Source organism: Lolium rigidum, chromosome 3 (assembly GCF_022539505.1).
Source record: "Lolium rigidum isolate FL_2022 chromosome 3, APGP_CSIRO_Lrig_0.1, whole genome shotgun sequence".
Taxonomy (NCBI): domain Eukaryota; kingdom Viridiplantae; phylum Streptophyta; class Magnoliopsida; order Poales; family Poaceae; genus Lolium; species Lolium rigidum.
The window spans coordinates 307,686,153-307,758,241 of NC_061510.1; the positions used below are offsets into that span (position 1 = coordinate 307,686,153).

General features: G+C 45.8%; 1 protein-coding gene and 2 pseudogenes across 1 annotated transcript; 1 reads left to right on the forward strand and 2 right to left on the reverse strand.

The window, feature by feature from the left end:
• The first annotated feature begins 5,570 nt into the window (after positions 1-5,570).
• LOC124699825 lies at positions 5,571-15,676 on the forward strand (annotated as a pseudogene).
• Positions 15,677-21,357: 5,681 nt separating this feature from the next.
• Positions 21,358-39,096, reverse strand: LOC124696816 (annotated as a pseudogene).
• Positions 39,097-63,077: 23,981 nt separating this feature from the next.
• Positions 63,078-65,137, reverse strand: LOC124699826. The gene is made up of 3 exons (XM_047232060.1): positions 64,715-65,137; positions 63,939-64,286; positions 63,078-63,839 (listed from the first exon to the last, which is right to left on the reverse strand). Exons 1-3 carry the CDS (start codon positions 65,135-65,137, stop codon positions 63,207-63,209), a joined length of 1,404 nt encoding a protein of 467 aa, XP_047088016.1. The 3' UTR covers positions 63,078-63,206.
• Between the last annotated feature and the right edge of the window lie 6,952 nt (positions 65,138-72,089).

Genomic DNA, 72,089 nt, shown 5'->3' on the forward strand with positions numbered 1-72,089 from the left:
TGGGAGCGGGGATACTGGGCGAAACCAGTATCGCAATTCCGAAAGCGCGCGCGGACATTTCAGTTCCCCCCACCAATTTTCCCCCGCGCGCCGCCGCAGCCACCCGCGCGCCGCCGGAATCCGTCAGATCCGCGCCCCTCCGCCGTCCGCCGAGCCGCGCCGACCTGCGTCGACGCCCGCCGCACCACCGCTGCACCCCAGCCGAAGTTCCGCGTCCCTCCGCGCGCGCCGCCGCCCTCCCGCCTTGGTCTTCTCCGCCGTTTGTCGCCGGTGAGTATTCCGACGCGTTCTTCTTCGTTGCCGCCGGTAAATTGGTCGGATTTGGGGCTGATGTATGGCACACCGTGGTAGATGGCTTCGGAGGATGTGCACATGGCGGATTTGGACGCGACGTCGACCGATTGGTACAAGGAAACTCTTGTTGATGTCATGACATGTTGTGTGATTCTTCACAACATGATCATTGAAGATGAAAGCGGTTTGAACTTGCCATGTTTCTATGACAATGTTGGCACCCGAGTGCAGCCCGAGAGGAACCCTGATCGGATTGAAGCTTTTCTTGCAGCTCATCGAGGCATTGAAAATGCTGAGACTCATCACCAGCTCACCCAAGATTTGATTGATCACCATTGGCAGTTGCATGGCCAATGATTTATTACATTCATTTCCCATTCTTGTATGTGTGAAACATTCATTTCCTATTGTTGTATGTGTGAAACATTTGTTATTTGTTTAATTCTTGTTGACATTTTCGAAAAACATTATTGTAATAATTATGACGATTATTGTGTGATGTAAAACATTTATTTTATGTGAATGGTGTGTTGGTTCTAATATGCAATTTGTCAAAAAACCCTGTTTTGAGGGGTTGACAACCCGGACGAGCTAGCAGACCCCATATCCCCACCCCGTAAAACAGAATATTCTGTTTTACGGGATCGGGATACGGGGTCTGCTAGCTCGTCCGAGTTTTCGGCCGGCGAAAACCCGATACAGGGTCCTCTACTCGCGTTTTACGGGACGAAAAAATACGGGGCCTGTTAGACATGCTCTAAGATCGATGACCATATCGCAGTCGCCTCTGCCTCTGCCTCTGCTTCCTTCCCTTGCGAATTTGCGATGCGTGCGGCCGACTCTCTGTGGTGAGTGGTGACTCGGTAGTGGCTTTGGGGGTTTGCGGTGAATTCCCGCTGTAGAAACTGGGCAGTGGAGGGAGCGCACCGTTACGTACAATCCAGCGTAGGAGATGCGGTAGTGGCTTTGGGGATACCAGGCTATGCCTGGCGGATAATCTGCAGCTCTCGTTTTTTAGGTCTTTTCTTTTTCCTCCTTGTCCCTTGGGGCGTTGCAGCAAAAAACAAAACACTGTTCCGTTATCTTCTGATAATGGAACCCGGAGCATGTTATGCTTTGTATCGAAAAAAGAAAAGAAATGAAGACAGAGGTGCATTCCCGTTTGATTGATCACTGCAAAATTTCATACCATTAGCTATGTTAAATAAATTCTGGCTATGTTAAATAATTTCTGGGATCGATCTAAACAGTTTAATTGCTTATTCTTTTGACAAGGTTCTCTTAAACCTAACCTTTTGACAAGGAAACATAAGCTATGTCTTCACAGAAATAGGGAGGTTTAAACAAAACATTTTGGCAAGGAAACATAAGCTATGTCCTCACACTCGATCCAAATGATACTTTTAATTGATGATTTATAGTATGTCATTTTACATTTTGTAAAGACCTACCCAAGAATTTGTTTCTACTGACATGGTGAGTTTGTTTGGTCAACATTTCAAGGAAACAAACCATGTCACTCTCATGCTTAATCCAATACTGTTCATTTGTTTCAGTGTTAAATTACTGATAGCAAATGCCTTTGGGTCTTAAAAGAAGACGGTGCCTTACATTATATTTATGGAAAGACAAAATTATCTGGGCTGTAACAAGAACCAAAATGTAGTGTGCATTTAGTTTGGTTACAGATTTGGCCTTTTTGGAGGTGATGTGAGTGTTCCCAGCTTTGAACCTGTGGCAATTAGAATGATGCTAACTGCAAATGTGCCGTGTGTGCAGCCTGTTTGTTCACTTATTGTTCTACAGAACAGTTTAACTTAGACCAAGAAATCCACGGAGTTCCAAGGATTGCAAATGACATTCTTAGTCATTTTATTATTCTGATATTGCTTACATAGGTTCGCTTGCTTTTTTACAAAAATTTGGTAAAAACAAAGGAATTGCATGATTACATGAGCATCTGCTATACGAGATGCAATACAAAAGTCTGAACGTTTTCCAAATTCAGCTTGCCTTACAATACCAACTTTTTGAAGCATTGATAATTACAGTATAAACTGGACTGTTGATTTCTCATCAGTCGATCTATAAAACGCAGGCTATGAAGTTACTCGGAGTAGCCACAAAGATTGTGGGGCTTCAAGCAAAAGCATAATTGAACCCACAAGGAACATTATTTTCAGCTCAGGATTGAGCACCAACACATCAAATGACCGACTTCCTGATGCGGTTCATCAAGCAAATGAGAGGCTTTATCGGAGACTCCAAAGTGCAGACTTATTTCCCGGCAGGTCAGTGTCAACAATTTAGCTCACACTGTTGGTTTATTTTAAGCACCAAATCTATGTACTACAATATTCGGGGTTCTGCATTGATCTGATCCACGTTTTCCAGTTGTTGCAGGCAGATAGTACCAGCTGTAGGAACCATTCGGGCTGGGCCTCATCTCTCTTCTGAAACTAATATCTGCGCGTCAAAGGATGGCAGCCTGGAAAGCCAAACTATTCGCTTCAACTCAGGCACCTCCCTTTCAACCCACGAAGTTAAAGAAACCACAGCAGAGCCTTGCAACGGCACGGCAGCGGTAGTGGCGCATCCAAGACCTCTCTCCAAACTAGGACAGGAAACTTTCCAAGGAACAATCGAAGATGGCGATGTCGACTCCTCCGTGGACTGCTCGATATGCCTGGAAGGATGCCATGGTGCCGCAGAAGGGCTGGTACAGCTGCAATGCAAACACATCTTCCATTCACCCTGCCTGGAGCAATGGCTCCAGTCCCGCGCTGATTGTCCGTACTGCAGGGCCAGCGTTAGCCTACACGGAAAGAGTGACCTGGAGTGTTAACAAAGGTTTCACCGCTGCAGTGAAAAAACACTTGGAGTTGCTGTGTTTTTTGATGTACTATATATCAGTAATGTGTCCCTGCGTCGCAACAGAACAATGAATAATATTTGTAGATGAATTGGTCAGAGTAGTGTGTGCCGTGACACACCGATGTCTTCTGCAAGGACCCGTTGGTCTCTCTCCCTTGCCACCATTTGGCTCCTCCTCTTCACATACATATTATTTGCCCTTCGGATCCGGTGTCACATTAAGCAACGATGGCACAGATGGGGCAACTGGGTTCGGCTCTGCTTAGTGAAGGGTCGGCTCTGCTTGGTGAATGGCGACGGACTGACAATGTCTTGGCAAGCCTGCATTCCACCTCTCTCCTGCACACACAAAGCCACTTCCCACAAATCAAAGACACGCAATTAGCTGCTCAAACAGACCACTTTATGTAAACAAGGAACAATTGTTACTTCATATATAAATGATTAATAGTGTCATCATCAGCACCTAATGAACAATTAGGAACCAGAGGAAATATCTTACCCCGGAAAATAATTTTGGCTAATTATAAACACCTAGCTTCTGTGCTCATCCAGAAATACCCTGCCATATATTTTGCACGGGGATTTGAAATCGAAAAAATAGTAAGAGAACAAAAAAATTGAGTTGGTGTATAAACCTGAAAACATCCTTCCTTAATACCTTTTTTTCGAAATGGGGGAAATATCGCCCCAGCTTCTGCATCCAAAGGATGGACACGGTTTTTTTTATTAGATTATTCACAACACCTTACAAGAGCAATACAAAAGATCAAACTCGAAATAAGAGTCCTTGGTTCTCCATCATTATGTTCTGTAGTCACCCTCAAATAAGAACTGATTGTAGTCATCCAATATTAGACCAAATGTTGTGTGTTTCCGGTTCTCTAGATGCACATAAGTGCTCATTCATGTACTTGCAGACACAATGCACCAGTTCATGTATTTCTATGCACAGGGAGTTGGTGCAAACAGGAATGTGCATGTTGTATTCGGTAGCGCCACATTACCACTTCTTGTTGCCACATGGATTAAGATCATAAACAAAACAATGTATCTCTCCTAGAGATGCATACATGAATCCATACTAGTCATCCCTACTTTGTCTTTGATGTTTTTGATTGCAGGTTTGAAGAAGATTAGGAGAAAAAAAAAGGAGAAGACAACGATAAGAATTAAGGATTTTCTATTTCATTTTTTACTTTGTTCACTTGTAATTATGCCATCTGGATTTAATCTTCTGATTCAAACTGCATTTAAATTATACATTCCAACCGTGTACATGTATTCTGTTTGAGTTAATAACATTCTGCTTTTTTCAAATACTGAGTTAAAGTTCATATCTAAAATTTGATCTTAGTTGTGTTTGTGCATGTAAGTCATTTAATTACTTGTTATTTACCATGTGTTCCAAAATAGCAAAATAAGCAAAGGTCATGCTCATGCCCGATTTAATAGCTTCTTGCCAATCACTTTGATTACTAAAAGAACTTCTATTCCTTGTCCTCGTTGATAAACTACGGCTTCTCATATGGCATCTTTGTTATTCTCATGTTTTACAAAATAAAAATCCAAGTAGAATACAAGGTTTAGTCTTTGTTCTATTTTGCTACTTTACATCACTCATGTAATCTAAAATTTCCATGCACATAAGACATTCACGACTAGCGCATAACCATCAACTAGAAGCAAAAAAGCGAGAATAAGCTGCACAAGAGTTCACATATGTAGTGTGCAGATTATACCATGGTGGAATAGTTCATTGACACGAGAAAATGTTGTGGTTTGCCTAGTCTAATGCAGAATGTTGTCAATCGAAGATGCACTTTGATCTCTTGGGTAATCAAATAATAATGTTTATAAATGCACAGTGAGAAATCCTTCAGTTTTGGTCAAAATGTTGAGAGACGTTGACTCATACTTATTGTATCAAATTTTAGTTTATATTGTCAACAAGTGCAGGAAAGGAAAGAAACACTTGGAATATATATACTCTGAACATATATTTATCCTGGATGAAGTTTTATTGATGATGATAGGAATTAAAAGAAAGAAACACTATTAAACTATACACTATACCCAAATATGGCTGGTAAGTTTCCAAAAGAATGCAAGCAATCGGGATTGCATTTCTTGCCTATTCTGTAGCAGACATGGTTTCACACCAACAATGGCATCAATAGCATTCCAATTTCCAGGTTATACGTGTCAATTGATCTTTATCTCTTTCCGCGTCCCTTAATCTTGGTACGCGACATTTACAAGCATATATATACCTCATATATGTGACTATCTCATCCACAGATTCATTCAGCTAGCAAGCAAACACATACCTCTTCTTATTCTAAGTCTCCTAGCCTACCACTGCACCCCTTCCCCCATCTTCGCCAAATCTTGCCTTTGCAATGGAGAATGTAGTGGTGCTGATTGTTGGTGCTGGGCCAGCATGCCTCGCAACAGCAGCGTGCCTTACCCAATTGTCCATTCCCTATGTCATCGTCGAGCGTGAGGACTGCAGTGCATCTCTTTGGCGCAACCGGCATACGATCGTTTGAAGCTGCATCTTGCGAAGGAATTTTGTGAGTTACCACACATGTCATATCCAGCAGATGCACCAACATACATACCAAAAGCTCTATTTGTCAAGTACGTAGATGACTATATTGAGTGTTTCAATATTAAACCGAAGTATCTCACTAGCGTGGAGTCATCAACATACGATGGTGAGAAAAAAGTTTGGTCCATCGTGGATCATGACATGGCAGAGTGCAAAAGAATAAATTTCACAACAAAGTTTCTTGTTGTGGCAAGTGGTGAGAAATAGTGCAGAGAATATTCCGGTGATCCCTGGACTTCAAAATTTTCCGGGTGAGGCCATCCACTCATCAAGATACAAGTCAGGCAAGAGCTTCTCCGGTAAGAGTGTGCTGGTCATTGGATCTGGCAACTCCGGGATGGAAATCGCTTATGACCTTGCGACCCATGGTGTGAATACTTCAATTGTTGTAAGAAGCCCGGTATGTGCACTATATATTTTTATTTGGTAATGGGATACAATTTCTTAGTATAACTACCAGTAGAATGATATTTTAATTTATCTTGTATGCTGCTAAAGATGTGTCACAAATTTTGTGGATGCAGATTCATGTAATGACAAAGGAGCTAATCCGGTTGGGGATGACACTAGCCCACCATCTTCCGCTAAATCTAGTGGATAAACTCCTTGTTATGGGGGCAAAATTCATGTTTGGAGACTTATCAAGGCATGGCATCACAATGCCAAACATGGGTCCAATGATGCTCAAGTCAAAAACCGGCCGATCCGCTGTGATTGATGTCGGCACCGTTGGTTTGATAAAAAAGGGCATCATCCAAGTAAGTATAAACCTTTACATATACCATATGTAGATTTACTTTGATGAGGACATCCCTACCTCACTACTACCTCCGTCATTACCAACTGAAGATGAACCTGCTGTGAAGCTCAAGTCCAATGAAGTCAGGATTGGACCAATGACACGAGCTCGTGCGAAGTTACTTAAACAACAGGTGAACTTGTTTCTAAACGATACTTTGATTGATGAGAATTTTATACTGCCTAAGTCCTATTACTTGTGTATCATCAGGTATCAAGAGGAGACGAGCATCGCACGAGGAGGAGAGGAGCAGCTGGACGTGAAGATGGACGTGAAGCTGGACATGGAGCTGGACATGAAGATATCTCATGGACGCGCGAGGGAGGAGCGGGAGGAATGCGCGAGAGGAGAAGAAGAAGATCAGCCCGGTCCGAGCACCCGGTCGGACCGGCCCCCGACCGGCCGCCCGGTTACGGACACCGGTCGACCGGGCCCCCGACCGGCCCACCCGGTCCACTGAGTCCGGTTGACGCTGCCTCGTACCGGGCGCCAACCGGACGATTTCTGCGACGTTTCCGGTTGCAACACCCGGTCGACCGGACCACAGACCGGCCCGTCCGGTCACCAGCCCGGTTGACCGGATCCCAGACCGGACATGTCCGAGTCCTGTCTCGACCGGATCTATTCCGGGTCGGTTTTACTTGTATTTTTCGACCGAACTCGTCCCGACGCCTATATAAGTGCCTTGGACGACCCCCTAGCTGCTTTAGACCACGTTTAAGATAAACCCTAGTTCTTAGTTGTTTGCTCTGCAAAACTATTGAATTCCCTACACCATATTGCTTGGATATTGTGTAGATCCTGTTTAAGTCTTGTGTGATCTGCTGTTCCATTAGGAATTAGACGGTTGCAACTTACCGCTTCGTGGTCGGCGGCTACGTGCGCAAGTGTGTGGAGTTGCGAATATCTTGCAGGGTTGAGAGCTGTTGCATTGGCGACAGGGACCAATCGAGAGATCTCGTTGCGTCATACAAGTTATCATCCACTACATCGTCGTGTTCCTCCGCTGCTATCATCCCGTGATCATCATCACCACCGTTGCTTACTGAGAAGATCGGGCCACCCCTTATCATCTTGGTATCGATTTCCAGCTTCCTCGGTAAGCCATCCACAATCCACCCCATAGTTGAGTTGTGAGTGTTTTCCTATCCAGTAAAAGCCAAAAAAAAATTAGGGTTAGGGTTTGCCATAGCCATAGCTTGCACTAATTTCGAGTTTTAGTTGCTTTTCGTAGTTGTTTTTGCGTACCTTTATCTTTCGGCTAGTAGAATTGTTAGGGTTTATGTTTTCTCTATAGCGTCTAGTTTATCTTCTAGTGTTAGTTTTGTTACTCCGAGTCCACATAGCGTACAGTGTGCTTGTTCCCAACCATAGACACAGCCTTTCGATATACGTGACTAGGAACTTCCCTAGAAGAGACTAGTTTTACCGCTCGACAGGCTGCTCATTAGGGTTTTGGTGCTTTGCATATCTTGTTGGCCGTGTTATCAAGGAGTTGAGTCATAAAATCAAAAAAAAAGAGAAAATTGAAAAGAAGCAAAAAGAGCTACATAGCTGCGTGTGTTACAAAAAGAAAATACAAAAAGAAAAGTGTGTGCTAGTTGAAATCAAGTGAAAGGCCTAAGTTTTCTTTACTGCATCCGTAGTTGAGCAATCTTGTGCCTGTCTCATTGAGCTTTGCTAGCGTCTCTCTTGTGCATTGCAACCTTTCCTCCATATAGTTGCATTGCCCCATTATATCGCCTTGTGTGAGTATCTTTGGTTGTCTACGGTCAGCGCTAGAGCTTGTTATTGGTGCAAATAGGTAGCCTACCTACAGCCCCACATATATCCTGCTTTGTTGTGTGATTGTTCTTATACCCTTGATATTCGCTTCGCTACATCCGTGCACTAGTTGTTACTACAAGTGGTAAGCAACACTAATTTACTTTGGAACGGTAAGATTTCCTTTTCTTATCAGTTTTGAGTGAGTTGTGAGAGTACCACCATATATTTTTGATTTAGTGCACTAACCTACTAATCATGTCTCGCTAGTGATAATAAGATTGTTAACCAGGAAAACAAGAATTCGGCGAGATATCATCACATGGAGGGAGTATGAAGCTCTTCGTAATGAGATGCGACGTGAATTCCGCACTAAGGATGATGAGCTTAAGAGTACGGTTGACGAGATCAAACAAACGCTGGATGCTACTAATGTCACCGTCACGGGATTGTCTGATCAAATGACGGATATACGACGCAATATTGCGGATATGCGTCTCGCTATTGAGAACTTGACTGCTACAACAACAACAACAAGAAGATGATGAAGATCCCGAGCTTGAAGATGACGCACACAATGCTCGTGGTGCGCCTCGTGGTCATCGTCCTCGTGGCTGGGTTCCACTTGGCCGCAATGGTCGTGGACAAGATGAAGAAGATGGATTGGGTAAGCCTAAGTTTTCCATACCCAAGTTTGAAGGAGGAGCTGATGTTGAAGAATACCTCACTTGGGAGCTCAAGATTGAGAAATTATGGAGCCTACATCCACACTACTCGAAGATAGGAAGATCAAGCTTGCGTCTTCTGAATTTGATGGTTATGCATTGCGTTGGTGGGATTCTTTGGTTCGTAACCTCGATGAAGATGGTGCACAACCTATCCGTACATGGCGTGCTATGAAAGAGGCAATGACTTCTCGTTTTGTGCCTACAAATTACATGCGGAACATATTTGATAAGCTAATACTATTGAGGCAAGGTGTGAAGACTGTTGATGAGTACTACATGGAGATGGAGATGCTTATGCAGCGTGGTCGTGTCCGTGAGTCTCTAGAGATGACAATGCAGCGTTTTCTGAATGGACTGAAGTATGATGTTAAAGGCATTGTTCGTCATTACACCTACACCAATATGAATCAATTGTTACATCATGCAAGAGAAGATGAATCACAGTTGGCTGAAGAAGCAAAGGTTAAGGGACGTGCTACGGGAGCTGGGCGTTTTACACCCCGCGCGCCCTCTACAGCGCCGGCGCCTTCGACGCGCTCTGCTCCTTACTCTACTCCGCCTAGCAAACCGGTCTCCAATGTATCTAATGCAAAGAAGTCCGAATCTGCTGCAAGTACGAGTGGTTCCGGTGTGTCTACAACGCGCAACCGCGATATGCTTTGCCATACATGTGGTGGCAAGGGTCACTTCAAGAGAGATTGTCCTAACCGCAAAGTCATGTTTATCAATGAGGACAATGAGTATGAGACTGGAGATGATGTTGATCCAAATGCTCCGGACAATGATGACTATGACACCGATGGTGAAGATGCATATCCTTCGATGCTCGCACCATTGTTGTGTCGCGAGCGTGCTCTTAATGTGTTGCCTAGTGCATCTACTCGAGCGCTGCAATTTGTTCCAAACCAAAGCTTTAGTTGGTCCCGACAAGGCTTGCAAGGTCATTATTGATGGCGGGAGTTGCCGCAATTTAGCAAGCAAGGAGTTATGTACCAAGCTGAAGTTGAAGTATCTACCGCACCCGCATCCATATTATATTCGGTGGTTGAGCGACAATGGTGAGATGAAGGTAAACCACATGGTGCGTGTTGAGTTTGCGATTGGACCGTATAAGGATTGCATTGACTTTGATGTGGTTCCTATGACGGTTTGTCACCTCTTATTGGGTCGGCCTTGGCTCTATGACCGTTACGTGCAACACAATGGCCGTGCCAATACATATCACTTGGAGTACAAGGGCAAGAAAATTAACTTGCAGCCTATGTCACCACAACAAATTGTCAATGAGTCTCGTCAGAAGATCGAAGTGTATTTGGAGGATGCCCCTCTAGATAGGCGAGAGAATTGTAATGTCGTGAGTGATATAACGAAAAGTGAGAGAGTGAATTCCTTAGTCTCATTAGCCACGAACGAAGACATGAGAGAATTTAGTGAGGATCCTACGGCCATGCCTCTTGTGCTTTTGTACAGGGGTACGGTTTTGGTTTCTAACGACATGACCCCTCTTCCTCTTGGTGTTTCTAATGTTTTGCAGGAATTTGGCGACGTGTTTCCGGAGGAGGTACCCGCAGGACTACCACCATTGCGAGGTATTGAGCATCAAATTGATTTGATTCCCGGAGCATCGCTGCCCAATAGGGCGCCATATCGCACTAATCCCGAAGAGACGAAGGAGATACAGAAGCAAGTACAAGCACTACTCGACAAAGGTTATATTCGCATAAGCCTTAGTCCTTGTGCTGTTCCTCGTTATTCTAGTTCCTAAGAAAGATGGTACTTGGCGTATGTGCGTAGATTGTAGAGCTATAAACAACATTACTATTCGATATCGTCATCCTATTCCCCGTTTAGAGGATATGCTAGATGAATTGAGTGGTGCTCGCTGTGTTCTCTAAAATTGATTTGCGTAGTGGCTATCATCAAATTAGGATGAAAGAAGGGGATGAGTGGAAAACAGCCTTTAAAACAAAATTTGGTTTATATGAGTGGTTAGTAATGTCTTTTGGGTTAACTAATGCACCTAGCACTTTCATGAGACTGATGAACCATGTTTTGCGTGAATTTATTGGCAAATTTGTGGTTGTGTATTTTGATGACATATTAATCTACAAACGCAATGAATCTGATCATACTATACATATTCGACATGTTTTGCAAGTGTTGCGTGATAATCAACTCTATGGTAATCTTGAGAAGTGCACATTTTGCAAAGATAAGGTCATATTTCTGGGTTATGTTGTCTCTAAGCATGGAGTAGAAGTAGATGTGTCTAAAATTGAAGCTATTCAAAATTGGCCTACTCCCATGAATGTGAGTCAAGTAAGAAGTTTTCATGGTCTAGCTGGGTTTTATCGCAGATTTGTGCAAAACTTTAGTACTATTGCTGCACCTTTGAATGATTTGACTAAAAAGGGTGTTGTTTTTGAGTGGGGCGCAGCCCAAGATCATGCTTTTGATGAACTTAAGAGATTGTTAACTTCTGCACCGTTGCTTGCACTTCCCGATTTCAATAAGCAATTTGAGATTGAATGTGATGCTAGTGGTATTGGAATTGGTGGTGTGTTGATGCAAGAGGGTCGCCCAATTGCATATTTTTCCGAGAAACTTTCTGGTGCTAAGTTGAACTATCCTATATATGATAAAGAATTGTATGCTTTAATTAGAGTTCTTGAGGTTTGGCAACATTACTTGTGGCCAAAAGAGTTTATCATACATTCGATCATGAAGCTTTGAAATACCCGAAAGCCCAATCTACTTTGCATAAGCGTCTAGCTAAGTGGGTTGAGTTTATTGAGTCTTTTCCATACATTATTAAGCATAAGAAGGGAAAAGATAATATTGTTGCTGATGCTCTATCTAGGAAGAATATGTTATTAACTCAACTTGATGTTAAAATTCCTGGTTTAGAGATACTATGTGATTTGTATGCCACTGATCATGATTTTGCTTGAACCATATCGCTTATGTGCTCTTGGTAAAGCATGGGAAAAATATCACATACATGATGGGTTCTTGTTTAGGGCTAACAAACTATGTGTTCCGAGAATCGTCCGTGTGTTTGCTCTTATTGCATGAATCACATGCTCGGAGGTTTGATGGGTCACTTTGGGCGTGAGAAGACGCTACTCATGCTAGCTGACCACTTTTATTGGCCAAAGATGAGGCGGGACGTGGATAGATATGTGAGGAGATGCATTACTTGCAACAAGTCCAAGTCCAAGCTGAAGCCTCACGGTTTGTATACTCCTTTACCGGCACCTACTACACCATGGGAGGATATTAGTATGGATTTTGTGTTGGGTTTGCCGCGTACTAAAAGAGGCCATGATTCTATATTTGTGGTAGTGGATAGATTCTCTAAGATGTCACATTTTATTGCCTGCCACAAGAGCGACGATGCGTCGCATATTGCTAACCTGTTTTTCAGGGAGATTGTACGTCTACATGGAGTCCCAAAGACTATTGTTTCTCATCGTGACGTGAAGTTTATGAGCTACTTCTGGAAGACGCTTTGGAGAAAGCTGGGGACGAAGCTGCTGTTCAGCACTACTTGTCATCCCCAAACTGATGGTCAAACTGAAGTGGTGAATAGAACATTGTCACAACTGTTGAGATCCATGATCAAGAAAAACCTGAAGGAGTGGGAAGAGTGTTTGCCGCATGTGGAGTTTGCTTACAACAGGGCGGTACATTCTACCACGGAGCTATGTCCTTTTGAGGTGGTGTATGGTTTCAAACCAATTACTCCACTTGACTTGTGGCCTTTGCCCATACCTGAGAGAGTTAATATGGAGGCATCAAAGAGGGCAGATTATGTGAAGAAGATTAATGAGAAGACTAAAGAGTTGATTGAGAAGAAAGGCAAGAGCAATGCTGCAAGGATGAATAAGAAGCGCAAAGAGATGTTGTTCAAGCCTGGTGATTTGGTATGGGTACATTTTCGCAAGGATAGGTTCCCGAAGCTGAGAAAGTCTAAGTTGAAGCCTCGTGGTGATGGTCCTTACAAAGTGCTTGCCAAGATCAATGATAATGCATACTCGATAGATCTTCCAGAGGATGAGTTTGGTGTCAGTAATTCTTTCAATGTTGCTGATTTGACACCATATGACGGAGAAGACCTTGGAGCGTCGGGGTCGACGCCTTTTGAAGGGGGGGGGAGATGATGAGGACATCCCTACCTCACTACTACCTCCGTCATTACCAACTGAAGATGAACCTGATGTGAAGCTCAAGTCCAATGAAGTCATGATTGGACCAATGACACGAGCTCGTGCGAAGTTACTTAAACAACAGGTGAACTTGTTTCTAAACGATACTTTGATTGATGAGAACTTTATACTGCCTAAGTCCTATTACTTGTGTATCATCAGGTATCAAGAGGAGACGAGCATCGCACGAGGAGGAGAGGAGCAGCTGGACGTGAAGATGGACGTGAAGCTGGACATGGAGCTGGACATGAAGATATCTCATGGACGCGCGAGGGAGGAGCGGGAGGAATGCGCGAGAGGAGAAGAAGAAGATCAGCCCGGTCCAGCACCCGGTCAGACCGGGCCCCTGACCGGCCGCCGGTTGCTGACACCCGGTCGACCGGGCCCCCGACCGGCCCACCCGGTCCCCGGTCCGGTTGACGCTGCCTCGCACCGGCGCCAACCGGACGATTTCTGCGACGTTTCCGGTTGCAGGCACTCGGTCGACCGGACCACAGACCGGCCCGTCCGGTCACCAGCCCGGTTGACCGGATCCCAGACCGGACATGTCCGAGTCTGTCTCGACCAGATCTATTCTGGGTCGGTTTTACTTGTATTTTTTCGACCAGAACTCGTCCAAGACGCCTATATAAGTGCCTTGGACGACCCCCTAGCTGCTTCAGACCACGTTTAAGATAAACCCTAGTTCTTAGTTGTTTGCTCTGCAAAACTATTGAATTCCCTACACCATATTGCTTGGATATTGTGTAGATCCTGTTTAAGTCTTGTGTGATATGCTGTTCCATTGGGAATTAGACGGTTGCAACTTACCGCTTCGTGGTCGGCGGCTACGTGCGCAAGTGTGTGGAGTTGCGAATATCTTGCGGGGTTGAGAGCTGTTGCATTGGCGACAGGGACCAATCGAGAGATCTCGTTGCGTCATACAAGTTATCATCCACTACATCGTCGTGTTCCTCCGCTGCTATCATCCCGTGATCATCATCACCACCGTTGCTTACTGAGAAGATCGGGCCACCCCTTATCATACTGTGCCATTGTATTAATATTTTCTTTACCAATGTGTAGGTTCAAGGAAGCATTAGTGAGATCATGGGAAATATAGTTAAATTTCAAAGAGGAGATGAAATATCATTTGACGCAATTGTGTTTGCAACTGGATACAAGAGCACAGCAAATATGTGGCTTAAGGTACTCACATAGTTTTTGAATATGCCTAAGTTATATTCTTTCTGCTGCAACAATTGTTAAACTCCTAACCAAATTACATCTTATTTATGAGTGCAGAATGGTGAGGGGATGTTAGGGTCTGTTCGGTTCTGGAATACATTGGAACGGAATGGAACCGTTCCATTCCTAGGAGGCATTCTCGTGTTCGGTTGTCAACTGGGACGGAACCGGGGCGTTCCTCAAAAGGGAATATTCGCTCTATATCCGGAACGCACTCGTCCGGCCAAAACGGCCGGACCGAGTGGAACGGGCGCTAATCTCTCTCTCCCTCACGCTAATCTCTCTCTCTCCCTCACGCTAATCTCTCTCTCTCCCTCCACCTCCTCTCTCTCTCCGTCCGAGCTCCCCGCGGCCCAGCGCAGCCCTCCTCTGCGCTCCTTCGCGCTCCCTCTCCAGCCAGCCCGGGGCGCGGCGCGGCGACCGGAGCAGCGCCAGCGGCCAGCCATCCCGAGCGGCGGCGGCCCGAGCGCCAGCGGCCGGCGGCGGCCCGAGGCGGACGGAGCGGCGGCCAGCCATCCCGAGCGGCGGCGGCCCGAGCGCCGGTGGCCGGCGGCGGCCCGAGGCGGACGGAGCGGCGGCCAGCCATCCCGAGCGGCGGCGGCCCGAGCGCCGGCGGCCGCGGCGGCCCGAGGCGGACGGAGCGGCGGCCAGCCATCCCGAGCGGCGGCGGCCCGAGCGCCGGCGGCCGGCCATCCCGAGCGGCGGCGGCCCGAGCGCGGCGGCCATGCGACGCCAGCCGGAGCAGCGCCGGCGGCCGGAGAAGAGCCGGCGGCCCACGGCGTGGCGGCCGAGGCGGACGAAGCCACTCCTTCTCAGATCCCTTTAATTTCTAATCCATTTAAATGAGCTAATTAATTGCATGTTTATATTAATTATATTTGGTTCCATTCCACACTTTCTCAGATCAAAAGAACACGAAAATGGAATGGGTGGGATGAGATGGAATGGAATGGAATGGAACCATTCCATTCCATTCCACCCCGTCCTGGAAACGAACAGACCCTTAAATGACAATGGGCTGCCAACTAAAGAATATCCGAATCATTGGAAAGATGAAAATAGGCTCTACTGTGCTGGGTTGGCGAGGAGAGGATTGGCTGGTATTGCCGCAGACGCCAAGAATATTGCCAATGACATCAAATCTGTGATAAGCTCCATGTCCAGCTAAAGTAGATGATATATGTAGTTTAACATGCCAGGTGTGTTAGACTTTTTTTTTTACGAATAAGGTGTGTTAGACTATTGATAGTATCTTTTGGGCAACTTCATGTCATGTCATATCGAGGGAGTAAGCTCTGATCATGTATACTATCATCAAGGGTCTCCAGTTCTACTTTCTTTGTGTGTAAAAGAGCTTCATTGTCTGTCGTGTTCTATTTAATTCAATTCATATACGCACAAGTCTTGGGGTCAGTATCAGTCTGTTCCTAAATATAAACCGATGGATTAGTGTATTAGAGCAAGTCCCATCCGGTAGCTATCTGGGACACCAAATCGAAACTGCGTGCATGACTTTGGGCAAAAAAGGCACTCCGACCCAAACCAGGCGCCAAAGGTCCAAAGCACAAGTTAAAAACGGAGTATCACCATCTCAAAAAAAATAAAATAACGGAGAATCACCAAATTCCTCCGCGTAGGAACCTGGGGAATGGGGAGGAGTAGGCAAGTCACGAACCTGGTCGCAGCGTTCCCTCCCGTTCTATGGTTGTGCTCTTCCTCCTTTACTGCGTCGCCGCAACCTTGTTCTGCCACCCCGTGACGCTTGTGATTTTGGGGAAAAAAATGAGCACGGGAGTGCGGAGGTTGCCTATAGCAGCTCGATTCGATTTGATTATGCCTGCTCGATCATGGGGGATTCGTATTCTCCACCCACAGCGGGAGCAATCCGGTGCTCCGCACAGGACGGACTAATTTTGGGCAGTGTCTCAGTGTCTGGTTTTTCCAATTTTCTTCTTTGATTTTCTTGGTTTTTCGGCGGTTATTTCGATTTTGCCAGTCAGTTTTTTTTTTTGAACTTTTATCATACATGAAATTCTCAAGTTTCTCTGAAAAAATTAAAATCAGAATTTCTTTCGAAATTTGAATGTTTTTTAAATTCAAACATTTCTCAGATCCAACTAATTCTAGATTTGATTTTAAATAAAAATTCAGATTCGTACATTTTTTAATCCGAAATTTTTTCAGATTCGAACATTTTTAGATTTGAACATTTTTAAAATTTAAACGTTTCCAGATTCGGAAATTTTTGAAATTCAAACAATTTTTAGATTCAAACAATTTTAGATCTAAACAACTTTTGGATTCAAATAATTGGGAAGTTCAAACATTTTTCAGATTCAAACAATTTTTAAAATCTATTTTTTATGAACATAAGTTCTCGGCATGCGTAGCCCGGCCTGGCCTAAAAATTCCGGGCCGGGCCGGGCCGGCATCCGGGCAAGTATGTTAGGCAGGGCTCGGGCCTAAATCTTGAGCCAAACGTTGGGTCAGTCGGGCCAGTTCAGGTTTGGGCCTACAAAATATGTGATTTAGACAAGAGTCAAGCTGGGCCGGGCTTTTCCATGCTTTGGACTGGGCCGGGCTTGATTGCTAGTCCTAATGGTCTGGCTAGGCCGAAATGGGCCTATATTTAAGCTTCGGTAATTTTTAGACCGATCCGAAGCTTGACCAGGTCCGAGTTTTGACTAAATCTTGAGGGATAGAAAGAATGACAGTAAAAAAAAGTCGAACTCTACGCAGTGGAGATTTTTGGCTCGGGCTCCACTGATCCTGTTATTTTAATTAAAATTAGAAATCATATTTCTGAATTTTAAAACAAAATATGAAATAAATAATTGTTGATGCATCCATAAACATGCAAAATATTACACAAACAACAACATCATCAAAAGAATTCCTAAGTTAGGGCAAGCTAGATATGAAACCCAAAAGAAACAAAGGGAGCGCGTTCAAAATGGGAACCCAAAAGCTCGCCCCTGCGTCTCTCCGCTCTGGGCCGACACACCCTAGCCCCTCCCCTTACTTTCCTTCTCCCTCGGCACCTCCGGAGGTGACTTCCGGGAAGCCCACGCATGGCCACCGAGGAAGGTAGCTGTGAGGTTCTCGTTGCTTCGCGGCCCACGCGGAGAGCTCATGCATCTAGGGGGCGGCCTCGTCAGGAAGGTGGCGGTGACGTTCTCGCTACTTCGCAGGTCACTCGGAGAGCTCAAGCATCTAGGGAGGCGGCCTCACAAGGTGTAGGCGGAGTCAATCCGGCGGTACAAGGCGCTTGCCGGGGTTGGTGGCTTTCCTTGACAAAAGACTGAACAACATCATATTGTCTTATAGAGGATATCAAAGCCCTGCCCTGGCTTGTTCTTTATGATCTGTGACTTGTTGTCCCATTCCCATTCGTCTTTTGCTAAATAATTTAGCACATATCGTTCGTCGAGTTGAACATTTGGTTGTTCCCTCTTTTCCTTAATGATGTCCTGAAATGTATCTGTGACACCCTTTGAAATGATTTGTTTAAGTGAACAAAGAAGTGCTGAACTCTTTAAGGAAAAAAGAGAGGCTTTGAAACTAGTTTTTTTGAAACATAGAGAAAAACAGATGAGTAGTGCATGGGGGCTCCCTTGGATATGCCCTCTGCATCCGAATCCTACCACGGACAAGCGCAAACTGAGCTATAAACGAGGCGGAAGGAGCGGAGGCGACAATGGACAGACACATGCCGGCCGGCGGCTGCTGCTGAACAGAAACAATACAATACGTAGTCTGCAGAAGAACAGGGAGGGTCGTTGCTTTCTTTCTCTCGGAGGCTGAATGCCGATCACCTCCAAGCTGTTGTACTTCCAGCGCCGCTGCCGCTGCCGGTGGTGGAGCCCGCTGAAGGATCCCTGAGCCGCGAATCCCCCGCTCCCGCCAGCCGGGTTCACCCCCTTCGCTTGGCGCACCACAAGCCGGTGAGATGACCATATACAGTCGCATCTACCTCTGTCATTTTACATTTTGGTAAAGAGCTACCCGAGAATTTGTTTCTGCTGACATCGAGTTGATTTGTTCAATCAAAATTTTGAAGGAAAGAAACCTTGTCAAATCGATGCTTAATCCAAACTGAGGGCAAATGCTTACATTACATTTATCAAAAATAAGTTTGCATTTAGTTTGGCTAGCTACGCTTTTTGGCATTTTTCAGAGTTGATGAGTGCGTGCGAAGCTTTGAGCATTTGACAATTAGAATGCACAGCGTTCCACAGACTGTAAACGGCATTCTAGTCATTTATCACTCTGAAATTGCTTAATAGTTTCTCGCTTTTGTATGCAAAATTTTGTAAACAAAAGTATGTTAGAAAGAACATCTTCCATACAAGATACAGTACAGAAATGTGAACGTCTTCCAGATTCAGTTTGCCTTAGCGTACCAGCTTTTGTGAAGTATTGTTAATTAAGTACATTATAAGGTGTAATGTTCATTTCTCATTTTTCAACTCAGAAAACACAGGGCTATGAAGTTACTCGGGGTAGCCAGCATAACTGAACCCACAGGAAAATGCTCTTCAGCTCAGGATTGATAACCAACACATCAAGTGACCAACTTCCTGATGTGGTTCGACAAGCAAAAGATAGGCTGCATCAAAGACTTCGAAGCGTAGACTTGTCTTCGGGAAGAACGTCCAGGTAACCAATTTAGCTTGCGCTGTTGGTCTACCTTAATCACCAGATCTACTTTATAACAACATATACGAGTTCTACATTGATCCGCAATTTTCAGTTTCTGCAGGCAGACAGCCCCAAACGTAGGAACCATCTGGGCTGGACCTAGAATTCCTTCAGAATCTGAAATCTGCACATCAGAGGACTGCATATTGGATGGCCCGATTAATCGCTTCAGCTCCAGCGCCTCCCTATCAACCCACAAAGTTCCCAAACTAGGACATGAAGTCTGTTTCCAAACTAGGACAAGACACTCTTCAAAGAACAATCGAAGGCAACGACGTAGAGTCCTCGGTGGACTGTTTGATATGACTGGAAGGATGCCATGGTGCTGTTGAACAAAAAACACAACATGTAGTATGTATTAATGTACAGATCCTTCAGAATGTTGCACTTACGAAATTCAAAACCCGTGAGATGACCATACCAGTCGCCTCTGCCTCTGTAAACTGATCCTTCAGAATGTAATGCAAGAATAGTACTAGTATTCTAATGCAAAAATAGGGATACTAATCACAGCCATCACTTTATTCAACGATAATGTTCATAGTGATACAAGTTTCATCCGGCTTTTTTTTCTCTAATGTTGATTTTACAGATTTGTTCAGATATAGGAAAAGGATGTGGTGGATGATTTATTTATCTACTGCAAAAATATATTCTGACCTACAAAATAAGTGTGAAATCTTACATCCATGTAGATGTTAGATTGGCATTTCCTGGTATGGACCAACTAAGAAATTATTAGGCGAGTGAGATCAGAAAAACTTTGAAGATGCTCAACTTGAATTACATTTCAAGTGTATTCTGCTGAGAAAATGTTGCATGTCTGACCCATGAGCACAGATCATTACCACCAGATTTTGCAGGGTAGTTTGCAAACTAGGGAACAGAGTCGCGTAAACAGGAAGAGAAGAGCTGACCAGCAGAGCCTGTGCCCCAAAACTCGTTTTTATAGGCGCCGGTACCTACTGGAGTGACGTCAGCAATGACGTCAGCCATGTGCTGACCAATTTCTTCACAAAATTGTGAAACAAATTTAAAACTTAATTGAAACATAACTGAAACACTAATATTTTTGTGAAACAAACCGTAGTGACGTCAGAAATGATGTCATCAGTTTCACTTTTTGTCAGACTGTTTCACAATATTTTCCATGTATCACTTTAGTTTCAAAAAAGTTTCATTTGTGTTTCAATTATTAGTTTTATATTAGACAAATGTCAAAAGCCTCACCAATCTCAAAGCACAGAGTGAACGGTAGATGTGACACCTACCGGCTCCTTTAAAATCGCCGCTCTCAGCCTGTGCCGGCCCGCTGCCACCAGCGCTAGATTGCCGGCATGGCAGGCTGCTGACGCACGCTCCCACCGTACATCCCGTAAATCGGAAACAGAACAGATGATCTATGTCCGTCAGTTGGTAAGCTGCATCGCCGTCGACTCGTCCCTTGTCCTGTCCTAATCATTCTCCCAATGCATGCCGGCCGACCGTCCGGTTTGCCGCCTGCAAACTGAACGCAGCGAGGGCTCCATCATCTGCAGCCCTCGCGCCTTCGCACGTCTCCCATCATGTTAAAACACACGCGGCAAAATGTTTGCTGCAGTCAATGGATCCAGGCCCTAGAAAGAAATTGATCAAAACATGAGTAAAAGTATTAAGCTTTTTCCATGGCTTATGGGCACAGACAGTAGCATACAAGGCGTGGGCTGCACATTGCAATTATATACCTGAAGTGCTCGTCGGAGAGGGCGAACAGGGTCTTTGGCGGCATGGGAGCCGAGCCACGGGGTATGGCGACACACAAGCTTGCCATTGCAGCCAGCATGCACCTTGCTCCCACCGACGGCCAGTTCGATATACCACAACTTAGGAGTCATCTGCCACAGCACGAAGCAGCCTGGCTCACCGCAGCGAGCAGCATTGCAATTCTTAAAAAGGTGACCGGCGTTCTCAAGGTCAATGGCTGCCATGCGCACCTTGCCAATGACATGGAACCCTGTCACACATCCACCATCAGTAAAACACTCATTTTTTAGAATACACTTGAGAAAATGAGCTAGTGAAATTAGTCCCTCACCATCAGGAACAATTACCAAACTCAACCATCAGAACAACCAACCCAAGTTGGACTCAAAATCAGGTGAGCATATGTTAATTCTCATCATCTGATCCAAACGGCTCAAGACGCCTCACTGACTCCAGAACAGCAGTCGGATGGCGCGAGACACTGAACCCTCCAATGCCAAGCACTGACTTCACTTTGGGCACGCTCATCGAGTGTAGCGGCGGTGTCGACAAATTACGGTTCATCTCCTTGAGGACTGACCGCACCATGGCCTTCGTGGCCACATCGCCCTGCCCTGGACCCGGGGAGCTCCCACTGGGGCCAGCCTCTGCTGCTTCCTTGGATGACTTCCCCTTCCCAGCCTCGAACTTGTGCATGTCATAGAGGAGCTCCTTTTGGAGCTGTTTGTCTGCCACAAGTATCTCGTCAATCTCGTTCTTGTAGTCCTTGAGCAGGGCGCGCAGACACTCCATCAGACACCCAGTGAGGGGGCTGTTCTTGCTCTCCAGCAGACGCTTCAGCTCGATGAATATCGGGATCGCAATCTGGATCAGGTTCTTCTTCACCACCTGGGTCACCGCCTTCCCTTTGGCCGCGTTCAGGGCGCTGGTAGTCCCGCTGTCTCCGCCTTCGTCGTCCATCTCGGAGTTGTCTGTGCAGATGCTTGGCTGGATGCGCATCTCCTTGCAAGCCAGTATTTGCAGAGCATCCTATAGGAAAGAAAACCACGTCATCACAATTATGTTTCGAAAAGCAGCAACTAAATACAGAAAATTATGTAGTAACTATCCATTGCCATGTAATTTGCGACGATATACAGGTACATACCTGAAATACAGCCCTTCCAGCTGCATCATCAACACTAAGCAAGCCATCACAGACACCCGCTAAGATCTCGGCACATAACTTAGCTGATGTAGCTAGAAGGTGCTCTGGGGCCATCTGTTTCAACAAGGACACATATATGTGCATTCTTTTTGACCTTGATCTTTCGTCAGTTCCTCTGCAACAAAAATTGCTCAAAATAAATGTCAGCTAAAGGTGAACATGATTTATGCAAAGTAAAACATCATCCATATATTTACCGTATCGCAAAAAGGGTTGATCCTCTGTCAGAACCTTGAAAACCTTGTGAACTTTGATACTCGCTAAATCCACCATGCCCTGTATAATTGTTTAGGACGTACATAGATTCTATGAAACTGTTATATGCAAGAAGTGGCGCTTTAGCTGCAACAACATTTATGTTCATGTTAGGCAGTGACTTCAAAAATGGTATAGAATATCAAGTGTATAAAAACCTTTTAAGATGCTCCCGAAGAGGTAGTCAGACAAATGCCTTATCTTCTCTGAATCATCGACTAAAGATGGCAGAAACCGAAGGAAAAGCACTCCTCTCCATTTTACATAGTCCCTCTGGATGAAAGGAATAGGTTCAATAAATAAACCAGCGCCTGAACATTTAAATGGACTGAAAGAATGATAAGCACCTGCAGCAACTTCGCGAGTAAGACAAATGTTTGTCTCCGTACCACTTCACAGGGATCACACAGTGATTTTGTTATTTTTGACATATAACTGTAAAAACAAAACAAAAATTAGTGAAAGCTTACAAGTGCAAATATAATAATTAACTATTTGAATAAAAAAATCATATGCAGTATAGCTGATAAGATGATCAAAAATAAACAAGCGAAAATAGAATGTAAAGAACTGCTATTGGTATATATCAATCACCAGCAATAGTTGCAGCTCCTGTTCCAGTACCATCTAACTAAAGCTCGAGTTAACTGAGCTCATATTGGATCACTCACTGGAACTATTTAACTTGGAAAATGGCCAAGCCAAAGAAAAAGGGAAAGGAAAATAATAGTACTCCGTACCATGCTTCGTTATGTAAATATAGATATCTCTGAAATTCTCAAACTGTGAACACTAATAATATCTGATGTACAACATGTGACTGTACACGCAACCTCCTAATATATGGGAACATGCATATCTGCTGGAAAGAAACACCGTAGCAGAATTCCGGAAGGGTAATTCTATGAGTATCAGTGGTTATATGGTCATTGAGAGATATAAGCTCACCAGTCAACTAGTGCGGTATAGAGGACATAAAAGTCAGCCATGGCAATCATGATGTTATACCGAAGGGTAGCCAAATCACTGCGCTCAAGCTCCTGATTTACACAAGCAACATCCAGTGTTTTTATGTTAAGAGAAATCATGAGGTTTATAGTGATTGGAGGTTACGCACCTGAACAAAAAGTGGAATATAGCATTTTGCTAGTTTTTCATCTACAAGGCATAGTTTTGCCATTGTGTCCCACGACTGGATATACAAAGATGGAGCTAGCTCTTTGAAAGAAACATCTCCACCAGCAAGGTTTTTTGGCCTTGGCTCAGAGTTTCCAGAGGTTATAATTGCGTGCAGCAAAGGGATGATGCCTTCCACACTTGCATCGGGGCCAACTAGGATCAGTGATCCAACGGTGAAGACAGCAATAACAGCTTCTGACATCGCTTTTGATGTGGATGCGCCTTTTCTTCCCTTAAGTTTGCCAGTCGGAGGTGTAAAGAAGTTACAACCCTTGGAATCTTGTGATGTTCCTTTTATGTAGCTGTCCAGACTAGCAACTGCTTTATCTATAAGTTGCTGGACCCAGTCCGTTATTAGTTTATCACCTTCCTTGGTTGTACTTGCTTTCCGTTTACATAAAGTTTTCAGTGATTTTACATGGGCATCGACCTGTATGTGCAAGTAGATAAGACATTACCGTCAAGATATGGATAAGTCTTACTTCTATTAAGAGTGATGTTGGTACAGAACAATGATATGCATTTACTCAACAACACAAAATCTGTCATGAAAAAGATAACACCAATGCACGAGGAACATTTGTTTGCAGAACTTTGGTGAGAGGAATACTAGATATACTAAAAATAATCAAAGCAACACCCAGATATTACATAATCTTGTTATTCAAGTCCAAACCCGCAACAGGTGAGTTTTACAGGACCATTTTGTGACTGGTAATTGCCAGAGGTAAGGTTGGAAGGATATCCCTTTCAGAAAATTCAGAGCATACTTTTAGTATACTTAGGTGTTTACCTATAACTCCATGGGTCGACAGATCTGTATGTTAAATAACTATAACATGTTTACCTATATTCAAGGCTTTGTCAAATGCAGTAGTTTACAAGAACTCTCGGTATACACTCCCAGTCCCAATGGAGTGAGCAACAGAGCTAGCATACATTGTAATGGTATCTAGTAGATCAATGCCTGAATTTCAGTGGATTTAACTGTGATCTTGGTGCTTTTTTAGAACTTAATTACAAATTGGCCCCATAGCCCCTGATAAAACTGCGCGTAAGATTCCACTGTCACGTGACAAGTTTATTGGTACCAGAGTTAAATTTTACATTGATTTGTTAAATTCTTACCTCACTCAGGTTCATATCAAAATTCTCAATCCGCATGAGAAGGCTGCGTGCCAGTTCTCTTGCAGGCTCCACAGGTAGATCCATGGAGACATTTGAGATAGTTTGCAGGAGTGAAACACGATCCAAAGCCCAGAGCACATAATTTGGATCCCCTTCAGAAGAAGTTTTGCCTGTGCCTTCTTGGCCAACATTATCAAGGAGTTTCCAGTGGTGAGAGAGGAACTTCCACTTAACTGATTTAGGTGCAAATGATGAGACCTCATAAAGAAGCCACCAAGCCCCGGCCGGTGCAGTCCATTTCTCAATTGGCATAGAATTTCTCAACCATAAGGCTTCAGAATTTCAGATACTGTTATGATATTCTGGAGAGAACTAGCAAGCAGTGGTCTCAGCTTTTTCTTCTTCCCAAGGCTTGCACATATCCTTTTTATGCATGGAGCAACCTCTCCATCGCATATGATTTTCAGCAAATCCAGTGTCCCTTCCGGGAAAATCTCCTCCAAGTTGACCGAGTCATCATCCAGGTTCAGATTGGAAGATTGGCAGACCCTGTTCAGAACCAGTTCAAGAAACAAGTTCTCGCATTCCTCTTGGATACTGGTCTCGCTGTCGATCACCAGAGGTGGCACAGCTTGAAGCCACTCTTTTGTGACTCTCTCGTCAGGGAATTTCCGGACACCTCTGAGATGGCAGCAAGAGCCGCCTTCCGAATGCTGACTAGCGGATCAGAGCACGCAGCCCCCATTGCACTAAGTAGCGACTCGTCGACAGGCCTGCCAATCAAACCAATTGCCTTGGTGATGAGCACAAGTGCAGCCTTCCTCACAGCAGCCTTATCATCGATGCACCGTCGCCTCAGCAGCTCTCCAAGATCCATGTTCCCGGTCGTCATCAGCTCCTGCAACCGATCGTACTCCACAACTCTCTCATACAAAACGTCAAGCGCTTGGGCTGCATTCGTCAGGGCCCGAGCCCGGACCCCTCCAACGATATCCGAACACCTCTCTACCAACACCCGGACACACTTGAGCCCCCAAGAGCCCTCTCCCAGACTAGACTCATCCATTTCCGATGGCAGCAGCACCCGCAGCATAGCCAGGACCATATCCACAGCAAACAGCCGTCCTTTTGTCTTCCCCTTCGCCATCGTCACGGCATAAGCAGTGAAGCCCTCCCTTTGATGTGGCTCCATTGCCTGCACCACCTCGGCTATCGCCTCAACCGCCAGCCCTCTCGCCTCCGACTTCTCTGAGGCATTGGCCGCCAACAACCGCCGCAGGTATCCCACCACTTTCCTGACCCCTTCCTCCCCACCCGGTGGCACAACTTTTTTTTTAGATGAACCCAGTTGCACAACTGTAACACCCGTACATGGCCATGTATTGGGCCAGGGAGCACATGGGCTTTGGGCCCACTGGACATGAGCGGGCTCAGTGTGGAGTCTACAGAGGAAAGCACGAACAACCTTCTCAGGGAGGCATGGAACAGAAACGAACAAACAACCACAAGATCTTCCTGTGTCTGTACTATACTATTCTCTCTAGATCTTCTTCTTCCTCAGGTCCGGTGGCTACCACAAGCCACCATTGTATCGACCTCACGCCTCGATCCTCACCGGCGGCAACGGGGTGCGACAACAACCTTCGTAACCAAGAACTCCACTGGAGCTGCTCGTGCAGCCGATTTCGCACCCGAGAGCACCACTGGGCGAGCGCACGTATCACATCCTGTAATGCCTCAGCGTGGCAGTTGGATCCAAGGATGGCGGCAATGACGTTGAAGGCCGCGAGTTCAGTGGCGGTGTCGATGAGCGATCTCCGCGCATCCGGGTGCTCCCCGAGAGGCAGCCGCCCTGCAGCATCGGCGAGCAGGGGGAGAGCCTCGGGGAGGAAAGACGGGGGGCCGCGGGGCCGCCTACTGGCGCTGGTTCGTGCGCTTGCGGGGGTTGCCGTGGTCGAAGCTGGAGTTAAGGTTTTGGGTGTCGGCGGTGGAGGAAACCGCCTTGCGCAGGGCGAGGAGGAAGGAGAGGAAGGGCAGCGGGGAGAAGAGGAGAGGAAGGGGTGAAAGGATCGTATGCCGCACCTAGAGGGGGGGGTTGAATAGGTGCTACCCAATTTTTAGTTCTTTTTCAATTTAGGTTTGACACAAAGGTAAATTCTCTAGATATGCAACTAAGTGAATTTACCTATATGACAAGGTTATCAACTAAGCAAGATATAGCTATGCAATATATAGGAGATAGAGTGAGATAGAGGTAACCGAGAGTGTAGCACGCGTTGACACGGAGATGATTCCCGTAGTTCCCTTCCTTTGCAAGAAGGTACGTCTACGTTTGGAGGAGTGTGGTTGCTACGCAAGCCAAACCAACAACCACGAAGGCTTCACTCAGATCTCCTGTGAGCAACGCCACGAAGGCCTAGCCCACTTCCACTAAGGGATTTCCTCGAGGCGGAAACCGGGCCTTTACAAGGTTCTTGGGGCACACATCCACGACTGAATTGGAGGCTCCCAAATCTGTAACAATACAACAATCAACAACAACACATCAACAACAAATCAACTAGGGGACCAAATAGGAACACTAGCATGAGATCCCTCAAACAAGTGAGGGGAAATGAAGAACGCTTCGGTGAGGATGTAGATCGGTGGCTTCTCCTTCGAATCCCCAAAGATCAAGAGCTTTGGTTGGGGGAGGAAGGAGATCTTGCAAATCTTGTGTTTCTTGAGGTGGCTCTAATGGTGGTGTAGCTTGGCAGAATTCTTGAGCAATGATTGAGCAAAGAGGTAAGGAAGAAGAAGAGGGGTATAAATACCCCTCCCCAAAATCCAACCGTTGAGCCTTCCGGGGGGCCGGATAATCCGGCCTAAGTTGGGGCCGGATAATCCGCCCCCCCTCCCCCCGGATAATCCGGCCGCAGGTACAAAACCATGACATTGTCCGGTCAAATGTCCGGCCCTATGCCAGAGCCACTTTTCTTCAGGTCCTTAGCCGTTTTCGAGGGGCCCGGATATTTCCAAAATATCCGGCCCGGATATTCCGGCCCTGGTACAATACCGGGACAATATCCGGGCAAAAATCCGGCCCCTTTACTGCGCTGCTTTTTCTCAGAGACTTAGCCAAAATCAGGGGGCCGGATATTTCAACAATATCCGGCCCGGATTATCCGGCCTGGCCAACTTTTTCTGATGACGATCAAATCCAACACACATGAATAAATATCTATGTAATCCCTGTACCACTTTAACAAACATTAGTGTATCACATACATTGACATCAAACACTCAAAACATAATATGAGAGATGTTCTTTCAATCTCCCCCTTTTTGGTGTTTGATGACAATATACGGATTTGCAAGAGAATAACTATAGAGACAAACATGATGGCAAAGACATAGAGGCACTCCCCCTACATGTGTGCATATAAGTAATTTGCATTTGAATACAAATACACAACACATAGGATTGAGGTGCCTCAACACTAGATGTATCCATCATGAGCTCTAACACGAGACATATACAAATATGAAGTTGAGATATGATGCAAGAGATCATACCCATGTGTAGATATAAGATACGGAGATATAGCATCACACATAATATAGCATCCTTGATCTCAACATATAGAAATCCGAAAACCATAACAATGTCTCACACTTAACAATGTCTCACACCACATAGCACATAGTTTTAAACGGGACACAACCAAAGCAAATAGTGCAAATACGAGGGAACACAAGCAATAAAGGAATGGTAAACGCATATGCTTGTGCCCAAACCATGCAAATCCCCGAGATAGTTCCTAATAGAACACTTCTCCCCCTTTGGCATCGAAACGCCAAAAAGGGACAAGCGCGATGCTACTCGTCCCATGGGAATCACTCGGAGGCATAATCATCATCGGACTCGTCCGCCGCTTCCTCTTCATCCTCATCGGTGTCGGGTGCATCCGGGAGCGGCGAGAGGTGTTGGTCCTTTGAAGGCAATCATCAAGATCACTCCATGGAACTCGTGCGAGTGCCATCCACTCGTAACCCTGGTGAGTCGGAGGCTGAGGCGGGGGTCCTTGATCACCACCGAGCTTGTGAAGAATAACCGCTCGAGTGTGCTTAATCTCGAACGCTCTCGGCTAGCAGCATAGTTTTCCTTATGTATCTCAATGTTCATGCACAGGATGTGACGCTGAAACCAACTAAGCCGGCTCACTTGCTTCCTCATAGCCGGGACATCAGGATGACGAGCAGGAGCAAAGCCACTAGAACGAGCATCACGCATGAAAGTGTCAGGAGCAGGTACGGCTGAAGAGACTGGCTTAAGCTTGTAGGCCTTCTTGACATGGTGCTTCACCAAAGGATACCCACTCAAGTCTTCATCACACACAGCCACAGAGTTGTTGATGAGAAGCTGAATGTAGGGTGCATAGGGTATGGTAGTCCGGGAAACCATGGAATCATGGATCTCATGGAAGATAAAGTCCATGACATCAAGAGTGTATTCCCGTTCTTCATTCACATCACGAGCACACTTATAGCTGAGGTGCATAAGGTCCACAAGGGTTCCCCGGAGAGCATCATTGTTACCACCACTTGGGCAAATGGTTGCCCGAAAGAACCGAAGCAACTGACTGTATATGGGAAGCAGCCCCTTAGCTTGACCAATTTTTCCCGCTGAGGTATAGAGATGCACCAGAGCATTCTTATCTGTCTGTTGTTGTCCATGAAGGCGACAACCCCCATCAATAGGAACTCCAAGATAACTAGCAAACTGGCGCAGAGTGGCACTGCAGTGAGTGGAGCCAGTCATCCATTCCATGGTGCGATCCTCATCTTTCTTGATTGCCAAAGTGGCAAAGAACTGCTTCACCAAATCTGGGCTATAGTCACATTGAATCTTCATGATGTCAAGCAAGCCCATCCTTCCAGCTACCCAGATGGCGTCTTCAAAGTGATCGTTGATTGCCAGAATGTCCACATTGATAGCTTGCATGGGTCTCAGATTCTTCATGGGCTCATAGATGTCCTTGTAGATGAACTCCTGCTCAGTGCACCAGTATCTCCTGCCCGCTATGTCTTCATCCCTTGGGACATCATCATACCAGTTCTTCAAGCGGATAGCGGAGTAAGAAACTGAGTCCATGGCCTTGTAGTTCTCCCTCACTTCCTTGTTCTTCCGCCTTGAAGTGACGGACTTGCGAGGTGCATTGGAGGCAAACTCATCACTAGATCGATCATGCCTTGAGCGTCTCCGACCACCCCGAGAAGCACCACACTGTGAGAAGCAAAGGCGGGTAGCAAAGGAAAGGTAATGCTCATAAGTCATGTAAGATGCAGTAATATACTCGAGAAACATGCTATAAGTCGGTGCAAATCTAGACATGATAGATTGAAGCCAAACTGCAGCAGCGATGAAGCTCCAGGCCGGATAATCCGGTGTCCCACGGGGGCGGATAATCCGGCCCGGCCGGATAATCCGGCCAGCTCGGGGGGCGGATAATCCGGCCCTGCGAGATTTGCAGTTTTCCAATCAAAAGCTTGTCTAAGACTAGATCGGCTTCATAGCATGCAAGAGGAGTACATTACAAAAGATTTGGAACAACTAGACACCAATTCCACCAAGAAAAGAGCACATATAAAACACAACATCTAGGGTTAGAGATTGTGAATCATACCCACATCCATTGTGGAAACCGCTTGGAGGAGAAGGTAGCTAGGGAGGAGATGCACCCGATCCACCCAAGAACTCCGAGAGGGGCGGACGGAGCGTCTCCGGCGAGGAGGAGGAGGTCCGGCGATCTTGAGAGGAGAAAGAGGAGAGAGGGGCGCGTGGGGGTGGTGTGAACCGTTTGCCCCCCCCCCCCGCGGCCTCGTCCTCAACCCTTTCAAGGTCTACCCAGGCCGGATAATCCGGCCCTAGTTTAAGGCGGATAATCCGGCCGGGCCGGATAATCCGGTGTCTCCTGGGGCCGGATAATCCGGGGTTCTGAAAAATTCCAGAATCACGGGGAATCCGTCCCATCTTTCGTTGGTTATTTGCAAGACTCATGTGTGAAGTAATAAAGTATCACGTCACATATAATGTGCAAATTTACCAATAAGATGGAGCAACCTAGATCATCCGACCGAAACACCTCAAACTCCAAGTTTTTACCAAACATGACAAATGAGCAAGATGGAAATGGCTTATGGGAGAGAGTAGGCTTAGGTTGTAGAATATACAAACTGTTAATGGTACATGATCACTCAAGTTTGCAAGATATGAGCAAATAAGGCCAAACTAGAGTGATTTCCCATAAGAACATGGAGTTGTCAAATAAAAGGCGATAAGACCCAAATAACTCCAACTCTTCACAAAGAAGAGTGTGGTGGCCTAGGCCACCATATATGAGTGTTATGGCATGGCACCGCGAAGATATATCTTGGGCCCAAAACCACTACTCATCATTGAAGCTCACATATCATTATATGATATAAAGAGAATGATTTCTTTTAATGTTGGCATTTTGGTGGGAGGGATAGCTCAATAGTTTAAACCGCACTCCCCCTATTTCCATGCCCACATCTAAACCAAATAAAGTTTTGAGACAAAGGTGTGTTTGCAAGATGGTCAAGCTATACTCCTTGAATCTATGATATTTAGCTCATTCCTCAAATAAGAGAACCTTGCTTCATCAAGAGGCTTCGTGAATATATCGGCAAGTTGATCTTTGGTAGGAACATAGATGAGCTCAATATCACCACGGGCAACATGATCCCTAATGAAGTGATTCCGGATCTCAATATGCTTCGTTCTTGAATGTTGCACCGGATTATAGGCAATCTTGATAGCACTTTCATTGTCACATAATAGAGGCACTTTGTCACAAATGACACCGTATTCCTTTAAAGTTTGCCTCATCCATAACAATTGAGTGCATCCACTTGCGGCGGCAACATATTCGGCTTCGGCGGTGGAGAGAGATATGCAATTTTGCTTCTTAGAAGACCAACACACCAAGGACCTACCAAGGAATTGGCAAGCCCCGGAAGTTGATTTCCTATCATCCTTGTCACCCGCCCAATCCGCATCGGTATATCCATTGAGAATAAAGCTTGAGCCTTTGGGGTACCAAATACCATATCTTGGGGTATCAACCAAATATCTAAAGATTCTTTTGAGAGCCATCATGTGGCTCTCCTTAGGAGAAGCTTGATACCTTGCACACACACCAACACTCAACACTATGTCTGGTCTAGATGCACAAAGGTAAAGCAAGGATCCAATCATGGAGCGATATACCTTTTGATCCACCTCTTTACCATTGGGATCTAGTGCAAGATGACATTTGGTAACCATAGGAGTGGCCACACCCTTCAACTCGGTCATCTTGAACCTCTTGAGCATGTCTTGGAGATATTTTGCTTGATTGATGAAGGTTCCTTCTCTCAATTGCTTGATCTCAAAACCAAGGAAGAACTTCATCTCTCCCATCATAGACATCTCAAACCTATCGGTCATAAGCTTTGAAAATTCATCATTGAAAGCTTTGTTAGTAGATCCAAAGATAATATCATCAACATATAATTGGCAAACGAAAAGCTCCCCATTAACCCTCTTAGTAAAAAGAGTGGGATCGATTAGCCCAACATCAAACCCATGGTCTACCAACAATTCTTTAAGGTGCTCGTACCAAGCTATAGGAGCTTGTTTGAGACCATAAAGTGCTTTATCAAGCTTGTAGACATGGTTAGGAAAGTTGAGATCCTCAAACCCCGGGGGTTGCTTAACATAAACCTCTTCATGCAAAGGACCATTAAGAAATGCACTTTTAACATCCATTTGTTGCAACTTAAAGTTATGATGCGATGCATAAGCAAGAAGGATACGGATGGACTCAAGACGAGCCACGGGAGCATAGGTCTCTCCAAAGTCAATTCCTTCAACTTGAGAGAAACCTTGAGCCACCAATCTTGCCTTGTTCCTCACAATATTTCCAAACTCATCTTGCTTGTTCTTGAATATCCACTTAGTGCCTATAACATTGCGGCACTCCTTTGGCTTCTCTACTAAGGTCCACACTTTGTTGCGCTTGAAGTTGTTAAGTTCCTCATGCATGGCTTCCACCCAATCCGAATCTTCAAGGGCTTCAAATACTTTCTTGGGTTCCACAACGGAGATATAAGCATGATGATTGCTAAAGTTAGCCAATTGCCTTCTTGTGGAGACCTTTGCTCGAACATCACCAAGGACCTTGTCATGAGTGTGTCCACGAATTTCAAGGGTCCTATCTCTTCTTGCTAAACGACGGGCCTCGATCTCCTCCTTGGTTCTTTTGGGCCTTGGAGGTGTCACTTGATCAACTTGATCATTTGGGTCCCCGTCTTGACCTTCAATTGGAGCTTCCTCAATTTCTTGAGAATGCTCAACCTCATGTGCTTGATCTTGGACAATATTTGGTGAAGTGCAAACATCAAATGGATACTCATCGGAGCCATCATGAATCCTTGGTTGATCTTGTCCTTGATCTTGTACATGAGAGGGAGGGTTTTCTTCTTGTTCTTGGGTTGGTGCATCATTAGCTTCAATAGATGGGGTTTGTTGATGTTGAGAGGATGAGGGCTCCACCGTGGTAGAGCATAGTTCTTCCCGAGACGCCACACCGTGTCCCTCAATGGGGCGGAAAAATCCCACACCCATTCTTACTATGGCATCTTGAGGTATTTCATCACCTGCACATACATCAACTTGCCCCACTTGGGAGCTATCATTTTCTTCGAACCTCACACTACAAGATTCAATGATAATCCCGGAGGCTATATCAAAGACTCTATAAGTGTGAGATTCGGCACCATAACCAACAAATATACCCTCCAAAGCTTTAGGAGCAAATTTAGACAAACGAACTCCTTTGATTTTGTAGAAACACTTACAACCGAACACCTTGAAGTATGAGATATTAGGCTTGTTGCCGGTGAGTATTTCATATGGAGTCTTGTTCAATCCCTTGCGGAGGTAGAGCCGGTTAGAAGAGTGGCAAGTGGTGGAGATGGCTTCGGCCCAAAAGTTATAGCGGGATTTATGCTCCGCCATCATAGATCTTGCCATATCCATAAGAGCCCGGTTCTTCCTCTCCGCAACACCATTTTGTTGAGGGGTGTAAGCAGCGGAATATTGATGACGAATCCCCTCATCACTAAGAAAATCATTGAGTGTGTAGTTCTTGAACTCGGAGCCGTTGTCACTTCTTATTGCCATAATGAGGAGGTTGTGTTGGCGTTGCACTTCGGTGGCAAATTCAATGAATATTTGTTGAGTCTCATCTTTCGTCTTGAGAAAGTAGACCCAAGTGTATCTTGAGTAATCATCAACAATCACCAAGCAATGTTTCTTCGCACCAAGACTTGCATGAGTAACGGGACCAAAGAGATCCACATGAAGGAGCTCCAAGATCCTCTTGGAAGAGATGATAGTCTTGCTTGGATGCGGAGAGTCATGCATTTTGCCTTCAACACAAGCCCTACAAACACGATCTTTGGCAAAAGAAACATTTTCCATTAGTCCCACAATATGGTTCCCCTTGTGAAGACTTTGCAAAGTTCTCATGTTGACATGGGCTAGGCGGCGATGCCACAACCAACCCACATCCGCCTTTCCGAATAGGCACATCGCACTTGAAGTGGTGGTCCCCGAAAAGTCCACCACATACAAGTTATGTTCGCGATACCCAATGAAAGCGACTTTTAGAGTCTTGCTCCACAAGAGGACCACAATATCATTATCAATAAAGACGGCGAAACCCATCTTGCCAAGGGCGGAAAAGGAAAGCAAATTGTAACCAAGGGTTTTGACAAGCATGACATCCACAAGTGTTATGTTGTGTGCAACCACAACCTTGCCAAAACCCAATACCTCGGATGTAGAATTATCGCCAAAGGAGACGGTGATATTGTTTATGTTGGGCCTCAACTCCTTGACGAGGTTCTTGCCGCCGGTCATATGACTTGTACATCCACTATCAAGTACCCATTTTGAACCTCCGGCGGCATAGTCCTACATGATATCAATTCTTGGATTTAGGTACCCATTTCTCAATGTGTCCTCTTTTGTTAGCAACAAGGGTCTTTGGGACCCAAATAGACCAAGCAACATAACCATCATATGGGCCAACATATTTCGCATACACATCACCATAATAATCTCTAAATAGAACATAGTGCGGGTTAGCATTTCCCGCATTATCATCACTAATGGTGTTGCCCTTAGGGGCTTCACCATTGGTGATAGCTTTCTTCTTCTCTTGTGCGGGCTTGGCCTTTTGCTTGTTTGCCTTCTTCGCCTTGGCATTGTAACCTAGGCCCTCCTTCCCATTGTTTGATCTTTGCTTACTCAAAAGATCATCCAAAGAAAGTTTATTTTGGGGAGAGGAGGCCTTAGCAAGTTCATCCTTCAACCTAGCATTTTCCTCAATAATATTTGCATGATCACAAGAAGGAGTAGAGGAACTAGGCACATCATATGAAGCAAGCCTAATTTGAAGTTGCTCATTTGACTTGGATAGGAGAGAGTATTCACTCTTCAAAGCTTTGTGAGCTTTGTCTAGTTCATCTAGATCCTTCACAAGTTTCTCATGATCAACACCAAATTGGGCCTTTTCCTTTTTAAGCAATTTAGTCTTAGCCCTAGCATGATCTCTAGCTTTAGTGAGCTTGTTAATTTCATCTTGAGGCTCTTCAAGATTTTCTAGCCTCTCCTCAAGAGAGGCTATAGTTTCTTGACTTTCCTCAAGGGCATTTTTAAGAGCATGGATTTCAAGAGAGTCTTCTCTCTCTATTTGACCCTTTTTCTCAAGCATATCATTTTGTTGAGCTAAACGAGCCATGAGATTTGAAACATGCTTTTTGTTGATACCTTGTAGGTTAAACATGAATTCATCAAATTCTAGCATTTCTTGTTTCACCTTTAGACTAGCATCATCAACCCCTAGATCACTTGATATGTTAGGCATAGAGTGGCTAGGAGATGATACCTCGGAGGATTTGGCCATGAGACAACTTTCTTCCTCCACATGAATGATCTCATTGGGGGATTCACTTGGTGATGAAGAGTTAGTGGAGAGGGAGGCAAGAGCGACCAATCCATTAGAGGTTGCATCTTCTTCATCATCACCATCATCATCTCCGGAGGAATATTCTTCTTGAGTTGATAGCACAATAGATGTGTCCAAGGAGGACGTTGCCATGAAGCAATGTGCATTCTTGATATGAGGATTCTCATTGGGGGATTCAAAGAGAGATGAAGAGGGAATGTTGGTAGTGACAATGGCGGCCACTTCTTTTGAGCTTCCTTCTTCATCATCACTAGAGCTTACAACTTCATCGGAAGAATATTCTTCCCTAGTCACTAGCACAACTCTTGGGGTCTTCTTGCCCTTCTTGGTCTTGTTGTTGTAGAACTTCTTGTTGGGGGCTTTGGAATATTTGCCCTTTGATTCTTTGCTCTTGTCCTTGGGAATGAGCCTTCCATTATGAAGCTCTCTATTCTCATAGGGGCATTCGGCAATGAAGTGGCGCTTGTCATCACAATTGTAGCATGATCTTGTCTTTGGACCAAAGCTAGTGAACCCACTCTTGTGGTTTCTCTTGATGTTGTCTTCCTTGGCCTTGGAGGGATCAACCCAAAACGACTTTGCATGGAAGGCCATGTGATCATGATAGTGGCATTCCAAATCTTCCGGATAGGACATACTCCAAGATGCCCTATATTGCTCTTGAGGGTACACTTCTTCTACGGGGTTGACCACCAAGGCAAGATTGTTCCCTTTTGACATACCAATGGCACGATTGAGAGAATCATGAGAGTTTTGCTCGAGCACCTTGAGGACTTGCATCTCGTGCACGGCATCTTGAGAAGAGAGAGAGAGGAATAGCATTCTCTCCCAACAAGGGTCTTGACATCAATGGGTACATATGGCATCATGCATTCAATGTACTTCTCCTTGATCCAAGAGTCATTGATGTGGGTGGCACCAATAAGCCGGAAGGAATCGGCAACAATGAGGAGTCTTGAATACATGTCTTGATGATCTTCATCCGGTAGCCTCATGAATCCTTCGGCTTGATTCCGAAGAGCATTATACTTGTTCCTTCTCGTGCTCTCACTTCCAATGCAACTAGCGGCCAAACCTTCCCAAGCTTCCTTGGCGGTGGTGTAGTTCCGAACACGAGGCAAATCCTTTGTCCCCACACTAGTTTGAATCATGTGGAAGGCGGTGTTGTTGAGTTGACTATCAACCGCTTCTCTTCTAGTCAACTTGTCGGGGTTGTAAGGGTTGAATCCTTCCTGGATGATTCTCCAAAGTTCATTGGAGGCACTGCAAACATGAGAGCGAAACTCAAATCGCCAAGTGTCGTAATTCTCAACGGAAAACTTAGGTGGGTCGCCCCGAATGTTCAAATGAGGATGGGGGACCGGTATATCGGGAGATAGAAAAGATGGAGCTACTCGATTGTAGCTCTCACCTCCACTAGTATCCCTAGGAGATGCAATGGTAGATTTGTTAGTGTTTAAGTTATCACCTTCCACGGGTTTGGTAGAGGAGGGTGGTGCCGAAGCACCTCCCCCTTCTAACACACCCGTGTCCTTTACCTCTAAGACGGGAGCCTTAGGAGGGACCGGAGTCATAAGCTCGGAAATTAGTTTTCTCATGCTTTCCATTTGAGCGTCCATGGAGGATCTCAACGAATTGATGTCCTCCATGGTGACCAACTTACCGGCCTCTTCCGGAGGCACATCGTCCGGCATACTCTTAGGCGGTTAAGCCCGAAATAAGAGCCGAGGCTCTGATACCAATTGAAAGGATCGTATGCCACACCTAGAGGGGGGGTGAATAGGTGCTACCCAATTTTTAGTTCTTTTTCAATTTAGGTTTGACACAAAGGTAAATTCTCTAGATATGCAACTAAGTGAATTTACCTATATGACAAGGTTATCAACTAAGCAAGATATAGCTATGCAATATATAGGAGATAGAGTGGGATAGAGGTAACCGAGAGTGTAGCACGCGTTGACACGGAGATGATTCCCGTAGTTCCCTTCCTTTGCAAGAAGGTACGTCTACGTTTGGAGGAGTGTGGTTGCTATGCAAGCCAAACCAACAGCCACGAAGGCTTCACTCGGATCTCCCGTGAGCAACGCCACGAAGGCCTAGCCCACTTCCACTAAGGGATTTCCTCGAGGCGGAAACCGGGCCTTTACAAGGTTCTTGGGGCACACATCCACAACTAAATTGGAGGCTCCCAAATCGTAACAATACAACAATCAACAACAACACATCAACAACAAATCAACTAGGGGACCAAATAGGAACACTAGCATGAGATCCCTCAAACAAGTGAGGGGAAATGAAGAACGCTTCGGTGAGGATGTAGATCGGTGGCTTCTCCTTCGAATCCCCAAAGATCAAGAGCTTTGGTTGGGGGAGGAAGGAGATCTTGCAAATCTTGTGTTTCTTGAGGTGGCTCTAATGGTGGTGTAGCTTGGCAGAATTCTTGAGCAATGATTGAGCAAAGAGGTAAGGAAGAAGAAGGGGGTATAAATACCCCTCCCCAAAATCCAACCGTTGAGCCTTCCGGGGGGCCGGATAATCCGGCCTAAGTTGGGGCCGGATAATCCGCCCCCCCGGATGATCCGGCCGCAGGTACAAAACCATGACATTGTCCGGTCAAATGTCCGGCCCTATGCCAGAGCCACTTTTCTTCAGGTCCTTACCCGTTTTCGAGGGGGCCGGATATTTCCAAAATATTCGGCCCGGATATTCCGGCCCTGGTACAATACCGGGACAATATCCGGGCAAAAATCCGGCCCCTCTACTGCGCTGCTTTTCCTCAGAGACTTAGTCAAAATCAGGGGGCCGGATATTTCAATAATATCCGGCCCGGATTATCCGGCCTGGCCAACTTTTTCTGATGACGATCAAATCCAACACACATGAATAAATATCTATGTAATCCCTGTACCACTTTAACAAACATTAGTGTATCACATACATTGACATCAAACACTCAAAACATAATATGAGAGATGTTCTTTCAAGGGGAAGCGGGGCTAGCAGGAGGCAGAGGTAGGCGGCGGCAGTGGGGGCGGGGTGGACGGAGAAGGAGGAGGTGAGGGGCGCAAGGAGGGAGGGGGCGGGGATGCCGGCGGCGGCGAGGCGGGGGAAGAGGGAGGCGGAGACGGCCGCGGAGGAGAGGAGGGTGAGGGATGGGAGGGACAAGGGCGGGAATGTGGCGGAGGAGGAGGATGACGACGAGCGGCGGTAGAGGGCGGCGAGCTCGGAGAGGAAGCCGGAGAGGGAGCCGAAGGCGGAAGCGGAAGCGGGGGAGTCGATCTCGTCGGCGTCCATGGAGGATGGCGAAGTGCGGGAATTTGAAATTTCAGGTGCGATCGGAGGGGGAAACGGAAATTCTAGAGGTAGGGGTTGGGTTGGGACTTGGGAGGAGTTTACTCTTGGCTGACTGACCACAAACGGAGCTTCTGGCGTGGACGCGTGGTCACACCGCGAGCCGCACGATCTCCATCGTTCGGTCAGCCTGCAAATCCCGTTCGCGATCTCTTTGTTGTTGCACAAAACCACAACAATGGTTTGTTGTTGCACAAAACACCACATTTTGGTGTAATGAGTTACATAGAACACAAACACGAGTGAACACAAAAGACCACACATAGGCTGTCGCACGTACTCCTCGCTCGGGGTCATCAACGCGCCACTGCTCTCGGAGCCCGACCTTGCTGGCAACTCCCTGTTCGGCATGGTCCCGCCCTCCATATGGAGGCTCTCCAACCTACTCGTCGAGTTTCGCCTACATGGCAATTCTCCCATTAGAGACGGGTGCACGACTGCGTTGAGGTGGCTCGGTCAAAGAACACCAACGGCTACTGTGGACGCTACATTGCTACTCACAGTGGGCCCGACCACCTAATGGTAGGTTATTGCTGTTAATCACTTATTTTATGTTCTATGCAACTCATTGCACCAAAATGTGGTGTTTTGTACAACAAGTCATTGTTGTGGTTTTAGGCAAAATCCTTCCCAACAGGGATCGTCTCCCGCCCGTTTGATACCGGTTGAGATTCGTTGTTACCCTATATGAGTCGTGTTACCCCTCCGCCCGTCTGTTGTGTCATGTGTCATATTCCACCTGTTATCCTATATGAGCCGTGTTACCCCTCCGCTACCTATTACCTGTTGTTTGTTGCTTGTCAAGCTTTGTGAGTCATAGCGCTGGAGTTTAAGGTCTTGTTGTTATCTCGATATGTTCAAAATATGTTGGGAAGTTGACACATGATACACTTTTGGTTAATGTTGTCGATAAGTTGCAACAACTAAAATTGCTAAGGGATAATAATTAATGCAGTGGCATCGGTGGGCCCCTTTTCGGAAGCATCGGATTTTTGTCTCGCTTGTGTCCCCTAGAACCCGAGTTCTTGTTATATGTTCTAAGGCTGAGCGCACGAATCACTTGTGGGAGGTTTTATCGGGACCCCCTTTGACTCATTACCTTTTCTCAAGTCTGTTGAAAAGGGGGTCACAAGTTTGGTTTTATTTGCCTATGCCATGTATGTCATGCTTTACTTAATGTTGTCTCCGGACGTTTATTTCTTGTTGCCTTCAGGTGTTTATGTTTTGTACTATACCTTGCTAGACGACTTATCTAGTGCTTGGCCGTAAGTGCCCGCCTAGACGCCTAAGCAACCCTAGGTCCGCTTCGGAGTACGGTCGAACTTCGTTACATGTAGCTTAGTGGGGTGGCCCCCTAGAGTTTTTTGTTGAACTGGGAACGGTCTTGTCGTGATATCGCAAGAGTTTTCCTATTACCGTTGGTTGCCCGATCATAGAACTTGGAGCTGTTTAACTCGATCATAGAACAAATTAGACCTTATACCTGATGCTAATAAGTTGCTAATAATCTGCGTAGGAATTTAGCATTACTACAACTGATATCTAATTAAATTGTCAACAGTGTGAGTGACTTTGCCAGTACTTCTTTGCGAAGGGGAAACGCATTGGCTGGGTTTTGTTGCAGAGTATAGAACTGTTAGCTTATGCGCTCTCTCATCTTCTCTGATAGACGAATGTTGTAACCTGTCTCTATAAGTTAGTTCAAGCTTTGCCGCCACTATACTCCACCATAAAGCCGGGTAATGTATATATTGTCCACCGGCGAGCATAGCCGGTCTTGTCTTGCAACTACGTGCCATTGGTACTTACTCCCGCTTTCTCTCTCTTTTCCGGCAACTGTTGGTCCAACGTTGCAGGTACGACAGATGACGAGCAGTTTGTTGGTGGCTACTTCGTTGAGTTCACGGATGTCGACCTCGTCGAGTAGCAAGATCGCTCCTAGTCAGCAACATGTGGCTTGTTGGTTATGGACCCCGACTGTTTATTTCTGAACTCTTAGTCCCATTTGGATCTTTTTTGTACCCAGATTATATGCTTCTCCTTATTGTATGATCTACTGATGGGACATGTGTCCTCTGAGGGATATTTGGATCTTGCTCAATTGAGCTTTGCTATATAAACCTTATTTCCATCTTTTGTGTCGTAGATGTTGTGAAGTGCATAGAAAGGTGAAGCACTCTGGTCTAGGGCCAATCGTGAGCCCCATGAAGTTTAGCTGTGTGTGAGCGTGACCTCTGCATGGTGACTTCGCGGTCCCTCATACGCAATTTTACTTATGGCATGCGCGTTTTGATTGAGTCCTTACTCCTGGGGCTTACATGGTGTGCCACTGGTACATAGTAGCGGCGCACCACAATTATAGTGCGTCATTGGTAGTAAATCCACGGATAGTTATTTTTCTAGTAGTGGAAATCACGATCATCATCAACTACTTCTCCTTCTTACCCGTCCTTTTATATTAAACTCTTTTAATTTCTACAACCTATTTGTTCCACCACATATCATATGTAATTTCCTCGTAAATACAAACTGTGGTGAAATTATATGTTTACTTTGTTAAAATCGATATTTCCCAAACATTGAGTAGTAACTATTCTAAGTAAATGATACCGCCGTGTGTGAAGATCGAAAATATTTTTATACAAAATATGGAAAGTTATCATTTGTAGTTGAAATCAAGGAGTTTCTTAGCGTGACACATGCTTTCTATTTGATAATAATAAGATAAATTTCATTTGGTTAGTATTCATTGGAGATATTCTTTTAATTTGTATTATAAACGGAAAACCTGTTTCAGTACTGATTTTAGTTTGGGATATTAAGTTGATATTTTTCTCTATCTTATCCAACTTGAAAGATCACATTCATTGATAAATACTTTTATTAACTATTTGTTTATCTTATAATACTTTTATATGCATGGGTGACGAAATATCTAAATACCTTGGTACAATGTTCTATGACATGTGTGCAACGATAAAATTATTACTACGTACATGTATAGGACGTACTAAAATCAATACAGTCAAACTTAAGAGTGACTGCACAAAAAGGCCTTGAGTTTTAGCAGAGTCAACATGTGGTTTGTCCAAGAGCGTTCCGGACTCCGGAGGGTTTTTTTTTTGGTAAGTGCATAAAATGAAGTGAAGTTCGAGGCATACCATATAGTGATATAGATAGTTTGTCGTTCTAAGGGCTTGGAAATGGTGGTACAACAACGAGTCGGAATGAAATTGATTATATGCCTCATGAATAAGGAAGAAGGAAAGGTGTGCCACAATTCGTGCAAAGAAGGAGCGACGATAGGAGTGCTCATGAAAGTGGTAAAGGTTGCAACAGACATACAAGCCACGGCGACTTTGTTGGGCGGGGCCGGTAGGTAGGAGACACTGCAAGGCGATACTTACCGGCCACGAGGCACTACGCGGCGGTGCATGCCGGTACGAGCACCTTTTGTTTGTTGTCGGCCAAGGTGGTGTTGGTGTAACAGGGCAGTGTGTCTTTAGGCTAGCCGGACTGTCTGTCTCGACTCTCGAGACTAGCCAAACTTTCTGACTAAAATATTTAGGCGTTAATTAATTATTTAATTATCTAATAGCCCATGGTGAGTTTGAGGTAGGGATTTTTACTAGAGACTCAAAAGAGATAGTAGTGCTTGGGAAACGCCCCAAATTGAACAACTTTTGCCGTGTTACCTTGTCCGGTGTACTATCCTAAAAAAATGTTGGATATCTGACCAGAGAGCACTGACCACCACGACCAGATTTCGCAGGGTAGCCTGCTACGCAACAGCGTAACGCAAACAAGGAGGAGCCTGCGCGTGATTCCACCGGCATTGGATGCTGGCACGGCAGGCCTGCTGACGCGCGCCCCGAGCCGTCCATCTCGTAAAGCGGCAACGGGGTCGATCGATGATAGCAAGTACAATAGAGTCTAGTCAGCTGACTATAAGACATTAAATAATATATTTTAGATGAGTTGGAGGAAAGAGAAGGGGAGAGAGAAGGGAGGTGGGCTATTATGCAATAGCCAGCTCTTGCACATGCTCCTAGGCACTTTGTGACAATGAAATGTGGGTCATATGTTAATAAAGTACTTCATTCTTATAGCCAACTATTATACATATTAGCTATATGGTGACTATAAATGACATGACATCTTGTTATAGCCAGCCGTTGGCTATACTATTGGAATTGCTCTGATCTCTTCCCGCCAGTTGGTTCCGAAGCTGCATCTCTGTTGCCCCATCCCATGTCTGTCCTCATCATTCTCTCGACGCATGCCAGGCACAGGCAGCCCAGTTTGCCGCCTTCAGACTACGCCGCAAAGTTTGACGCTGGTGCTAGCCTGGTTAAGCAGGAATTAGCATCGCAGCACGCAGGGAGAGCTCCAATCATGCTAATACACGCGCTTCTCTGAAACAATCGATCGAGGACCAACGCAGCACCGTTTCAACATCACCTTTTTTTTGAAAAGGGGATAACACCCCGACCTGTGCATCATGATGATGCACACGCTCTTTATTAATAAAATTAAGTACTAGTATTTAATATAAAATTCACGGATCACTCATGGTCGATACAGAAATCAACCACCGAAACATCAAAACTAGAAAACTAAGCCAACTAAGCATCCTGTAGTCGACTAGTGTGACACCATCCAGCCTGGGACAAGATATCCTGAACGACCGTCAGGAGATGGTTGCATCTAGTATCCATAAACGCCCGCTGATCCTGAGGAAGGAGTAACGCCCACAGCTGCACCCATTGGACGACCATATGAATAACCTGCATAATATTGAAAGAAGTTGAATTGTTAAACACAATATTATTCCGGCACCTCCATATTGACAAGCACAAAGCCGACACACCAATGCGTATTCGATTTTTTCATTTTTTTTGTCAACTCCATTCAACCAATTGCCAAACATATTGGTAATATTAGCTGGAGGTGGGAGATCAATGCGAAATACACCATGCGCCAAAGTAAGTTTGCAAAAGGACAAGCTAAAATAAGTGTTCGATGGATTCTTGTGCACCACAAAAACAACACTTCGAACACCCTTTCAAATTCCTTTTTGCAAGATTATCTTTGGTTAATAATACTTTATTATTAAAAAACCACATAAAAAGATTGTCTTTAGCGGGATTTTAAGCTTCCATAAATATTTTCGCAGAAAACGAGTGTGGTCATTCATCAAGTCTTCATACATAGATTTAACAGTGAATATTCCTGAGGTTGTAAGATTCCAAGCAAAAGTATCGGGTTCAACACCAAGACTAACACTCATCAAGCGTTTACACAAATGCAGCCAAGCCGTCCATTTATTCCCATGTAACACTCTTCAGAGGTACCTGAGCTAACACTTCCGCAACCAAGACATTTCTATGTTGCACAATGTGATATAAAAATGGATACTGCTGCGCTAAAGTTTTATCTCCCAACCAAACATCCTCTTAAAATTTAACAGCCGAACCATCACTTAAATTAAAGTGACCTCGTGCAAAGAAATCATCTTTCACATGCATTAGTCCCTTCCAGAAAGGAGAATCAGATGGTTTAAGTTGAACTTGAGTGCGAGTCTTTTGAGATAGATATTTATTGTGTAGTAACTCCTGCCAAACCCCTTCTTCATTCAATAATTTGAAAAGCCATTTACTTAGAAGACATTTATTTTTTAACTCTAGAACCTCAATACCAAGACCACCTTGATCTTTTGGCCTACATACAATGTTTCATTTCGTTAGTCTATATTTCCGTTTTTCTCCATCGACTCCTTGCCAAAAAAATCTAGATCGATAAAAATCGAGTCTTTTCAGAACCCATTTCGGAATCTCAAGGAAAGATAACATAAATATTGGTAAACTTGTCAAAACAGAGTTGATCAAAACAAGTCTATCCCCATAAGATAAGAGCTTGCCTTTCCAGCATCCCAATTTGCCCTCAAATCGAGTTTCTACCGGATACCAATATGAATTTCTAAGGGTTTTGTAGTGAATAGGAACTCCAAGGTATCTAAACAGCAAAGATCCCACCTCACATCCAAAAATATGTTTATATTGCTGCTCCTCTTTCCTCGCTTTTCCGAAACAAAATAATTCACTCTTACAAAAATTAATTTTCAAACCCGATAGTTGTTCAAAGATACAAAGAATTAATTTCATATTTAATGCCTTTTGCAAATCATGCTCCATAAACAAAATCGTATCATCCGCATATTGTAAAATTGAAATACCTCCCTCAACAAGATGAGGGATTAGGCTTCCCACTTGGCCATTGGCCTTAGCGCGATCGATTAAAATAGCCAACATATCTACAACAATGTTAAAAAGGATGGCTGAGAGAGGGTCACCATGTCTCAAGCCCTTCCTAGTTTGGAAATAATGTCCAATATCATCATTTACCTTGACCACACGCGACTCCCGTCCTGGACAAAATCTTTGATGAAACGACACCATTCTGGCACGAAACCGAGAGTGCATTTGCTACCCGCATGGGTAGCTACACACCCCTGCATTATACCAATATTCAAGCCATAATAACTTGTTTTACCTCGATTTTCTAGTAGAACATGGAATTCTAGTGTACAAAAGTGGTTTCTGAATTTTGATTTGAATGTTTATTGGTGAAAGTCAACTCACCAACATATTTTGTGTTGACTTTTTGAATACCGAGTTGACTTTGACAAAAAAAAAGTTCAAATAAATTCGAAAACCACTTTTGTACACTAGAATTCCACGTTCTACTAGGAAACCGAGCTAAAACAAGTTAATACTCTCTAAATATTGGTGTAACGCATGGGTGTGTAGCTACCCATGCGGGTAGCATGCTTCATCCCTTTTAAATAATCCCCATCCATTTTCTTAGAATGCAACTCATGAATAGTTTCATGCAGTATAACCACACCTTCCAAAATATGTCTACCCAGCATAAAAGCCGTTTGAGTGGGTCTAATCACTTTGGAAGCAATCGTCGTCACACGATTAATACCAAATTCAGTAAACACTTTTAAACTTACATAAAGCAAGCAAATAGGCCTATATTGCTAGATCTGAACTGCATTTTCTTTTTTGGCAATTAAAGTAATGATGCCATAGTTCAGTTTATATAAGGACAAATCCCCATTATGCAACTGACTAAATAACACCATTAGGTCTTCCTTAATAACTTCCGAAAAAAATTGATAAAACTCAGCGGGAAAACCTTCCGGACCAGGAGCCTTGTTATGCTCCATTTGAAAAATAGCTTCATGCACCTCCTTCTCACTAAAAGGAAAAGTAAGAAGATTATTTTACTCAACAGAGAGCTTGGGTATATCCTGGTTGTTGTCCTCAATTAGACCAACATTGGACGGGATAGGGTCCCCAAAGAGCTTTTTATAAAATTCAAAATATAAACCTTTATATTTTCGTCACCAACAATGGTTCCTTCCTCTTGCTCAAGTTGGTATATTTCCTTTTTCATTTTTTCCATTAGAAATTAAATGAAAATATTCAGTATTACTCCCCCCTTGTTGAATATGTTTCACTTTAGCTCTTTGAGCCCATTTGGTCTCTTCATCACTCCTTAGCTTAGTTATTTTTTCATTAGCATCCTTTAGTGTGGCCCTTTCAGCTTGAGTAAGAGGATTAGTTTCTGCTTTTAGATAAAGCTCATCAATAATAGCAATTAATCTCTCTTTCTCTTTTTTATAATTTCCACTCATACTTTTAGCCCAACCTTTTAAGAATCATCTCAAATGTCGAATCTTATTTTGCCATCGCTCAATAGGATTACGACCTGAAGTAACAGAATTCCATTCCTTTGATACCATCTCATAGAAACCCTCTTGTCTGAACCAGAACAACTCAAAAGAGAATCTTGGTTGGTTTTCATTATGCGCTTTAATACCAGAGTCTATAAGGAGAGGTGTATGATCAGAACCATACCTTGTCCTTGATAAGGCTCTGACAGATACTAATGGAAATTTATGTTCCCAATCTACCGTGGTCAAAATTCTATCTAACTTTTCATATGTGGGATTATCTCGTCGACTAGCCCACGTATATTGTCTCCCCGATAGGAGAATTTCCCTTAAGTTGAGTGTTTGAATTATTGAATTAAAAATAAAGGCCATCTTGCATTAAAATTGTCATTATTCTTTTCTTCCTTTTTCTGATAATATTAAAATCGCCACCTACCATCATAGGGAGATCTTGATTATCACACATCCTTACTAGCTCGGCCAGGAAATCTAGTTTTTGTGCATCTTGGGCAGCCCCATATACCGGCACAAAATTCTACTCAAACCCATCTCTTTTGCATTTCATGTGAATCCGTACAGAAAATTCCACTCAAACCCATCAAGAGTGTCAGAATTAACTCCCACCAAAATACCTCCAGACCTCCCTTGAGGAGGAAGAAAAAAGCAGGAGAAATTAAAAGGGTCGGCTAATTGGTTTAAAAAAGGAATTGCAAAATTTGATCTCTCTGTCTCCAACAAAGCAATGAAATTAAGTGCATACTCCCTAATAGACTCTTTAACAAATAGATGTTTAGTTGTATCACCAAAACCACCTCCATTCCATATCATCCCTTTTAAATTCTGCATTTTAGTAAATTTTCTTAACTCTCTTTCTATTACTTCTACGAATATTAGAAGGATCATAAACCTTTCTTTGCCTTACCTTCTTCTCTTTTATAGGTGGTAGAGGATTCCCTATTAGATCATCTACATCACTAATCTCCTTATCATCATCAACAAGATCTTCACATAGAGCTGACGTATTAGACATTACTAAATTTGAGGGACCATTATCCCCTTCGATGACATAATCAATATTTTTTGTAGGTACTGAATGTTTCGGATTTCTTCAACTTTTTAATACTATCCACCGTTTGCATTGCCTCATGAGCATTCTTTCCTAAAGAAACCCCTAAACGTGAAGCTAGACCTATTATCTCTGAACTATCCTTATCAATAAAAGAAAGGTTGGAAGATTTGTTTGTACCTGTCACCAAAGGGTCAATACGCAACTGAGCTAGCTTCATAGCCTTGCCCATCATCAGCATTGTCCTTACGCTGCAGACGCACGCTCGAGCGAGCCACGATAGGAGCAATGCCACCGAAGGCGATTACTTCATCCTTGCTCGGAACATGTGCTCTTTTAGGCATCTTCTTCTGAAAACCAGTGGCTACTCCATCGAGCGCATGATCATTGGTTGGAACAATCTCAGAAACATTAATACTAGAAAAGCCAAAAGAATCATGTATATAATTTGGATTTTGATCCGAAAGTACCGTGCCATCGATTCTTCATTCCAACAGTATTAGATGAAACACTAGCTCCAGTGAGCTTCTCACCCAAGTGATCAGAAATAATAGCCAAATTAATATCATAAGTTTGATCTAAATCAAAAGAACCATTTAAATTTTCATCTAAACATACCTTAGGCACAGAAAATACCGCACCATTGTGCAGTGCAGAAGATCCAGTCTTCTGCTTGTCAGCCGTTGGCACACGGGATCCGGCCTCAGAGAGCTCCCGCACCCTCCGCATGTCGCACGCCTGTTGGCCGGCACCCTCCACTTGCCCTCTGGCCTGCAGGCATCCCTGCGCGTGCGTCGAGGTTGATGTTGTCGGCTCTGCCGCGGCCAGGTGCCTAGGCCGTGCAGCGACCAGATGCTCAGGCACAACCATCGAGGAAGATCCACTGACCCCAATGATTGGCACATGATCCGACGCCAAGTCCACCTCGAAATCTACCAACATTCTATCTTTTGTGGCTGAACTGAAATTTGATGTATAATGTCATTTTGGGCACCGTTTTGGCTCAATTTTTTTTTCTTTCACCTCTGTAGGCTGAACCGACCCAGCTTCGGCACTAAAAACACACGGCAACATCACATCCTCTTTGATAGGGGATGGAGGGAGTGTACCCAAAGTAACCATCAAATTATTTTGCTTAAAACTTGTATTATTTCTATTGTCACCAACTAGACCATGGTTTGCCCCTGGGTTCATTGTTTGCTCCACCTCCATATGTGTGACCTCATCTTTGTTATTCTCAATCCCTCTATTTTCTTCATTTCCACCATTCCCACCATTATTTCCATCATTGTGAGGGTCTTTGGCCATACCTATTTCTGCATTTAAATTCTTATTTTCCACTTCAAAAGCTAGATGAAAAAACCTCTAGAGATGTACACATTAGTAGTCTCTGGAATAAGTGATGCATCCATACACCCAATCCTCAACCTTAGCACCTTGGTCTTCCTTGTGAAAGCCATATCCACCTCCATGGTCTTCCCAAAAAGAGATCCTAGAGCCCATAATGCAAGGTAGTCATTTCTCACTTCAGAAGGAATCCATGTGAATCTCTCCTAACCATATCTCTGGTAACATAAAAGTAGGCTCCTCTATCACTGACCATTCATCGAATTTCATATCTGTTGCATGGTTAGGCACGGGGTAAGTCTTGAATATCTTCATTCTTTGCACCTCATTTTTACTAGGGAACTTCACCTTGTACACATTATTATGGAAATGAGTAACCTCCCATTGGAAATTCTCTGATGGCACTATCCACTTCAACCGCTCTAATATCTCTTCGTGGGACAACATGACAAGCGACGCCAGTCCAAACCGCAAAGCCATCGTCCCCTTCAACCGCTCTAATATCTCTTGCTTGTCATATAGGAAATTTGGAACGAATGGAATGCAAGGATTTTCCGCAACATGCATGCTCCAGCTCCACATGTACTTATCCTTGAAAACATTAAGAAAGAAGCCCAATTATGGGTAATAGAGGGAGCAAAGAGTTTAGGGGAAATAATGCCGGGAGAGTAATCCTTTGTTTTGCCATTTTGTAGGACTATCTTGTCTAAAAAAATCGACTTAATTAATACTACCTCTATTCCAAGGATTAAGGCTTATATTTTTTTGAAAAGTCAAATGAAGTAAAGTTTGACCAAACTTTTAGAAGAATCTATGAACAAATATGATATTTTGTAGATACCATTGAAAATATATTTTATCATCTATCTAACGATATTGATTTTGTACATTTTATGGTAATATTTTTTGATAAAAATTTGGTCAAACTTTACAGAGTTGACTTTCTGAGAAAAAAATATAGGCCTTAAGCTTTGGGATGGAGGTAGTAGAATGAAGTAAAGCTGTTTAAAAAAAAGAGCAGACAACCTAGATCAAATGGGTCAAAGCCGTTCAGGTGATATGGACTGGAACAGGCCGACATGGGCCGGTCGCCTGTCCACCCTACCAAAACAGACAAACAAACACATTTCGAGTCCGATTTGGATCATTGGAGCTACACTATGCGAGGAAATGGTGAATGTCTCCTCTTTGAAATAGGCTTTCGCCCTGCTATATTAATATAGCAACCACGATACAACAAGCATGCTGGAGCCGCAGCACAACCAAGCCAAAGGAACCAACAGATAAAAAGGAAAAAAAAAAGAATGCCAACACCGGCAGATCGACAAGAACAAGGACAACCCGCCACCGCTGCGCCTCCCGGAAAAGTCCTACCACTCTCCTAGCACTCCGAACCACCGCGTACCAAACAACACCTTCAACAAGGAGAACGACGATGACGCCGCTGCTCTCCGGACTAATCCTAGGGTTCCCCCGGTACACGGAGGGGATAGGGAGAGGGGGTACACCCGACGCCCTCTAGGAAGGCAAGGCGGCGCCCTCGGGCGTCAACGCGATGGTGTCGGCAAAGCCAACATGGATTTCTCACAACCCCCAACAAAACTACCCCGTTCATCCGAAGTGCTCCACCCAACCATCCGCCCACAAGCACGCAACACCACGGTCTTGACGTCTTCCTCGTTGTCTCCCCGGTGGTCCTCGACGCAGGGCCTAGGATGAGGTGACTGAAGATAGCATGGCCGGGGGAAGCAGTACCGTAGCCAAGCGGGAGGGAACTACCTCCACCGCAATCGCGGGAGCCGACCGGACATGGTAGCACGGGTCAACCAGGCCCGCCTGGCCCGGTACGCCCAGGCCACCAAGCTGCAGCTAGCCGACCATGGCGCCGCCGCCACCCTGCCACCACCGCCCCAGCACCACCAGATCCCGGGAGCACCGCCGTTGGACAGGGGGAGCTACAGCCCGCCCAGCCCAGATGGGGCCCAAACTGGCCCAGATCTGGGCGGAGCAGGATCCGCCGCCACCACCCTGGCCGCGCCGTGCCGCAGCCAATAGCGACGCCACCGCATCTCCGACCACCCCAACGCCCGGAAACCACGCTGCTGCGCCAGACCGCCGCCGCCTGCGTCCACTGCCGCCGTCCCGAGGCCCCATCGCCCCCGTCAACTACTTCTCCTTCTTATCCGTCCTTTTATATTAAACTCTTTTAATTTTTACAACCTATTTATTCCACCACATATCATATGTAATTTTGTCGTAAATACAAACTGTGGTGAAATTATATGTTTACTTTTTAAAAAATCGATATTTCTCAAACATTGAGTAGTAACTATTCTAAGTAAACGATACCGCCGTGTGCGAACATCGAAAATATTTTTTCTACAACATATGGAAACTTAGAAATATATTTATTATTTGCAGTTGAAATCAAGGAGTTTCTTAGCGTGATACATGCTTTCTATTTGATAATAATAAGATACATTTCATTTGGTTAGTATTCATTGGAGATATTATTTTAATTTGTATTATAAACGGAAAACCTGTTTCAGTAGTGATTTTAGTTTGGGATATTAAGTTGATATTTTTCTCTATCTTATCCAACTTGAAAGATCACATTCATTCATAAATACATTTATTAACTATGTGTTTATCTTATAATACTTTTATATGCACGGGTGACCAAATATCTAAATACCTTGGTACAATGTTCTATGACATGAGTGCAACGATAAAATTATTACTACTTACATATATAGGACGTACTAGAAATCAATACAGTCAAACTTAAGAGTGACTCCACGAAATGGCCACGAGTTTTAGCAGAGTCAACATGTGGTTTGTCCAAGAGCGTTCCGGAGGGTTTTCTTTTTTTTGGTAAGTGCATAAAATCAAGTGAAGTTAGAAGCATACCATATTGTGATATAGATAGTTTGTCGTTCTAAGGGCTTGAAAATGGTGGTACAACAACGAGTGGGAATGAAGTTGATTATATGCTTCAAGAATAAGGAAGAATGAAAGGCATGCCGCAATTCGTGTAAAGAAGGACCGACGTTAGGAGTGCGCATGAAAGTGGTAAAGGTAGCATCAGACATGCAAGCCACGGCGACTTTGTTGGGCGGTGGCGGGCGGGACCGGTGGGTACGAGACACTGCAAGGCGATACTTACCGGCCATGAGGCACTACGTGGCGGTGCATGCCGGTGCGAGCCCTTTTTGTTTGTTGTCGGCCAAGGTGGTGTTGACGTGACAGCGCAGTGTGTCTTTAGGCTAGCCAGACTGTCTGTGTCGAGACTAGCCAAACTTTTTGGCTCAAATATTTAGGCGTTAATTAATTATCTAATTATCTAATAGCCCATGGTGAGTTTGAGGTAGGGATTTTTACTAGAGACTCAAAAGAGATAGTAGTGCTTGGGAAACGCCCCAAATTGAACAACTTTTGCCTTGTTACCTTGTCCAGTGTACTATCCTAAAAAAATGTTGGATGTCTGACCAGCGAGCACTGACCACCACGATCAGATTTCGCAGGGTAGCCTGCTACGCAGTAGGGTAACGCAAACAAGGAGGAGCCTGCGCCTGAGGGCATCTCCAGCGGCCGCGACGCAAACGGACGTGTCCGCCGTGACCGAAAATGCGTCGTGCACCACCTCCAGCGGCGCGACGCAAAGTGACCGGGCCGTCCGCGGAGACACAAATCTGGCCCAAATATGCGGCAGGTTTGCGTCTCGGCGGACGCCGCGCGGACGCGCAAAGTGTCCGCTCGGTCCTCGCACGGGCCCGCCTGACAGCGGCACAACTGCTTCGTCTTCCGCGGCATTACTTCCGTGCGGCGCGCTGCAGCCTTTGCAGGGCCGCGTTAATGGCGTGCCTCGGCTTCCGCGAGCGTGCGCAGCTAGTAGACGTTGCACTGGCAGACCATTGAAGGCGATATGGCGTCGGAGCCTTTTAAATGGACGCTGCCGGCGTCCATTTCGACGACCAAACCATTGCCAAATCCCAGAGTATCCACCCCACCGACGCCATGGGAAAGAAATGCTGGCCGTTCCGCAAGACGAAGAACGACCAGGAGGCTAGCGGCTAGGGTTCCGGCAAGAAGGCAAGGGTCGGCCGGTACGTCCGCGTTGAGCTCGCGCGGCAGCTATGGGAGGAAAACCGGCCTGTGCCATGGCCGTACGCGAACTTGCCGGGAGGGGGCTGGTACCTGAACTCGCGGCGCGTGCCGGTCCCCCCCCCGTGGCGCGCGAGGGCCGAGAGCAGCGGGACGAGGTGCGCCGCCGCCGAGCGATCTTGCCGCCGGATCTGCGGGAGGATCAGGCGTACGCGCTGAACTCCTACAACTGGATTTCATTCGGGACGTGGGAGTTCGACGCGCGCCGCCGCGCTGGCTACCTCGGCGACGTGGACTTCTTCGACCGAGAGATCGCCGCAGAAGAAGAAGAGAACGACGAGGAGGACGCGGACGACGAGGAGGACGCGGACGAGGACGTCGACATGGTCGACTACGACCACGACGACGGCGGGCCGGCGTGGGATCCGGATACCCAGCCGCCGGACCTTTCCGAGGATGAGGCCATTGCCATGGCATTGGCCAACAGCGCGCAGGACGAGCTCAACGAGCTCGCTTTGTGGGAGGGGCTCACAATCCAGCTGTGGGAGTCAGCGCTCGCGCAGGGAGGCCGGCGACTCCTCCGGCTGCGCCGACGCGTTCCAACGACCGCGCTCCGCCTGCTGCTCCGGCGTGGGATCCCTGGCCACAGCCTCGTGCCCATGCGGCGGTACCTCCTCCACCGCCGGCGTACGAGCTTCCATGGCCGACGCTGGAGTTCATTAACCTCGTCAGCGACGACGACCAGTAGGCAGCAACAACTTTTAGCACGCCTTTATGGCTTTTTATGTTTTTTTTATTAACGTAAATTATGGTTGCATGAATGAAAAAAAAAAATTTATGCGTCGCGCCCTGGAGCCACCCCCGACGCAAACGGACGCCCGGACGATTTCAACCATTTCGGCCGACGCAAACGGACACGACGTGTCCGTTCTGACGTCCGAAATGCGTCGCGCCGCTGGAGATGCCCTGATTCCACCGGCATTGGATGCTGGCACGGCAGGCCTGCTGACGCGCGCCCCGCCGTCCATCTCGTAAAGCGGCAACGGGGTCGATGATCTCTTCCCGCCAGTTGGTTCCGAAGCTGCATCGCTGTTGCCCCGTCCCCTGTCTGTCCTCATCATTCTCTCGACGCATGCCAGGCACAGGCAGCCCAGTTTGCCGCCTTCAGACTGCAACGCAAAGTTTGACGCTGCTGCTAGCCTGGTTAAGCAGCAATTAGCATCGCAGCACGCAAGGAGAGCTCCAACTACACGCGCTTCTCTGAAACAATCGATCTAGCACCACGCACGCAGCAGCTTTTCAGCATCACCTGCATGCTAGCTAGTTTCTGCCCATGTACTTGGCAGACAAGAAGGCCCTCCGAAGCTCTGATCCTAGCAGAGCAGGTGTTTCTACGGTTCAGCTTAGCTTGCTTTGCTTCTTGTCCTCAGAACTTCTTGGCTTCAACTCCAGTTCTGTGTATCTGTGCGATATCTCTTTTGGGTACGTATGATGTGTGCCAGCCCTAATAGAATTGCACAGCTTGTCATACCGCCGGGCACCATCAAGTTCATCAATAAAATCGAGAGGGCTTTCGACACTGTCCACCGCGCCAAGGGCACCCACGGTCCTTCTCAAGCTAGACATTGCCCGCGCCTTCGACACGGTTTCTTGGCCATTCATCGTTGAGCTGCTCTAGCACCTTGGCTTTGGTCACATTTGGATCAACCTGGTATGTCTGTTGCTCTCTACAGCCTCCACCCGTATACTTGTCAATAGTTTGTCCGGAGACGAGATCTATCACCATCATGGTGTCCGGCAGGGCGACCCCTTGTCCCCTATGCTCTTCGTGCTAGTTATGGAAATCTTCCACCTCCTAGTTGACATTGCTGCTCGGCTTGGTCTACTCACAGCGCTACCTGGCAGCCGTGGAGCTTGTCTTACATCCTTATATGTTGATACGGTCGTTTTCATCAAACCTACCAACTCTGACTGTGCAACTTCCAGAGATCTTCCGCAACTCTTTGGCACGGCAACTGGACTGCACACTAACTTTCTCAAAAGTTCAGCTACGCCAATCCGTTGTAGCACCGAGGAACAGAAAGTCATTGCCAAACAGCTCCGGTGCCCAATCAAGGATTTCCCCATCCCGTACCTTGGTGTTCCTCTGTCTATCTGGAAGCTCCGGGCCCAGGACTTGCAGCCTCTCATCGACAATCTGCACGGCAAACTTTCAGGCTAGCGCGCCGGTCTGCTCTCCAAGAGTGACAGATTGGTGCTCATCAAATCAGTCTTGGCAGCAACTCCCATACACATTATGCTTGCCACCGACATACCTAAGGCGATCTCTGAAGCAATCACCAAGTGTCAACGCACATTCTTCTGGGCGAATGGTCGTAATGTCAATGGGGGCAACTGAGCTATGGCTTGGAAAGATATCTGCCGACCAACGGAGCTGGGAGGCCTGGGTGTCTTAGACATCAAGCGCATGAGCTGGGCACTTAGGGCCAGATGGCAATGGCTTCGCCACTCTGACACAACAAAACCCTGGGCCAATTTCCCAATCTAAACCAACAAGTTCACCAATGCTCTGGTGCACGCTGCTACTTATGTAAATCTTGGCAATGGGGCGATGACCTTGTTCTGGGTTGACAGATGGATCGACAAGCAATGCATCGCTGACCTTGCTCTTGAGGTACTGATCGTTGTCAAACCCCATGCACTTAGAACTAGGAAGGTGGCGGTTGCGCTCCCTGGAAGTGCATGGATTCAGGACATCACTGCAGCTCTTTCTGCCGGCGGTATCATGCAGTTCCTACACTTGGTCGACATCCTTCAAGCTCAGCAGCTCACCCCGGATTCCGCAGACATCATGACCTGGCACCTAACTAAATCTGGTGAGTACTCATCTAAATCTTCCTAGAGAGCCCTCTTCGAAGGAACGATGACCTCACCCCACCATGCTGCTATCTGGAAGTGTTGGGCTCCCCTTAAATGCAAAATCTTTGCTTGGTTAGCTTCCCTGGACAGATGTTGGATTAATCAGCAGAGACAACGGCATGGCCTGACCAATGATGATACTTGCGCTTTGTGCGACCAAGACCCTGAATCAATTGCACACATCATGGTCCACTGTTCCTTCTCCCAGCAAGTTTGGTCTGACATATGCACCAACCTCAACTTGCCAACCTGCATGCCAGACACAACCTTTGATTTCAGTGATTGGTTTGCGACAGCTACGTCGAATACACATGCCGATACACAAAAAGGAGCCAAATCCATCATCATTCTCACCATGTGGAGGCTCTGGAAAACCAGGAACGATGCTACTTTGAACAACGTCACACCCAACAACCAGTATGTGGTTCAGTCCATCCTTGAGGAGGCTAAGTTATGGTCGCTAGCTGGTGCAAGAGCACTACGTCGTTTACCACTGCATACCAGACCTCCTGACACTCCGTCTGTAGAGTGACAGTAGGTTAACAAAGTTAGCCTGTATAGTTTGTTTTTCTTTCTTCTTCTTTTCTTTGCCTTTGTTGTACACCTGGTTTGCTCCCGTCTTCTTGACGGCCTCTTCTAATATATAATGACGCATGGTTTGGCATGTGTTCGAGAAAAAAAACTACTTCTCCTGTCCTTTTATATTAAACTCTTTTATTTTTACAACCTATTTATTCCACCACATATCATATGTAATTTCCTCGTAAATACAAACTGTGGTGAAATACTATGTTTACTTTTTAAAAATATGTATTTCTCAAACATTGAGTAGTAAATATTCTAAGTAAACGATGCCGCCGTGTGTGAACATCGAAAATATTTTTTATACAAAATATGGAAACTTAGAAATATATTTATTATTTGTAGTTGAAATCAAGGAGTTTCTTAGCGTGATACATACTTTCTATTTGATAATAATAAGATACATTTCATTTGGTTAGTATCCATTGGAGATATTCTTTTAATTTGTATTATAAACGGAAAACCTGTTTCAGTAGTGATTTTAGTTTGGGATATTAAGTTGATATTTTCTCTATCTTATCCAACTTGAAAGATCACATTCATTGATAAATACTTTTATTAACTATTTGTTTATCTTATAATACTTTTATATGCACGGGTGACCAAATATCTAAATACCTTGGTAGTTGGTACAATGTTCTATGACAAGAGACTCAAAAGAGATAGTAGTGCTTGGGAAACGCCCCAAATTGAACACTTTTGCCGTGTTACCTTGTCCGGTGTACTATCCTAAAAAAATGTTGGATATCTGACGAGAGAGCACTGACCACCACGACCAGATTTCGCAGGGTAGCCTGCTACGCAACAGGGTAACGCAAACAAGGAGGAGCCTGCGCCCGATTCCACCGGCATTGGATGCTGGCACGGCAGGCCTGCTGACGCGCGGCCCGCCGTCCATCTCGTAAAGCGGCAACGGAGACGATGATCTCTTCCCGCCAGTTGGTTCCGAAGCTGCATCTCGTCCCCTGTCTGTCCTCATCATTCTCTCGACGCATGCCCAGTTTGCCGCCTTCAGACTGCACCGCAAAGTTTGACGCTGCTGCTAGCCTGGTCAAGCAGGAATTAGCATCGCAGCACGCAGGGAGAGCTCCAACTCCAATCATGCTAATACACGCGCTTCTCTGAAACAATCGATCGAGGACCACGCACGCAGCAGCTTTTCAACATCACCTGCATGCTACCTAGTTTCCGCCCATGTACTTTGGCAGACACAAGAAGGCTCTGCGAAGCTCTGATCCTAGCAGAGCAGGTATTTCTACGGTTCAGCTTAGCTTGCTTTGCTTCTTGTCCTCGAGAACTTCTTGGCTTCAACTCCAATTCTGTGCGATATCTGTGCGATATCTTTTTTGGGTACGTATGATGTGTGCCGGCGCTAATAGAATTGCACAGTAGTGCCAATTTATCCTGCTGTTATTCTTAAAAATGGTCAAAATGATGCTAACTGGAAGAACAAAGAACACACAGCTTGTCATACCATTGGGCACCACCATCAAGTTCATCAATAAAATCGAGTGGGCTTTTCTTTGCTCGGCAAAGGATACTACTACCGGGGTCAAATGCAAAGTTAATTGAAACACAGTGTGACGCTCAAAAGAAGCTTGGAGGGCTTGGTGTCATGAACTTGGATAAATTTGCCGCGGTCCTTTGCCTATGTTTGACATTGCCTTGGCTAGAGTGGAAGGATAGCACCAAGGTTTGGGCGAGATCCGTTAACCCATGCTCCGAGGAGGACATAGAAATCTTCTACGCCGCCACCACAATCACTATAGAAGACGGTTGCAAGACACTTTTTTGGGACGCCCCTTGGCTTGAAGGGAGGAGACTCAAAGACACTGCCATGCTCATCTTCGCTACTTCAAAAAAGGAAATCTTGGAAGGTTAACAAAGCTTTGGAGGACAATGCTTGGATCCGAAAAATCAACTTAGATGAGAACTTCACCACCGATCACCTCTCCCAATTCGTAGAGCCATGGATGAAGTTGCAAGGGGTGCACCTAAATGAGGAGGTCGACGATGATATTTCTTGGAAGCTCACGACAAATAGACAATATTCGGCCAAGTGTGCCTGTGAATTGCAATTCCTCGACTCCACTATATCCTCTTTACACAAGACGACGTGGAATTGGGCTCCTCCTAAGGTTAAGTTCTTCGCATTACTTCTCACGCAAAATAGGATTTGGACCGGACCGTCTAAAGAAGCGTGGTTGGCCAAATTGTGGCTTGTGCCCACTTTGCAAGCAGGTGACGGAATCGGCTAGACACCTTTTCATCCATTGTTGCTTCACTGTGTGCCTTTGAAACTCCATTAGGGATTGGTTGATCATTCCCGGTATCCTTCCAAACCAATGGGCGGATCTCTCCATCAAGATGTGGTGGGACTACATGACAAGCGACGCCACTCCAAACCGCAATGCCATCGCCTCCCACTCTTTGCTTGTCACATGGAAAATTTGGAACGAACAGAATGCAACGGTTTTCCGCAATTAAGAGAGAACCCCGATTGTGGGTAATAGCGGGAGCAAAGAGTTTAGGGGAAATAATGCCGGGAGAGTAATCCTTTGTTTCGCCATTTTGTACGGGCTATCTTGTCGGAAAAAAATCTACTTAACTAATAGAATGAAGCAAAGCTGTTTCGAAGAAAAAAAGAGCATACAGCCCAGATCAAATGGGTGAGGCCGTTCAGGTGACATGGACTGGAACAGGCCGACATGGGCCGGTCGCCTGTCCACCCTACCAAAACAGACAAACAAACACATTTTGAGTCCGATTTGGATCATTGGAGCTACACTATGCGAGGAAATGTTGAATGTCTGACCAGTGAGCACTGACGATTTTGCAGGGCAGTATGCTACGGGACGGAGCCACACAAACAAGAGGAAGAGCAGAGCCCGCGGTGGTCTGCTGCCACCAGCATTGGATGCTGGCACGGCAGGCGGCCGACGCACGCCCCGCCGTCCATTCCGTAAAGCGGCAACGGAATGGATGATCCCTGGCCATCAGCTAGTTCCAGAACTGCTATGCTGTCGACTCTCGTCCCCTGTCTGGCCTAATCATTCTCTCTAGCCTCGACGCATGCCAGCCGATCGCCCTGTTGCTGCCTGCAGAATGCACTGAACCACGCGCTGATGGTTAAGCAGGACTGAGCAGCACAGCACGCATCATGCTAAAGGGTTAAACACGCGCACCTCTGGAACAATCACCCGGAGCACGCATTAGCTTTTCAGCATGCTAGCTAGCTGCCGTCCGTGTACTTCGCAGACAAGACTCTGTGCAGCACAGATCGATGCTACCAGTTGTTTCTACGGTTCACCTTAGCTTGTGTCCTCGAGAACTTGGCTTCAACTCCAATTTTTCAGGTTCCTACGCCTTTCCTACGAGCGATTTTTTTACGTCGGATTGAACCGTCAGTTTTAACAGATAGGAGTAGAAGAGAAAGTGAAAACATAACGTTTAGATAAAACGGCTAGTACATTTTCTCAGTGAGGTGCGCTTCGATGTCCCCCCTCCGCTGCACCACCATTAAAATTGAGAGGATAAATTAGCCAACGAAGAAGTATTGAGAGATCCTGACCGTTCACGGAAGGCCAAAGTTTGCAAAGAAGAGACACTGAAGCAAAACCCTTTCTCAGTAAGCGTCCTGAAGCCTCTTCCAGTAAAAATTTCCCTCCGCCTTCACGCATCGCTAAAATTTCAGAGTGGATTTGAAATTTTTGAGTTAGAATTATTGAAGAGATAAGAGAAGCAAACACGGTACTCCTCTTTTTTGCATAGATAAAAGCTTCGTCTTCATCTCCTTTACGGCCTGACGATGGATGTGGTCTTGGAGCAAATTAAAGGAATTGTGTCGGTTGGTCGGATGAGCGTTTTTTGAACTTTTGAAGATATGTATGCATATTTATGCAAAATCTACATTAATATGTTTCTAAGACCGCGATGCTATTTCTATCTATAGTTCTATTTTAACAACTAAATTCATCTTCCAACTGCCTAGCTATGCCAAGTTATGTAGTTTTATCGAGAATTTTTTTTTATGAAGGTGGACCAACATTTTACACCAGCAAAGCAAGTCTGATTTTCTGTGGTGCATATGACTTGGAATACGTTGAGCACCAGAAATTTACCATGAAGATCAAAGGGAAAATATCTGTATTTGGTGGCCTTGCTCGCAAGATAAGCAGCACGCAGGCACGGAAAGAATGATTGGTCGTTACTGTTCCAAGTTGTCTGTTAGGAAAGGATTAAAAACAGCAAGGCTAGCGTACTCCTGTTCCTGAAACGTTTGTACGCTGTGTGGTCCTTAGGAACATATCAAATGGCCCAGAAAGCTGCAAAACGATGGATATTATCATGTAGGTTATCAGCAGCGCCGGTGACCGATACCACTAGTATATTTTTGCTAGGTCCAGTTGAGATCGACGAGCGAGTGATACCGTGTGTACATGGCAGGAACATCAATCATTTGGACGGCTCTTCCTGCTGCTCATGGTAGCATATCATGGACTGTAGCAGTAGGCCTCTCCTGCTTGCTTTGTTAACCCTAGCAACCTTTTGTAGCCTTTCGTGTACAAATAGCTGGCTAGGCGCCATTGTCAAACTAGCTTAGCCTACCTTGCGGCGGTGGCTGCACTGCTAGACGTGATGAGGGCATCTCTCGCAAACCCTTTGCTCCGTTTCGTTTCACATTCAGGAGCAAAAGACATCAAATTATATGTAGTACTACCCACCTTCTTTAAATCGATTTGAGTTTCTGTCTATGGAAAATCTAGCACAATTTTATCTCAGTTTCATTTGCAGCACATATTATTGACATGAAAAGTTGAAACAGAAGACAGCTCCACGATGCTAGGGCTCACCAGTCACCACCATCTATGTGTGTGTACTGGATAGACGCTTCACGGATGCACATGCTCCACAGTCCACACCACACACACACACGCCGTGGAGAACAGAGCAGCGTCTACGGAACGGACAATAGACAACTCTGAAACTCCAGGACCTCCCTCTAGATCTTGGACAGAGGCACACACCTGTTGCAAAACTCCAAAGTATTCAAGAATTTGACCATGGAGGATTGGTGTGTGAGTTGCAAGTTCCCAATAGGTGAGGCGGTACTAAAGACAGTGGACTTGAGAATATTAGTATTTCCTCGGCTTAGACATTGGTCCCTTCTTCCCAGGAAGAACACACAGCCCCAAGGATAAAACTAGTGCTCATGTTCCTCACACCAAGAAAGGTAGTGCAATGCCATTAATGAATGCCAAGGGAAAGATGACACCATGCTTACTCAAGCATCAGGGATGGATGTACTAGTGTAGAACAGCAGAAAAATAAAGGGTGCTACTACTGCCTAGTATCATGGTTACAAAGCTCACTAGCACAGATTATAAAAAGGATAAACCACAGTGTCATCAGAGTAACTGGGTAACACACTTTGACAGCAGCACCTGAGCTGGGGAGGTGGAATGGAAGCAGCACATGGGGGCCATATGGCCATCATAGTAATGAATCATTACTTCCTCCAACATGCTGCAGACCAAAGTAAAATGCAAGCAGCCCAAAAGGCTCATTGATGTCACACTGCTGCCGGGATTCAACATCCAGAAAAGCTAAAATCATTCCTGGTGCGGAGTGTGCAAAAACAGGGACATCGCAAAACCAGTCCACTCATTAGATGTCTTTGGATTACAACAAGCTTTTTCTGCTAAATACAACCTTCATCTCAGGGAAAAATAACAGAGATGCTAAGGAAGCAGGTTCAGGAACAAATGAAACCTAAAAGAGGTAACAGCCATACAGAAGCTGTACTTTTATCATGAGTTAGCTTGACCAGGAACCATCGCCAAGCACAGCAAACTGAATGGCCAATTGGATGTAAAATGACAGAAGGCTAAAAATCACTGTCGGCTACCGACGAGGAAATACATCTTCCCCGCTGACCCCGGTGACTAATTAGTATTGCTAAAGGAGCACAGACAGCACCACCAGCGATGACCTCTGTTAGGTGGACGCACCAAGTTCTTCCACATGATATACTGACAAAAAAGTCTGAAATAGCAAACAAGGTTTACCTACTCCCCATCTCTCTTGGTGAGATTAGAAATGACTCTTCACACAGAAGCTCCTCAAGGATATTCAACACCTTGTGAATGCCCCATGCATGCTGCTTCCTATACACTGAGGTCATCTGGAAATCCCAAAATCGAAATCCTCCCTTGACCTGTTTCTCTCCTACACTACATTCATCAGTCAACTGCAATGAAAGAAGCAAGTATGAACTGAACAGGCTAAATATCAGTTGTGATCTTCAGCTATGGTTCCTCTCCATGCTAGTTTGTTGTCATCATCTGCCTTCTCCAGCGCAGCAACTTTGGCACGGTGACCAGGGGGAGGACCAAACTTGCTCTTCTCACCATGAGGAAGCTCGACAGCTTCACAAACAGATCCAGACTTGATATCGGTGGGTGGGATGAAGCAATCCATGGACAGCCCAGGGACATTGAACGCAACCTCCTCAATGCTCCATGCCTCCTCCATCCGAGTCTTGGTGTGGCTCATGGCCACCTCGCCGAAACGGAAGAGGGTCACAGCCGAGCGCCCAGAGTGCGCAATCATGATACCATCCACCGGCCGGTAGTCCTCGATGAACGAGTTGATGGTAGTCTCCCAGTAGACCGCATCCCCGCCGGTTGTTGACTGAATCCGCGTCAGGTGCGAGTCCTCAATGTGGACGAGAAGGCCAGTCCTCTGGCTGAAGTACCCGAACATGACGTGCCTGATGATCTCCGCGAGGCCCTCGGTCCGCGCCTTGAGGGTCTCAGGGTCAGTGCACAGCTTGAGGATGAAGCAGTCCTCCCCGTTCACCTTCCTCTCCCCGATGCACCGTGCGCCGGCAAACATGCTCGCTGCAGTTAGTGGATCCAAGCCCTGCATTGATCGAAGCATATGAGTATCGAGCTTCTTCTACGGCTGTATGGGTACAGACAGTCACATACAAGGCGTGGGATGCACAGTGCAATTATATACCTGAAGAGCACGTCGGAGGGGGCGAACAGGGCCCTTGGCGGCATGGGAGCCGAGCCACGGGGTATGGCGCCACACAAGCTTGCCATTGCAGCCGGCATGCACCTTGCTCCCGCCGACGGCGAGCTCGATGTACCACATCTCGGGAGCCATCTGCCAGAGCACGAAGCGGCCCGGCTCGGCGCACCGTGCGGCATTGCGGTTCTTGACGAGTCTGCCGGCGTTCTCGAACTCGGTGGCCACCATGCGCACCTTGCCCATGACGTAGGTGTTGCGCACGGAGGAGAGGAGCTTGTGCCCGCCGGAGGCCGCCAGGTACTGCTGCAGGATGTACTGCGCCGACGAGGTCTCCTGCGGGAAAAAAGAGCACGGTAAGAAGGACAGAGAAGGTAACAGTAAATTAAGCGTGTTTTACTGGACCCTGAATCGAACACCTTGCCGACAAAATTTTCAACACGTATTCGTGATCGTAAGGAAAGGAACAAAGATTACTAGACTAGACAGAGACAGTAGTAGACGTCAGTGATGGCGTCAAGCGCTCCTTCCTTAGCTCAGAAGCTCGGTAAGGGAGACGAATTTTACAGCGCTGGGATGAGATCGTGGGTGATAGTGAGTTTTTACGGTGTGCAGGACCATGAACTGGAGAATTAAGAGAAGGCGGGCACGGACATCGAAGAAGGAACTTGACTGGAGCATTTCGTCGAACACATGGCTTGACCAAATCTAGAGGAGAGCAAAGTGGGGAGAAGAGAGCCGGAGAAGACAGTAGAAGCACTTACGATGGGCGTGTCCTTAATGCTGAGGTGCGGCAGCGGCTCGGCGGCGCAGACATGCACTGGCGCGAGCGGCGCGCCCATGACGCCGAGGAGGAGGCGGAGGTCGTTGCGGGCGGCGCCGGCGCCGGCGGCCGCGGCGGCGACGGAGGAGGAGGGCGCGCGCGTGAGCTGGCCGCGGACCCAGCGGCCCCAGCCCTCCCTCCTCCCGCCCGCGGCCGCCGCCCCGGCGCCGGCGCCGGCGCCGTCGCCGGACTCCGGATCGGGCCCCTCCATGAGCGGCGCCAGCATCTCGCCGCCCGGTCCCCCGGAGAACCTGAGCGCGGCGTCGAGGTCGGGAGACTCGGGCCTCCGGCGCGGCCTGGCCGGCGAGAGGCCGCGCGCCACCTCGTGCTTGAGCGCGGCGAAGAAGCCGTGCGGCCGTTCCATGGTCGCAAATAGGGAAGAAGGTCCGGGACGGGGTGTCGGCTGTCTGGCGCAGTGCTGGCTGCCGAGTGCCGAGTTCCTGAATTTATACGGAGGTGTGGGGCCGCGGCGGAAAGAGGAGGTGGGGCCCAGCCGCCGGAAGAGCAAGCTGGAATGAGCGAGGAGAGCGTGTGTGCTAGCCCTGCCGTGCCGTTGGTGATGTGCGTGACACCGAGGGTGGACGTTTATAGATACAGTACGTTGTTGTTCACACCGCACGTCGGCTGCGGCTTCGGCTCACCGCCTCTCGTGTCCTCACCCCCTACCTTCACTCCCGAAGCGTTTTGCTCCTACAAGTAGTACGATGATGGCACATGTGTTGTTCTTGATATGGTTTTTATGTTGTCTTTTGTTTTCAATGTTGGAAAGGATGTGTAGTGTGTACAAATATCATAGCATATGAGAGCAAATGTTGATAATATGGTGGCGCTTATATCTTTCTTCATATGGTTTTGTCGGGATTTTTGTTCGTGCTTCATTTGCTTGATTCGGTGGCGACAAAGGAAACCATGGCCTACGATGTGGGTGTTAGGCATGACGTGTCGATTTCTGATAATTACATAAAGCTTATATCTTTCTTTATACGATTGATCGGGATTTGTTAGTTTCTTTCAAATAGGTTGTATAGTGCAGATATAAATTATACATATGAGAAAGAGTGGTGGTTTTATATAGAGCAAAGTAAGTTCTTCATTGTGCCGACAATTCTAATGATTGGTTGTTTCGCAGAGGGCCCATTAGTGCTAAGGAGAACCACAACTGTGGGTAGACGACGAACTAGCAAAGTCGTCACAAGTTATTAGTTTTGGGGTGCATGTTATGCGTACTAAATTTGCACGATTCGATGGCGACAAAGGAACCATAACTAATGATCACGATGTTCTTCCCTCGAGATTTGGTTCGCGATAAACATGGAATATCGTAACGGTACAACTATGAGAAGGACAAACAATTCAAACGTGAACACCGACGTATACGTGACAATTAATGCAGTTATACAGAATAACTCGTATCCATGTAAATGCATTGATCACCCTGATTTGATTGTTGTTTGACACCACCACAAAAACTAAAATTATATCTAAGTAATAAAAAAAGGAAAATGGGTCTAAGTTTAATTAAAAAAAAACTCAAGAGCAAGGAAAACTGTTGTTTCCATTCTGCCTACAATCGCGTATAAAATGGATGAAGGCAGAAATTAAGTAAAGGAAGTCAATTAATTCATTAGGTGTATGTTTATACAGCGTGTCAATTCCCCACTCACGGCAGAAGGTTATTTCAGAACAGTTGGCTGAGAATTAGCAAAACTGCAGCTATGGGCAGACGATGAGGTAGATAAAATCGTCACGAGTTTTTGGTTTGGGCCTTTCAGGTGCATATTATGCATACTAATTATGGATGATTCGATGTCAACAAAGGAAACCCTAGCTGATTATCATGGTGTCCTCCCCCCGAGAATTCGCTTCACGACAAATGTGAATTGTCGTTCCGCTACAATTGCGAGAAGGACAAATAGTTGACATGTGGCCATCGAGGTTTGTGTGACGGTACTTAGGCAGCGCAACTTTCATTTATCTAAATATAAATGCATTGATTTGGTATGCTTTTTCAATATTTGTTTTGCTAATTCTCAGTCGACAGGGTTTTAGAGGAACCATGCAATGAAGATACGATCCTAGTGCTACGCAATCTTGGAGTAGCTTAAAGATAGACCGGGAGAATATCTTCGGGCCGCATCTGCACCGATACTCCTTTTAATAGCAAAAGAAAAATTGGTGTCGGGGAAATTAAACAGCAAATCGGTGACCCCCGAAGGAGGTGAGCAGATCCGGAGCCCGCCGTGCATGCGGCCAGCGCGGCGTGATCCCGCGACGGCGCCGTTAGCGTAAACTCCGGCCAGCCGCCCCCATCGTCACGGCGCCCGGCGCTCACGCGTGCCCCCGGCCGGTCGTCACTCACTCGTCACTTCCCGGTTCACATTTAGTGAGTCGCGTGACGACTGGACAGTGCTTTGGACGGACGGCCGGCGCTGCTCCGAGTTAAAAGCCGTCGTCCGTTTCCGACTTTCTGTTGCTGCAGCGGAGCAGTGGGTGGAAGTCCGTCGATCCGATGCTAGGCTACATAGTACAGCGAAGCAGCACCGCAAGGAAACAGCGGGAACTCGGACGCACGCAGCCTGCTTTTGCTCCGCCTCCACGGGATCGATGTCACCGGAGCTTTGTCGCGGCCCAGCCGGGACGTGGGTTCAGCCTTGGACGCTTGCCCGGATGAGCCTCGAGAGTCCGTTTTCTGTTGCGGAAGAGCTTCAGGAAGCCACAGCCCACAGCTGTGCCGACGTTGGAAGCGTCTGCGTACTGTGCTGGCCAACAGTAACGTAAAAAGCCACTTTGGGAGGGAGTGATCTCGCTCGCTTCGTTTCGTTTGGTTCCTGGGAGAAGCCTGAGCCGATCATACCTGATCAGGACTCGGGAGAGCGTACGTGGCGCCCACAGGTCTGATGAACTGACATTATAGATTTCTTACATTTGGGAACGGAGGTAGCAAAATTTATAGGCACACACCATGTGGAGCATTTCTAAGAGCTTGCCCTTTTTTTCCTGGTATCAAAAAATTACATTTTTTTTTGCTAAACTTGCATTTTCTTTTGGCAATTACTCATATTTCTCTGTCCTCTAGACATCTACCCAAATAAGGGTACTCCGAGTGGGCAAGCCCCACTGCTCTATAAGAAAAATACACGCATGGAAATGCCAATGACCTAAGCGTGAAATTTTGAGCCACCGACATTCCTCTCTAATTTTAGCCACCAGACCTGCCATGGAAGGCAACAACCGACCTCATCCATCACCCTGCACCACCGGTCGGCATCCATCCCCCAAATTTTTGTCGTTGTCGGGCGCCACGTGGAAGCACAAAAAGCAACTGCCAATGTAGCGACCACACAATGGAGGTCGAAGAACACTCTCTCGAGCTCATGTGACGGCATCACACGTGAAGAAGAAGAAGACCGCCGTGGCTGCAAGGTCCGCGCCATAGACGATCAAGGCGCATCCCCTACTCTCATCCCACCCTTTTTCGGCGACTGATGCGCGTCCCGTCACGGCGCTCCTCGGCCCAAGCCACCATCCTATGTTGTTGCGTCCAACGGCTTATTCAAGGTGCTCAATAAATGCCGCAAAGGCAACTATATATTTTTTCCAATTTTTTGTTTGAATTGAAATTATGTCATGATATGTAGAGCCATATAAAAAAACTCATTACAATTTGCATCATATGAAATGTCAACCGGATTTTCTTTATCCAATTGTTTGATGTGATGTAGTTGTATTATGTGTTTACAGTTTTGATGTTTGTAGTGTGGATGACAAAAAATTGTTGCATTTCACTTGTCTAGCACCGGTGGGTGTAGATGATGTCGACCAATCACAAGATGTGAATAATTCAAGACAAGAATATCTTGATATGGAAGGTGGGGCATTTGTTGGTTCTACTCTACGTAGGGCAGTGACAGGAGCAAATTTCACAATAAAATAGGATGAGAATTTTGTAGGTATGCATGGAGGACAATCGTAGGGGTTGAGCAAAAAAAAGTGTCACTTGGATTGTATGCTTGATCAATTCCGAGCCATCAACATGGGTGGCATCTGTTAATCACAAGTGCCCTTTTCCGTAACAAAAACATCACAAATGCCCCTCTCACATTGTTGGCACACTAGAAAACAAGAGTACCATAAGTGGTGATCAAGATTGGAACAAGTTGAGCCTCTCAATCGAAGTGGTAAAAATTCTCAGGATAAGGTAATGAATTAATTGCCTTGTTCACTTGATAGAACATTTGTTGAGTGCATTGAAGTTTAACTTTCTTTAGCATTTGTGATTCCCAACTCAACATTGCACAAGATTGTGGAAGGGCAAACCAAAGAAAAAAAAAGCAGAAGGACTGGGATGTCCTTTGGTTTAGACCATCATTTGGTCTTGCTCCAATGTGATGAATGGAAGAATAGAAAAAATAATGAAATCTCGACTCATAGAAATGTAAATATATGTTAGTTGGAGAGGTTGCAGAAGTTTTCACCTGTTGAGCATTGAATTGATGATGAGGGAAGGAATCGTCCACCTCTTTGTTACCAAAAAGAGGCCTAGTGGAAGGATGAGGTGCTGAAGAAGGGACGATAAAATTCTTACAACTAATCCTTTGATAACATAATGTACATAAAAGGACATTGCTGCTTAGATGAAGGACTTGAAGACCAAGGATATGAGGGTGGCCGATGAAAGGAATGGTGTATAGTTGAGGAGAGTTGTTGGCAAGGATAGGAGGGTGTCATCAGAGGATATGCTTAAGAGGTTGGAAAAGAGAAGAAGCCAACATACACAGATGGTCAAGATGATAAGGGAATAACATACAGCTTATGCATGGGCAAGTATTGGCATCAAGGTCAGTGGGTCGCTATGAAGGTTTTGGTGGCATGAAAGGCATGGTGGTAATGATAACACTAGTGACATAAGCTCCACTGTGAAATGGAGACAATAGTGACATTTGAGAGTGAATGAGAAATTGTTTGCTTTTGGGATCTCTGTTTCTTAATGAATATGTTTTATGCACTTTCTGTTGGATATATTAGCAATTTTCCCCATAATTTAATCAAAGAAAACAGTGGATAAAACATGACTAAAAAGTTTGAGAATAAACTAGTCATGCAAATCACCATAGAGTAAAGGATCAACAAATCTAAACTGATTGATAAGAGCAATGTGTTTCCCGATAACGAGCCTGAACATGTTGCTAAGATAAGGAAGAGCATCATGATCTCACAAAATGAAGAGAAGAAGACATACGGTGCGAGAAGAGGAACCAGCGTTGACGTTGTCGCCGTTGAGAGCCATGTCGTTGAAGAGGTTGCTGATGTCGGGGAAGAAGTCTTCGTTGGGGAAGTAGTCGTCGGCCTCCGTGTCGATGTCGAAGCCAGCAGTCGCGCTAGAGCACTCCCAAAAACCTTATCGCCTCTCTCCCGTACAGGATCACAAGAGATGGGGTTCTGGAGGCCTGCTGTCCCGTCCAGCGGTGCACGCCGGTAGACGGGATGGAGAAGTCTTGAGCGGCGGCGCAAAGCTCTGGAACCGAGTGGTAGGCGCATATGGTGTTGTGTCTCGTAATTTTTTCTCTAGAGAGGAGCGACCTCTTTTATAGGCACAGAGAGAGGAGCCGAACAAGTCACGCGAGGAGATGAAACGAGGCTCTCGGCTCGAGGCATTCCCGCAAACCGCGGCGCGGCGCGACGTGTCGTGACGAGGCGAGCGAGCGGCGGCGTCGTCGGAGGAGGAGCGCGCGTGTGGTCAGCTCCTATTTCCCCCTATTATTTCTCTCTTGCAAATGGTAAGAAGAGCTCCCCTTATAAGCTGCTCCAACTCTTCTTCAACTAGCAATGTGGGACTAAACTTTTGTCCCACCCCTGCCATGCATGAATGGGCCATGTGGGCCTCTAGGATTTATTAGGAATTTCTGGAATATTTATTGCGTTGGTCCAATATGGGCCAAAATTCCAACAATCCCCCACCAGATCCTAGAGGCACATAGAATTTGCCTTTGGTTCCAAAACATTGTTTTATATACCGGTACTATAGCGAAGGCTGTTAAGTTGAACTTTCACCGAACTCTATGCTACACTAGACCGCTACTTGAACAGTGGACTAAGCCTTGAGCTGCAAGTTTTCACGCTAATCTAGCTTCACAAAGAGCCTTGACCGGTACTAGGCCGTCGCGGGGCTTCCCGCGGGTGGAGCTTATGCGTCATACTCCATGGCCTTTCATGAGTTTATTAGAAAGCACCCAACTCCCATAGGTTGCGACGTTTTAACAACCAAACTCATATAGGTGTGTTCTTCAACGGATATTCACGAGGACAACATACTGTGCTTAAATAAGCAACTTAGAACACATTAAGATAAATCAGCCTACCGTGCAGATTAGGAAAGTATTGCATCTTTTACGGAGTGGTATCATACAAGGTGTAAGGATACTTTCCTCTCGGTTGACATACTGACTTATCTCCCGAGTTCTAATTCACGGGATCTCCGATCACATAGAATGGGTTACCACCTGTGGACAACTTAAACGGTGGGTCTCATACCCATCTCCTTTGATGCATTATCTATCACGTTACGTGATAGACCCTTTGTGAAGGGGTCTCGCAGATTTCTAGACGTATGGATATAATCCAATGCAATAACTCCGGAGTTCCTCATTTTTCCGACATATTTTAATCTCCTCTTCACATGCCTTGATGACTTCATATTATCCTTAGAAGCTGTTAACCTTGATGATCACAGTTTGATTATCACAGTTCATTGGGATAGCGGGTATTGGTTTCTCAACCACGGGTAAGTTCATCAAGAGTTCACGGAGCCACTCTGCTTCAACAGTGGCTGTGTCTAATGATGTGAGTTCTGCTTCCATTGTTGACCTCGTTAAGATGGTCTGCTTGCAAGACTTCCAAGAAACAGCGCCACCACCAAGTGTAAATACATATCCACTAGTGGCCTTAATCTCATCAGCATCAGAAATCCAGTTTGAATCACTATAGCCCTCTAGTACCCTCGGATACCCAGTATAGTGAATGCGATAACTCGCAGTGCCTTTTAGATAGTGCATCACTCTTTCAAGAGCATGCCAGTGATCATCGCCAGGATTTGAGACAAATCGACTAAGTTTGCTCACGACAAAGGCGATGTCGAGGCCTCGTAGCGCTAGCCAAATACATAAGCGAGCCAATAATCCGAGAATATCTCGGTTGATCTCTAGCGATCGCTTTATTCTTTCTAAGCAAGCACACTAGGATCATAAGGCGTTGGACAAGACTTGCAATCGCTATACCCAAAACGACTCAAGATCTTTTCCACATAGTGAGATTGAAGC

What these genes read in the sequence shown, in the direction of transcription:
- LOC124699826 (XM_047232060.1), bottom strand. Translation starts at nt 65,137, where the DNA reads ATGGAACGGCCGCACGGCTTCTTCGCCGCGCTCAAGCACGAGGTGGCG. An exon ending in GCATTAAGGACACGCCCATC is followed by an intron (nt 64,287 to 64,714) that starts GTAAGTGCTTCT and finishes TTTTTCCCGCAG; the next exon opens with GAGACCTCGTCGGCGCAGTA. An exon ending in CCCTCCGACGTGCTCTTCAG is followed by an intron (nt 63,840 to 63,938) that starts GTATATAATTGC and finishes CGATCAATGCAG; the next exon opens with GGCTTGGATCCACTAACTGC.